The sequence below is a fragment of the Aquila chrysaetos genome, chromosome 6, assembly GCF_900496995.4.
Source record: "Aquila chrysaetos chrysaetos chromosome 6, bAquChr1.4, whole genome shotgun sequence".
In the NCBI taxonomy this organism is placed as follows: Eukaryota; Metazoa; Chordata; class Aves; order Accipitriformes; family Accipitridae; genus Aquila; species Aquila chrysaetos.
Genome location: NC_044009.1, coordinates 13,690,558 through 13,762,646, shown reverse-complemented (window position 1 = coordinate 13,762,646; position 72,089 = coordinate 13,690,558). Strand labels below are relative to the sequence as shown.

Below are 72,089 nucleotides of genomic sequence, written 5' to 3'. Positions count from 1 at the left end.
GCCTCGATTTTTTTTTTCCGTGTGCTGCTGGCTCTGACATTAATTCCTGGCTCTAACTGATGCGGGAGCAAGAAGGGAGGAGGAAAGGGTTTGCAGAGGGACAGCTGGGCAATGGGTATTTGTGGGGCTTTTATGAGAAGGAGGAAAATAAGATCCTTGCTGACTTGCTGCTCAGCTTTGATATTGTGTAACAAAAAGAAGCCAAAAAAATTACCAATAATGAGCAGATTGAAGGAATCGACCTTGAGAAAAACCAGATTTGATCAGAAAGCTTATTTGGGAGGAGAATTATTTTTGTTAATTTGATGCTATAAATCATTTATGGTTAATAGCCCCGAGCTGGTGGGGGTCCCTGGGGTTGCTGGGTGTTCGGGCATGGCTGCCGTGGTCCTGGGGGATGAATCGGCTCCGGTCCCTACAGCTCGGCGCAAGCACACCAGGCTGGAGCAGCAAAGGCTGGGCTGTGTCCTGATGCTTGTCCTCATGGTCTTACCTGTCTCACAGCCAAATTTCAGGAAAAAGAGATGCTAAATTAGTGGGCAAATGAGTAGAAAAAGCCAGGTGCATCAATGGAGCATCCGATGCCATTTGTACTAGGGGTTGGGTACAGAAACACGAGAAGGAAAGCTTCGAGGCCTTTTTTTCTCCTTTAGTGCCTGAAGGCAGGCAAAAAAAATGCGACAAGCGATCGGCGTGGGGCGAAGGCTTGGCGCTGAGCAGGCTGGGAGCATCGCTGCTGATTTCGGCAGTGGCAATGTTGCGGCCGGAGCACAGCAAGGGGCTGGGCTGAGCGCCTGCCTGCTCCCAGGCAGTTATAGCAGACCTGCTACACCCAATTTAAAAACAAAAAAGTATTTATTATTTCTATTACTTCCGTGTGTTTTTGCAGGTCCGAACTGCTTTGCAGGAACCACGATAATTCCCGCCGGCATTGAAGTGAAGGTGGACGACTGTAACATCTGCCACTGCCACAACGGGGACTGGTGGAAGCCGGCGCAGTGCTCCAAGCGCGAGTGCCAGGGCAAGCAGGCTCTGTAGCGGAAAACCCCCCTGCCAGCCGCACCGCCAGCCAAACAACCCGCCAATGACGATGACGCCAATGACGAAGGAACGGCTGCACACGCGTCTGACCTCCCGCCAGCTGCAACAGGGTCACCAGCAAAACCTGCGAGGGTTTCACACAAGCAGAGATTTTACTCACGGGGAAGTCTCTCCCTGTCCCCCCGGCTCCTGCTCTTCTCTCACTTTACACACTATGTATCCAGTATCTAGGTATCAACTCTGCTTTTGTAATATCAGTGCTTGGTAGGGATGCGGTGGTCAGATTTGGGGAGGAAAGAAGAAAAATGGCCCACGCTAGTTCTTGGACTGGTGATGCCTCTGAGACGCTGATTGATTCACCGCTCTCACTTTCTACAATGTGGATCACGGGGTTTTTCACATTTATTTATTTAAGGTTTTTTTGCTATTGTGATTTTTTTTTAATTTTTTTTTTAAGCCTCTTCCTAAGCTGGGATCATCGGGGCAATACAGCTACGAGTGAAGCGATGGATCATTTTTATCGTGTCTGTAAGGGGAGGCCGCTAAGGACAGGAGGGAGGTAGAAATTAAGAGGGGGGAAAAAGGGGTTAAAAAAAAAAAAACAACCCAGCTGGAATGTAACCTGCAGAATGACCGAGGTAGATGCACAGGTATACGAGCGGACACCCAGACACAAGCTGTATCTGTGTTACACTTTCTCCACTGAGTGGGGACAATAAAGTTGAAGACACCTACACAGTCACTGTGACCATGATCGGAGCATGAGCCAACACCGGCTGCGCGGGCAGAACCAGAAAGCGTTGGAAAGGCACCAAGAAAGCAACGTCTTCCCTGGGTTGTCTCTGTGTAACGCCTGGCCAGGGAGTCAGTGGTGGAGCAGAGGGAGGAGGGTCTCACCTGTGTCGCGGCCCCGCCGGTCCTTGGGCCGAGCAGGCGCTCGCCTGCCCTTGCCCCAGCCCTGTTTTGCTGGCGCAGGGGCTGCTCTCGCTGGAGCCAAGGGCACCATTTCATTGACTTCAGCAACAGCGGGACTCGGCCACCACGAGTCAAAATTAAAATATCTGATACCCCCGCTCTGCCCATCACCCTTAGGGAGGTTTCCAGACCTGTCCCATTGCTGTGCCGGCACTAAACCGGCTCAGCTGGCGGGTAAGACCCTTTGCCGCAGCACAAGGGAGCTGCCCTGGCTCTCCCTGAGTCCCAGGAGCGTCGGAGCATCGGCACTGCTGGGGATAAAGCAAGCCAGGGTGCATGGGGGCTGGGGACGGGCTGGCTGCATCCGCAGGTATCGGCTCCTGGTGAAGGGTCTCTAGAAAACGGCTGCGTGGCTGCCTGCCGGGAGTCCCTGCCAGCAGCCAAGGGTCCCCTTTGGGCTTTTTCGGACGGGCACCTCTTGCTTTCTCAGGCTGCAGCTTCCAAGCGATACTGTGAGAGAAAAGCCACCAATGTCATTTCCTCACTCTGCCCTGCCCAAGTGAGCGCAGGAGCCTTTCCCATCCCTGTCCACGCTTGGTTTGCTGCTTTTTGGTCATGGCCATTAGGGTGATGGTGTTTGTTTTGTTCAGCCTTCAGTCCAGCACCTGCTTTTAACAGCGATGGCAGCAAATCCTCCTTACAGCATCCTCCACCGAAGCGGATCAGCATGGTCGGTCTTGGTTTATGCACACTGTTGCCTTTATATTTTTATTTCTTCCCTGGTTTTGCGTTTTACCGGAGGGCAGGGGGTAGGACAAGCACTAGCGCAGCGATTGCCATACTTCGGCTGAGCATTGGCTTCCTATGAGTTGAGCTGGTACCATTAAAGAAGTCATCACCACATTTCTTTGTAAGCTGTTGCCTGTCAATGACTATCCAGTTTCAAAATTTTCAAACAATAGTGTGCCTGAAACTAGTGAGAAAAAAAATATTCTGTAAAAAATGGGGGGTCTAGAAACAATATTTGATGTGTAAAAAACTATATTATTAAAAAATTATTTTGTTAAATATAAAGAGTGTGAACCAGCAAAAAAAAAAACCCAAATTATATATCTGTGGTGTATTTTGCTCTGCTGATCATCATCCCTCAAGTTTCAAATTCCCCATCCCAGTCCTTGCTTCAGCCCCTGACTCTCTGCAGCATTGGTGAGTGCAGCAGTGCAGCTGGTGTGGGAGGAGCGGGCTTGGAAATCATAGAATCATAGAATGGTTCGGGTTGGAAGGGACCTTAAAGATCATCTCGTTCCAACCCCCCCTGCCATGGGCAGGGACACCTTCCACCAGACCAGGTTGCTCAAAGCCCCATCCAACCTGGCCTTGAACCCTTCCAGGGATGGGGCATCCACAACCTCTCTGGGCAACCTGTGCCAGTGCCTCACCACCCTCACAGTGAAGAACTTCTTCCTTACATCTAATCTAACTCTATCCTCTTTCAGTTTAAAGCCATTACCCCTCATCCTATCACTGCATTCCTGATAAAGAATCCCTCCCCGTCTTTCCTTTAGGCCCCCTTTAAGTACTGTAAGGCTGCTATAAGGTCTCCCTGGAGCCTTCTCTTCTCCAGGCTGAACAACCTCAACTCTCTCAGCCTGTCCTCATAGGAGAGGTGCTCCAGCCCCCTGATCATCTTCATGGCCCTCCTCTGGACTCACTCGAACAGGTCCAGGTCCTTCTTATGTTGGGGAGCCCAGAGCTGAACACAGTGCTCCAGGTGGGTTCTCACGAGAGCGGAGTAGAGGGGGGGAATAGCCTCCCTTGACCCGCTGGTCACACTTCTTTCGATGCAGCCCAGGATGCTGTTGGCTTTCTGGGCTGCGAGTGCACATTGCTGCCTCATATTCAGTTTTTCATCCACTAATACCTCCAAGTCCTTCGCCACAGGGGTGCTCTCAATCCATTCTCCACCCAGCCTGTATTTGTTTTTGGGATTGCCCTGACCCACGTGCAGGACCTTGCACTTGGCTCTGTTGAACATCATGAGGCTTGCACTGGCCCACTTCTCAAGCCTGTCAAGGTCCCTCTGGATGACATCCCTTCCCTCCAGCGTGTTGACTGCACCACGCAGCTTGGTGTCGTCAGCAAACTTGCCAAGGGTGCGCTCAATCCCAGTGTCCATGTCGCCAACAAAGATGTTGAACAGTGCTGGTCCCGAGACCAACCCCCGAGGAACGCCACTCCACTCGTCCCTGCTCTCCACTCAGACATCGAGCTGTTGATTGCAACTCTCTGAGTGCGACCATCCAGCCAATTCCTTATCCACCAAGTGGTCCATCCATCAAATTCATGTCTCCAATTTAGAGACAAGGCTGTCATGTCAAATGCTTTGCACAAGTCCAGGTAGATGACATCAGTTGCCCTTCCCTTATCCACCAATGCTGTAACCCTGTCGTAGAAGGCCACCAAATTTGTCAGGCACAGTTTGCCCTTAGTGAAGCCATGTTGGCTGTCACCAATCACCACCTTATTTTCCATGTGCCTTAGCATAGTTTCCAGGAGGATCTGCTCCATGATCTTGCAGGGCACAGAGGTGAGACTGACTGGCCTGTTGTTCCCCGGGTCTTCCTTTTTTTTCCTTTTTAAAAATGGGGGTTATGTTTCCCCTTTTCCAGTCAGTGGGAACTTGCCTGGATACCATGACTTCTCAAATACGATGGATAGTGTCTTAGCCACTTCATCCATCAGGACCTGCAGATGCAGCTCATCAGGTCCCATGGACTTGTGCACCTTCAGGTTCTTTAGATGGTCTTGAACCTGATCTTCTCCAAGAAAGTCCTACAGATGGGATGGGTTGCCCAGGGAGCTCCTCAGCAGTAAATCAGCTCTGCTTTGTGACAAGATACCTGCCAAACCAGGATTCCCTTTTGGGGAGCTGTTGTGGACCGGCACAACTCCCAGGCTCTTGCTTTAACCTCCATCTGGTTTTGCCTTTTACTAGTGCCATTTTATATTTGATGCCATTTCCTGAACATGAAAATTTGCTTTCAGTTCACAAACTCCATTTGGTACCTCCAGATGCATCATTATTTACACTGATTAGTAGTTACTCTAATTAATTACAGCTTAATTACTGTAGTTAATGTTTGTACAGTGCTTGGAACAAGTACAGCACTATACGTGCCACGTATTATTATTTTCTTCATTATTAATTAAGCACCATCTCCATTCCATGCTGTGCTACTTCATTATTTCCCAAGGAGTCGCGGTAGTGCCCTTATTCCCACCCAGGAGTACTTTACTCCTGGCTCCCACCGGCATGTTGCAGGGCTGGCTGCTGCGCAGAACGGGAGTAGGAAGAGCAGTATCTACAGCAAGTGGGATTGCTAAGCAACATGAGGGTGCTTGTTTTTTTCCCTTCACCCTTTCAGGGCATTAAGTCTAAAAAACAAATGGAAAAAAAAAAAAAGCTGATGGCAGGGGGACGCCCCAAGGACCATGCACAGTGAGCTGGAGCATGTGTTTGGGTAAAATGAGGGGGAAGCCCTGCAGATCCCATCACAGATGTTTCTGCGAGGTTTCTACAAAATGCTGGCTCAGACTGTAGAAGGGATCTGATTCCTCCAAATCCGGCAGTGTTAGGCAGACAGTCCTGCTGAGGGATCCCGTGGCTCTCCTCGAGCACCAAGGCGGTGGCGGGGCAAGGTCTGGGATCGCAGGGAGGAGCAATGGGCACAGATCAGCTTTTCTGGGGGTTTACGTGGAAGAGTTGCCAGTCATGGGTGGGCAGTGTTTCCACAGCATCTGGGGTGCTTGGAGCAATAGCCCCCAAAATCATTGCCACCGGCTCTGCTTCGTAGCAGCCCATCTTGGGCCAGAGAGGGTAGATCCAGAATTGAAAACCCGTTGAGCACTTTGCAGATACGCTATTTTTTCTGAACGAAAGAGTTTCAGCCTCATCTCGATCTCCTTTCTTTCTGCCTTTTTTTTTTTTTTTTTAAATGTTTTAGTTCATTTCTCCCTTTAATTAATCACAGCTCTGGGCCAGCCAGACCCATTAACTACTCTTCTCATTTAGACCTTTCAGAGATGCAGTTGCAGATGCAATTTAATTTGTTGACCCATGATCGATAGCAATTAATACCATCTCTTTAATCTTGTTGAAAGGTTCTTCTTGGGCTTCCAGAGGCTGCCATCTCAAGGGAAAGGTGTCTGATACATATGTTATTAGATGGGGGAGCACAACCTCCTCTGCGGGTGCTGTCCTTCCCATGCCCCCAGGCTGACACTCTTGAAAATACAAGAGGTATTTCTGGGAGATGGAGAAGAGGAGAAGGTGGACAAACGTGAAGGAAGATGCTGAGGGGTAGAGAGAAGAGCAGGGGGCTTGGTAGAGCAGAAAGCAGGGGAGGGTGGAGTTGATGGGTTGGAAAGATGAGGGATAAAGAGGACAGCATGGGGGGAGATAGAAATGATACAGCCTAGGAGACGTTGATAGAGAAGGGAGCCAAAAGGTCTCAAATTGGAGCAAAAGAGCAGGTCAGAGAGCGGATAGCATAGAGGCAACACCTTCAGCGTGAGTAACTGAATTTTGCAGAAGAAACACACCCAGAGCCAGAAGGACAGTCCTTCCTCCTGGGGTGCTTCACACCCAAGTCTCACTTTGAATGCGATGCCATTTTTTGCCCCCCCTTCAAGTGCAGCAGCTGCGTACAGCCTCCCTCCTCCTCCAAGCAGTGGGAAAGCCCACCCCAAGAACATCACCTTTTCCCCATCCTCATTAATGTGACGTTACCCAAGATTATTTTATAATTATGGGATTATTTCCTGCACACCCTGGGGGCGAGCTGTCTCAGCTCCGGATCACCTGCGAAGCATCAGCAAGGCGATGTCATTCTCCCCCAGGAGCCTGCAAGGCACACTCAAAACCAGGCTAAGGCTGGGAAAAACCTGGACTTTGGATACTCTCCATCCTACCATCCCACCCAGATGGCTCCACACAGTACTGGGATGCTGAGCACCAGCGCTCCTGAGTCAGCAGCATGGCTTCAGTGGCACATAACAAGTCGAGTCCCGTCAGATGTGACTGTCCCCTGGCTCGGCTGTCCCAGCCGGCAGGGATACCGGATCTGCTGCAGCAATCCCTGTTGAGCCTCAGCTCTGCTAAATGTAAAGGCAAAAAGCAAAATCCTTGGCTTCCAGCACAGCATGAGCAATAATGTGTTTCTCTTTGGTGGCTGTTAAAGGGAAAAGAGGGCCCATGTGAATGTATAGCAAATGAATGCCTTTTATATAGCAAAATTACATGGGTTTGCAACAGCAAGTCAATACAGAAAATGAAAAATTTATCAAAAATCCACCTTCCTTTGTAGTGTGGAAGCTTAGCTTTTAAAACACAGGGAATAGAGCGCATGGAAAGGAAATAAGTGCCTGTATGTATTTAATATACCATATGTATGTATTTATAGTTGCAGATATACTTCCTACATTTTCAGAGTGATTTTTTTTTTTCAGGGAAAATATCTTTTTACCATGACTAACTTCAGTATCTAAAAGAGCTCTGCTCTCAGAAGATGCCAGTTCATGCCCCCACTCAGCAGCACTCTTCCTGCATGCTCCCAGGCGAACCAGCAACACCCCAGTGCCACAGACTGCAGTGAGAGTTTTGCATCCAAATACACCTAACATGGGACACTGTCCAGCACGACATGGTGACACATACTTCCCTGTCAGCATAGGAGCTCTGGGAACGTGACTATTTCAGTTCACGTACTAGGGTGATGGAGATTGCGCAAGTTCTCTTTAAGGGGCTTCTCAGTGCACAGGATTTTGTAGGATGACCATGAATTTGGTCCACCCTCCAAGCAACCTAGACAGAAGCTGACCCTGGAAACCCTTTAGCCACCGTGGCCACAGATTGGCGTCCAAATAAATAGCAGAGGAGCACAGAGTAGATGGTTGGTATTTTTTTCCAGCAGCTCCACATGGAAAAAAAAGCACCTGGGATCCATAGGAACCCCTACAACATATCATCATAACCCAGGTAACTGCCCTTGGTCACTGAATTGCTCCTTTTGGCAATTCCCTTCCCTGTACCCATGGACATGCATGCCAGCAGTCCGTGAATGGGGAGCAGGCAGGCCAGCACCAATATCCCATCAGTAAACAGCAATCAGAGGCCCTGATGTAGCCGAGGGATACATATTAAGCCATATAAAATATTACTTAGGGCCTTACTGTGCTTTATGTTCATAACCAGCCCAAGGCATGGAAGAATAAGCCATTGCCAAGCCGTGGCATGCTTCTGGACACAGGATGTGCGAGCCCAGACAAAGGGATAATAATGCACTAGGAAACCAGAAGATGACAAAACCCAACAAGAAAGCTAAGTCAGGCTCCTTTGGGATGGCACAGAACTCGACAGTGTCCCCCACCAGCGCTGGCTGGTGTCCGCCCTGCCGAGGCCAGGGGGACAGGTGATGGTTGCACCATCCGCACAGACGGTCTCACCTTTTGGGCAGGTAGCCCATTGGGTGTTACTGATGGCCATTCAGCAAAAGCCGGACCAAGTGTCTCCTTTCTTGGGGAGTTCGTGTCCTCTGACCATGCTGGTTCCCCTGGGGTCACTAATTAATTAGTTATCTGTGTCCCTGGGAGCTGCCAGTCAATATTTTCTTGGCATTGGGCTTTGCACAGAAGGCGGCAAGAGGGTGGGTAGAGTAGCACCAAGAGCCATTATCTGACAGTTTCAGGGCATCCTTCCCAATCCTCAGCTCACGCAGCATCCCTGGTGCTGGTATTCATGCCTGACCTTGTCTGCACGCTCAGAGCTGTGTCCTCCGTGCAACGGAGAGTGCTTTCTGCTCACCTGGCTGACACGGGGCTCAGCAGAGCCCCACAGTCTCTCCACTTTGGTGGCCCAAGCAGCCAGGCAAAAGGACCCTTTGCCATGTGACTTTCTGATGTTTGCTTTAGATACAGGAGATGGTGATCTGGGGAAAGGAGGGAGAGAGAGAAAGAGCGAGCCTGAGCTATTAGACTTGTTTCAGTGGGACAGAGCAGGATTTCAATAATAATTAATACTACAATTAAAGATGCTCATTTAGATTGTAAGGCATCTGGCACCAGAAAGGACACAGTCAAGGTATTTTTGGTCATTACACACACACACACACGATGTTTCACGCTGCTGTTCTCTTTATAGTGATAACATATGAAAGCTTGAAGAGAAACCGCCAGGCCACTCTCCCACCTGGTTAGCTATAGGGATTATCCTGTTACCCACATGGATTATCCCATCAGGTATCTCAGCAGTGGCCTGCTTCTGTGTTTGGAGAAATGGCCAAATCCCAGCCTAGGGAGCGTTGAAAAAATAACATGATTCTGGAAAGCAAAACTCCAAGGAAGCAGGTGAAAAATGGGGCTCGCCAGGCTTTACGTTTTCCCTCTAAATGATGCACGGTGATGAAAGCGGAGACTGCAGACCATGCCGTGCGGTGGGCTGCAAAGACGGACCATCCTACCACCAGCCACGCAGCCAGTGTGCCAGGCGCTGGGGTGGCTGGGGCCAGGGGGCTCTGCCTTTTGCAGGCTTTGGTCCTACCTTGAAGGACTTCAGAAGAGGCTGCAATAAAGCCAGGGTGAGGTGTTCAGCTGGCCTGCTGAAAAGTGTCACTTTAAGTGTTTACATCATCCTCAACACTGCTATCAAGTATTTGGTTAATAAAAATCATTTCAGTTTAATAGATAGGGACTGGTGATCTTTGCTCTTTTCATTCGTTAGTTAGCTGGCTTGATGGATGCAACCTCTGCCTTGCTCGAACAGTTTTCTGGATTTCCTAGGGTCTGGCTGTGTTCCTATAATTTAGCCGTATTTGCCATTTCTCTATTTTTTTTAAAGGACAAAAGCTTTGGGAAAGGGAAGAGATAAAAACGTGAGGAACTTGCTCTCCCGCAAATAATCCACTCCCATACATGCTGAAACGCTCATTTTGCAGTCCATTAAGCTCAAGTTAATACAGGTAGAGCATGTCTGGCATAGAGAGGATGGTAAAGGTTTTGGGGTTTAATTTTACTCAGATGAAAAATCCTACACGTTCCTGGCTGGTGTCGGTACTTATGCAGCAAAGACAACAGGCCCCGCAGGAAGCATGAGGCCAAGGTTAAAGCACTTCTAAGTCAAGATGCTACGATACCCAAAGAAGCAATTTCCCATTGTATTGCATATCTTCTGGCACTTTATCGGCATGAATAGAAACTGCGAGCGAAAGGGGTGCGTGGGGACCCATTGGAGCTGCAGATGGCTTTAAATTTCCCCTAACTTTCTCTGGATTCAAGGTTATCCTCCTGGCTTGCTGCAGGCCCGCACACTTGGGCTAATTGCATTTCTAAATAAATAGTAGCATTGCCCCTCCTCACCCCGCCAGCGTGAAAAGAAAGCAAATGGAGACATGCCTGGAAAATAGTGTTTGTTATCATGCTGTAAAGCCCCACGGGATACTTTAGCCCTTGTGATTTTACTTAAAACATCCTAAATCCCACTGGTTTTGTCAGCAGCGTGAAAAACAACTGGAAGGAGGCGCAGGCACCTCGGGCAAGGAAGCAGGAGGCACGTAGGGAAAGACAACTCTTTGCAACCCCTAATATTTCCCTGATGGTGAGAGTCTCCCTGGGGTAGTGGACAGCGCAGGAAAAGTAGAGATACCGTAAATCCCATGAGGTGGAGATACCACAAATGCCACAAATGAGACGATGGGGTTTGCCTGCCTGCTCCTCTTGGGTGCTTCTGAGAAGATACAAGGCTGGTGTCCATCCAGCTGGAGCTTGGGGACTGATCATCATTTGCAGTCCCACCTTTCACCAAAACTGTTAGTGGCAACCTGGGCTCCATCCTTCTGGATCTGAGAAAGTGGAAGACAAACCAAAACCATCATTTCCCAGGCCAAGCTCACCCCATGTTTGTATGCTAACTTAGATTGTGATACCTTGTAGTGGAAATACAGGAATTTTCTTCTACAAAACCATGTTAAGAGCAGAAATGAGAAGTTGCTGAATCGGAGACAAGATCCTGAGGAGCAGGTCAACATAGAAATAGAAATTTAAGTGGATGCATGTTTGAATTTCTGACCAGTGAAGCAGACACACATCCTTTGAAGGAGTTGCCTCAGCAAGGAAGGTTTCACTGACCAGGCCTGGCCCATTGCACCTCCAGCCTTGAGCATTTAGAGAAATCCACAGACTTGTTCTATCATTTTGTCAGATACACTTTTCGACTAGTATTGCCCAACAAGTGGCATTTGGCCTTAGTTTCTGAGACAGAATAAAACCAACACCTGTAGGAACATAACACATAGCAAAGATTTTGCTACCTCCAGGTGCAGGGGCAACCAGTGGGCAACAGTGCTGGAGCCTTGTCCTGGGGAAACCTTGAGGTGTCACAGCCTTTCTGTTACCAATAATGAGAAAAGAGAAACTAAGCAGGTTAGAAAACATGAAAAGAAAGAAACATGAAAACAGCTGAGCCACATTTCCTTCAAACAAGCACAAATTTGGACCAGAACCTGCTCCTGGAGAAGATGCAGGGGAAAAACTTGGCCTCATGCGAAGATGCTACATACAATGACACAAGGAGTCTCTCACCATTCCCCAGCCCCGATATTAATAGCTCCATTCACCATGGGAAATTATTCCCATGGGTATGAGCAACAGACCCCTCAATCCAATTTTCTCATATCTATTTGGTGATAAACGTACATTAATCCTATGCCAGCTAATCTGCACCACCTCTCTGGCCCTGGAAACTTGTGGCTTTTGCAGGCGAAAGTGAACTGGTATTTTTCCAGATGCTATTATTCAGTTGCACCGTGTAATATCAAAGTGACAACAGCTGGAAATGCAATATCAGTAGGATAGATCACATCAAAAAACAGGCCAATTTAGTTATATTAAACTAGTGCACTGCCTCAAATTCCTTAAGAGAAGCGGCTGGTATAAAAGTGATATAACTATCAATGCAACGTATTATGAGTTTTATTCTTACTATTTTTTATTAACAAATTTTTCATTCTTCCCCTGCTGTAGAAATGCCATGCGATAAAGGTTGAGGGCTTGCTTACCTGCAAAACAAGAGCTTTATTACTTGTTCCGAAATAGACCATTTACAACACCAACAAGTGGTATTAATAAAGTTCTGGGATAGCCAATTGCAGGGAGCTGTGTTTCATATCACTGCAAGCGAGAGCTAACTTTGGAAAGGAAAATGAAATGTTAACCAAAAAGCCATTTCCAAGAGAAATAGTCCCACTGTACATCATCAAACTAATAAAAGCATGCAGTCATGTAACACAAGGAAATTCCTCCTTCTCCTGGCCACAAATCATTTTTACCCCATTTCCCCGTGTTCTCAGTCTCAGAACACAGTTGCAGGCTTCTATCAGTTTTGTTGGTGAATTTATGAGGCTCTTTACTGCTCACCTACTTCTTCTCACCTCGGTCTTTTTCATTAATGAATCATGGAAGAATTAATTAATGTTTAAGAGGCAGATAGCATTTTTTTTTCTTCTGTGGATCACTTAATCAAAGGTGGGCCAGTGTTGTTCAGTTTTAAGTGGAAATCCAGAGATGGAGAACAGCTACATTTTCAGGTTATGCTTTACATACCCAGCAGGAAACATTTTAATATAAAATTTTAAATGAAAAGAAGGGACCTAAAGAAGGATTGGTTTCCAGAAGAGGCCCACCCTTCACCCACTCTCCTGCAGATACTTTACAAGTTAATTTTTTTGTGGAAAAATCAAACCTACTGCAGTGACCAAAGCAGTACAGAGCTCTTCTGAAAACTTGACTCGAGACATCAGCTCACTGGCAGTCTTGGCAGGAAATGGAAGGCAAAGTCTGGAGATGGGGACTGCTCTTTGGTCTTGGTGGTTGAGGAGTGGAAGAGCTCCGAGGTGGACTCCTGCATGGCTTCAGGCTGTGGAAATGGCACCGACGTCTCAAGAATTTGGGACACAGGTATCCCTCAGCCCTTGGTACGTCCACAGGCTCTTTGTTCCTGGCTTGTGCGGAGGTAAGTTGAACGTTGAGGGTAATAGCTGTATTTTATGGGTTCATATAAACAAACCCATTCATTATCACTGAAACAATAAAGACTGAGGGCTTACTGCTTCTGGAAAGTCAAGTTTGTGGTGTTTTCAAGACTGACATCCTGAACTGAGATAGAGAAAACCAAAGGACCCAAAGTAGTTTGATGTGATTTAGTCAAGGGCTCCAGCACAGGCAGGGCTGGACTCAGCGTGCCTCAGGATCCTCTCCTTGACACCAGCCACCAGGATGAAAGAAGATGCACAACAATAACGGCTAAGACTAAAAACAACGAAGGAGAGCTGCTTCGAGGCAGAACAGGCTACTTCTGTCTTCTCATCAGACAAACCCTTTGACAGACCCTCCCAAGGCACAAATCACTGCGTGTGTGCCATCTTTCTAAATGAAATGTTGCTACAATAACAGATCTCAAGTGTCCCCTGAAGGCACGCTGTTCGATATTTATAATCACTTCATAAACACATGAGAAATGGCACAGTACAGCCCTACATAATCTATGTGCAATGATCCTTGGTGACAAAGTGTAAGTGACCAAATCCCTTTCCAGGTCTAATGATACTTTGCTCTAGTAAGCCAGTGATATATCTCATATGGCAAAAATAAAGCACTCATGCATAAAATTAATACAGTAAGCTCTGAAGTCATAAAGCTTTCAGTCTGTGATATATTAGATGGGAAAATGACTAACCTGTAATTCAAGTTCTCCTGGTGCCTATTCCCAATAGGTTGTAGGGTCACCTAGGCATTGCATGATCAAACCAGACCATTTCAGAAACATATAAATTATTAACCAACCAGTTAGGAAGCCCATTAGGGTCATGTGCATAAAAAGCCCTGCGAGGACATAGGTAGCAACTTCTCCTCATAGAGGTCAAATGTTTCTGTTCTTTTCAAACCTGCATGAGAAAACTTACAGCAAATCGCTTCCATCCATTCTGCTCCCCTTACTCCTTCTAGAAGGGCTCATGCTGGGACCAAAGGCGTTTGGTCTAAGTCTACTTACTAAAGTAGCTGGAGCCTCTTTCTAGGCAAGTTTCCCTGCTATTTAATAGCAGAAATACAATTCCCATGTAGGGCTCCAACATAACTAGGAACAATTTGCTAGGAATCCGCCAAAAGGATGATGGCAATGTGCACAAGCAGTCTATGCCACGCGCTGCTTCCAGAAACACCACCTTATTTTTCGTTCCTGTGAACCTCCGCCACATCTCACGCACACCAGCCATCCCAGTGCAGTGGCAGACTGGCTGCTGGTTATTTCTGAGGGCCTGGACCGTCCTTGGACCATGGCTGGGCTTTGTGTGCTGTTGCAGACTCACTCATCACACGTCACATAGCCCTCTGGGAGCTCTTGCTGTGTCCTGGTCTTCAGTACCAGTGTGAACTGGTGTCAGGGAAAAATTTCTCCAGCCACCTTGAAAAAGTGAGGAACCATCCAGAAGGCAAGAGCAGGGGTGGTGAAGCAAGCAGCAGTGTCATGAGTCTGCAGCATGAGTGAGGGCTATGAAAATGCATTGCCATTGCGAAACCCGTTCCACGCAGCATCTTGCTGGGACCCAATGGAAAGCAGGGCATACCGTTGCAAACACAAAACCCCTTCATAAAGATATGCTCAGTAGCGTCACATATTGAAATTACCTCTCTGCATGTTTGTTGCATACCTTTTCATTGCTGATTATAGTAATTCAGGAATCAGAAATCCAACCCAATGACAATTTTTCAAGGTCCTTCTATAAGAAAATGCAGACACTGCTTGCCCCGACTGTGGGTGCGGCAGGGATCACACACAAGAACATACTGTAGACTCCATCGATCTGCAATCCATCCCTTGTTTCAACCAGAAAAATAATTATCCTTTGCATGTGAAATGATCAAAGTGCTTAAAAAAAAAAAATATCAAACTCCAGCTCCTCAATCAGGAGCGCTGCCAAGATATCGAATCAATAGGTTGTTAGATACTTGAAGTATGGGAATATGTGGAAGCTATCAAATGATTTCTTTGTTAATAAACTGCTACAGTAATTACCATTAGAATAGAAATGGAAAGATACAGATCAGAAATGGAAAGCTGTAAATGGTTTCTCATTAAGTGAAATTAAAGCACATGGGATTTTTTCTTTCCTTTTGGCCTTGATTCTGCAACATTTTGAAATCGCACATCCAGAGCTGCTCATGCACCCAGCTTTGTGTACCCCCAGTTCACCTAAATATCTTCAAGTGAGTGAGCCTCCAGTAGAGGAGAGCTTACCTGGAGAACAGTCAGCTAAAGTCAGGAGCACGGGGATGTTGCACCTTGCAGAACTGAGCCCCATACATGGTGGTAGACCACCCTGCAGCAGCTCAGCCTGCAATGGTCATCACAGAGGTGTCCACACTGGGGCTCAAATAAGACCAGTGCAGATATTCTCCATGAGCCACAGCTTTTCATGCCAGACACAAATCCTTGGTCTGAACGGCAGTGTGGTACCAGGAAATAACAGCGACAAGATTCAGAAGTGAGGAGCTGCTTGTTCACAGCGCAGTGAGTTGGTCATGCCTTATCTTGCATGTACCGTGTCTGCTCTGCTGCCCAGCCCCTCAGCTCTGCCAGGGATGGAAAGTGGGATACCATGGAGCATGGAGAACCACGTAAAGGATGTGTGGAAGGACCCTGGGGAAACTGGAGACCTGAGGGTTGAGTCCTTGGTTTGGGGCGGGCAAGAGGGCCTGGGAAGACTGAGTGCAATCATGTGACTCTCAATTAAGGTCTTGGTAGCTGGCTCCAAGGACGAGAAGGTTCAGCCTGTACTGACTGCCTGCTAAAGACAAGACAGCCAGCATGAGAGTATCATGACCCAAATTACTAACTTTCAAAGGTCTGTAGTCCTAAAACATAAGGTTTCAGTTAAAGAGCATGGCAAGTTCTGCAAATCGTAAATACATCAGGAGGCAAAACAAATAGCCAGCCCTTCCTACCCCTCCTACTTGCTGCTTATGGTCATTAGAGTAATAGATTTTTTTCAGTGAAAAAGCTTGACCTTGTCTAAAGTGCAGATCAGAGAATGCAACAAGATACACTTAGGGTTCAGCTTCGCTCCAATTAGCAGGACAGAAATTGTCATGCTGGCTTTAGGGGGAGGAGGGAGAAGACCATTTGCTGCAGATCAGGGAATAGTCTAGTTGTTAAAGCTAGCTCAGCTGCCCACACAACAGTCTGAACTACCCCGACATCGTTCCTCCTTAGCTTGCCTGTAGCTGAGAGAGCACATGGGTGAAAGCAGAGCATCCTTCCTGACGTAGGAGACGCAGAGCAAGCAATCCACTCGACGAAAAGAGCAGGTCTCAAAAACCCCAACTCTTTCTGAGGAAAAGAAAGGTTGTGGAGGCTGGAAAACACCTGAGAGGTATCAGTCAACATCTGCAAATCCCACTTTACCCGCAGTGCTTAGACAGGACAATATTAATAGCCCCACAGCTTTGCATGTACAGAATCTCAAGTGCTTCCAGACCCTTTCCAGACCTAATGTATTTACTAAATTGGTTGTCTTGTACTAGCACATAAAGAAGAAGGGGGAAAAAAAGGACTAATGGATGTACATTAACCTTTTGGTACTAGATTTCCCGATACTAGCTACTAATGCAAAATCCATTAGAAGGAAATGTCTGGGAACCATGGGGCGTAAACGTTATAGCGCAGTGAATATGTCTGTAAAAATCTGAAGTGGGCATGGCATGGACAGAGACCCATGCAAAGGTGGTTGCAAATGCAAGATGATTAAAGAAAGCTCTCTGATTTGCTCTGGGCAGAGAAACCCTGCAGAAAGGGCCTGGAGAGGTGAAGATTTGGAAACTGAGCTTTGCAGCTGCCCCTTTTGCAGGAGAATTGTGTTGCTCACCCCGAGGGCAGAGCTTTGAAGCACCTGTGTAAATCTCTTCCATTGCCACGCACACACTTTTTCTTGCATCTTCCTCTTCCTTTGCTTACCTGCCTATGCAAGCATTGCCCAGCACGCTGGTGGAGGCTGTGGTAAGGGAGACAAAATGGCTTTGCTTGCTCCAACACAGCCTTTCATCACGGGTGCCTGGATGATGGGCAGTGCAACACCACTCTGTATGGACATGAGCTCCTTCCCAAGTTCTCATACTGGCCTGGGCAGCACCAAAACAATGATTTCCATCCTCTGGGTGCCTGAGCTCCTGCTTGTCATGGGAAAAGTAACCCTCATCACTTGCAGAATCACTAGGAAAAACCCCTTGTGGTGTAACATGGGCATCCTTCTGTGGGGCATCTCCCCAGAAATAGTTGCCCAGAGAAATCAACTGTTCAGTCCTCCAAGCAGGTACAAATTTTTTTATATTTTTTTTTTTTTAAGATCATCTCTTTGAAGATGAAATACCAGGAGCAGCCTGGGTACAGAAGAAGGATGGGTGACCATGGCATTGAAGACACAAAAGAGCCTCAAATACCTTCATTTGAGGATTTTTTCACTTGCTGGGTGCTCTGCTTCAAAATTGTAACATTTAAGTGCTTTTCTTTCAGGGATGTGAAGAGAAAGGGGAAAGAATGAGACCAGGAGAAGTGAATATTATCATTTAATACGCAAAGACAGTTTCAATAGTTACCTTAATGTGCACTAATTAGGTGTGGGAATACGCAACACATCCCCAAGGGCTGGTTATAGCCTCTCTCCCCGCTGCAGTCAGGCACGTTTCGCTACCATGATCAAATATCATAAAATGTACAAAGATTTATCACCTGTAGGGCACAGAAGAAAATTGTGATTTAGCCTCCTTGGCAGTCACAGCTAACAGCAATCTTCCTAACACACAAGAGGCCACGGTCCAGTTTCATTTAACATCTGGAGCCAGCCAGAAGCAGTCAGCACCAGTCCCAGCACGTCTGGGACTCCCTATGGCTGCCAGGACAGGAGCTTGATCCTGGACAAAAACTCTCTCTCACTGGGTGCTAGAGCTACCAGTACTTTTTTCATCCCACAGCTCCCCATGAAACCTCTTCAAGTCTCTGGTTGTCATCTCTGTCCTCTACTCCAGCCAACTGTGAAGTCCTTGAAGGACTAAGTGTAGGTACGACCGGGCATACACCACCACCTCAAAGGCAGCTTGCACCTTGAATGAAATCAGAATGAGATTCTTTATACCTTTTGCAATCTTCTGGCCTTGGGGCTTTCTCTACAGTGCCATCAGCACAGCACCTGGGGTGAGCATGAGCTAAGAAGAGTTATCTACCGTCTACGGCCCTCTTCTGCTAACTTGAGCATTGCCCACTTAAACACGGAGCCGGTCCTCCTCCTGCCTCACCAGGGTGCACATTTTTCATCCTTATAGGATTCCAGCATGCTGTTTGCAGGGAGAAGGTGAGTGAGAACTTTACACCTTTGTGTGTTTGTGAAGACTATCCTCTCCTTTTCTGCTCCAGCTCTGTCACTTCTTTGCTCATGCCTGTAGTGCAAGTGCCACCTCCAATTTAACAGCTCACTACAGTGCCATCCAGAGACTGATCCAGAGCCAGTACTACCTTGCCTGGCCTTCAGTAGGAACCGTGGTTCCTTCTGACTTGTGGATCTTCTAGAACTTGCCCTTTCAATGGGGTGTGCCACAACCATGGCATCTTAACGCAGGAGGTGCTGCATCTGATCACTTACTCCTTTATGCGTGAATTTGGGGGCTTCCATTTCAAAGCCTGGAGCTCCATTTTGCATTCACAATCTGTCTTTGCAGTCTAAATCCAATTTAAAGTACCTGAGTGCAGGTGCTCAAAACCAAGTGAAAATGTATGGCTATCTCCAAACCCGGTCCCTCCAGCTAGCTGACTACAGCTGAGGTCACTGTGCCTATCCCTTTTCCACCCAGATACTGTTAGTACCTACCTAAATCCCAGCACGCTAACAAGGCTTCGTGCTGAAACACATGGGCCCCGTAAGGAGGAAATAAAAGCAAGGTTATGGGATTTTCCTTGGATTTGACAAATGTAGGTGGAATGCAACAGGAGCAAATCAATCCCAGCCCCTTTTCTCCCCCTACTTTCTCTGCCTGTTGATGAGAGCATCCTCAGCATCCGCAGAGATTAGGAAAAGCTTGCCTTGCCGGCGGGACCAGTTGTGTCCTGTGCTGCTAGCCCAGGGTGCAGGGTAGGCTATGTGTCCAAGCGCCCATCCAGCTCTGTGGGCAAGGCTGGTGTCCTGCGACGGCTGGGAGAGCAAGTCTGTAGCTCACAAGACCTGAGCTAGCTAGGGACACCCCACTGCTAAGCCACAGATGTATGCTGCTGCAGAGATTACAGAAACTTCAAATTTGGTGTAAGCAGCTTCTCCATCTCTCATTATTGAGTCAAGGTCCATCTCATCAAGCAGTTTTTCTGAAACCAGAAGCCAATAGTCCATGGAAACTCTTGAAAGAGTCTACAAAAAGACATCACTGGAAAAAACCAAATGCTTATTCCAGGCTGTTCCCGGATGGTTTTACCACACCTTGTTCAACAGGTTCACAGCGGGCAAAGAACCAGAGACCAGAAAACTTGTACTGTGAGTGAATTGAGCTGGGGAGAACATCTGCCTCCAATTTTTCGGTTAAACAAAACTGTGACTTTTAATTTAATGAAAACCTTCTGCCTACAACCACAGATAAAATTATTCAAGCTTGGCTGAGTTTAAAACCAGAACCTGGCACCTCTTCAGAAGCACGTTAGAGAGCTTAGGGTAGAAAATCTTCCCATTTTGACACACGCAGCTGCTGGGACTCAACTGCTGAGAGCAGGAATGAAGCATTGCATCAGCTCCAGAAGCAAAGCACATGGAGGTCATGGGCAACATTTACATTAATACCAATATTGTTTGTGTGGGAGCTTTAAAAACTATGCATGCCACTAAGAGTAGCTGTTTTGAATCCAGGTTACATCGGCCACGCAGGTGACCCTGATTCTATACAGTCAACCGGAGGGCACGTGAACAAGTTCAACCAGGAGTGCAGCCTGGCTCTTTTGCCCTCGGACACAGTCGGGCAGAGCATATGGGCATTATGTTGCTGCACAGCATAAAATAAACACAGGGGAAGAAAAAGATCCAGCACTGAGGACTTATTGAATTAAGCATTATTGTGGCTAATGCAATCAATAGAGCATTGATTGCATTATCCATGTTAATATTTAATTCAATTAAAGGGCCCCCAATATTTTCTTTTTTTTTAAAATGTTCGTTCAGATTATTTATGCTGCACAAAAAAAGTTAAATTTTGCTAGAGACCATGAATTCCAGCTGGACCCGAACTACAGGTGATCTGGGTTTCCCCCGGCACCAGCTGTTCAAAGCTAACCCTTCCAGCAGAGCAGGAGAGAAACATTTCCCTGGTCCGGCTGCCACTAGCACCCAGTACAAACCCCACAGAGAAACTGGGATGCTCCCTCAGGGGAACGTGGAGTGCACGAGTGTGTGCGGCAATCGGAAAACCTCACTTCAAGAGCATTCGTATCGCAACTGAGCCCCAGCTGATCGCTGCTAAAAGACGCAGCCTCACACCTGCTCCCCCCACCAAATACTTTTTTGACTCCTCCGAGAACTAGTAGTTTGCTAAACTAGCAGGAAACTAACCCAGCCCCACACTAGCTGAAGAAATAAGTAAATTCTTATCAGTTCAGCAAGCTGAGCAAGACAGCCAGCTTAGCTGCTGCTTCACATCCCATTTTTTAATATGTATTTTAACCCTATTCTCACTGTGTATTTGTTTAGCTTATGGACTTGTGAAGGTAAGCGCTGCTCGTTCTTGCGCAGCCCTCCTCATAGCACAGCACTGCTCTTCAGCATGCGCACTGTAACTTAACTGCACAGACATAGCTCAAAAGCAAACTGAGACCTGAGAAAGGGCTGCTGTGGTTTACAGCTGTGCCCATTAGGGAAGAAACCTTTCTGCTTCTTAAACACACTTGGACGTCCAGGGCAGATATTGTAACATAGCTAACCATGGCACTGCATGGTTAACTTCTCCCAGCTGCGGTGCACAACGCTTCCAACACCCACCGGAGCAAGACATCGCAACCCCTGCTGCATAATGAAACCACGGGTACCAGCCATCCCGTTGACTGTCACTGCCTCAGCATCTCCGCTCGGTGAATGACAGCAGTGTCTCAAACACGCAGCGGGAGCTGATGGTTCTCTGCTACTTCATCAGAGCAGACCTCCTGCCAGGAATTAAATTGAAGCACAGAAAATGCATCTTCTCCATAGAAAAAAAAAAAAAAAAAAAAGGAAAAAAGGAAGGTGGGAACCTTCCTCCCGTTCCCCCATCTGATTACATACAAAATGTTCTTCTGCTTTTAAGGGCAATTTAACACTAATTAAACTACCGTTAATTTAAATCAAACAAGTCTGAAAAGATAGAACGTACTGCACTGCTATTAAAAACAGCTGAATCTTCATTTGTTCCATCGAGAACTACTGCCCATTTCCTAGCCAATACTATCTGGCTGTCCAAAGACCTCTCTCTGTAGTTTTTAAGCTGATATTTAAGCCTACTATGTTGGCTTTTACAACACAGTGCAGTCTGGTTTGCTATCAGAGAGAAAGATTCAAACCTTTCCATCAAACTGCTTTTTCTTGCAAAGTATGGGAGAAAGTCAGAAAAAGGACGTGGGGCCAAAGTGATTAATACCAATTAATCTGACATCAAGTGCACCCCATTTCCAAGAGCAAAACCAGGTGATCCTCCAGCACTGGAGTACAAAATAGCTTAAGGAGGAAAAAAGAAAAGCTTTGCTCTACCGTGTTTCATCTCAGCAAGGTCCCAGGATGCTGCTATCCAGACTTCGCTGGCAGTTCAGCCGATCCACAAGATGGGCCAGAACAGACGCTCCTGCCCAGCAGCTCCATTGGCACTGCAGCACTGGCACGTATAAACTGATTTTTCCCCTTCCCTCTATCACCCTGACAGGAAAGCTAGCCCACATGAATGAGAAGCAGCACAGAAAGCACCGGCAGGGGGACCAGATGAGCCCGACATTTACATGTTTTCCCCAAATACTACACACCAACGTGTAATTTAACAACAGTCCGTGGCTTCCACACAGACATCTTTGTCCTGAGCAGAATATCTGCGAGAGTTTCATTAGCCAAAGTGCTGATCTCCTGGAAGACTGCAGCATAAAATAATTGCTCCAGATTAAGTTCAGTCTTAAATAAGACACTGGACCTAGGCAGGGAAAGCATCCAGCTTCAATTCCCTGCCTAGAATTACTCCCCTCCTTGAACAATTGCTCTTCAATCACTCTCGCTCCTTCTGTGAGCCTTGCCCAGGCTGATCACGGAGAACTTTGTGTTGGGTCCCGCATAGCTACTCAGGTCCAACCTCAGCTGAGATGCTTGCGATAGAGCAGAAGAGAGGGGCTTTAGTTCAAGCCTAACGAAGGCTGCGTAGAAGCCAGTTGGGTGAAACATTTGCCGACATCTTTTGTTATTAGAGCAATGCAAGCCTTTGGACCCTCCCATGCTTGTTGTTCATTCGGAAGAGGACTGCAAGACGACAGACCCCAAACATCTCCCAGGCATGCCCATTCTAATTCAAGAGCAAAAAGGAGCTACCACTGTTTGGTACTACTTCTTTGCCGGTTGTTTCCCTGAAACACTTGCAGAAATAATGCAACATCCAGCTCTCCTGCATTGCTCTAATAAGCTCTTTTATGGGCCACTCGCTTCTACCTCAGAAAAGTCACTTCTGAGTAGCAAAAATAACAAATGAATCCTCAGTATTCAGCAACAGAGAACAGATTGTATTTCATAGCCAGAGGAACAAAGGCCAGAGGGAATTATTGGTATTTTAGGGATAAGAAAAACTTACGAGATCTTTGAAAACAAGTAACCAAATAGAGGTAGAAACAGCCTAAAGTATGAGCTATTCTATGACAATATTCCCTGGGATCTACCCAGGACACTGATGCAAGGAAGCAACCTCCATACTCTCAAGTATCTTTCACTTCAATACAGACACACACACACACACACAAAAAATAAACCCCCCAAACCCACATAAAAACAAACTGGCCAGGCTTCATATATTCTCCCTTAGACCACAGGCTACAGCCATTCAAAAAGATTATACAGTATTTATTAAAAATATTATCAACTATTCGTGATGTTAAACTGATGTCACCGAACCCGACATTGCTACTGAAGGTGTTATAAGGTGCCCCAGATGAACTAATTCGTAATGAGATAAACACATAAATTTCAAGGGAAGCTGCCTGAAAACCACTAGCCTGAGAGTCACAGCATTTTTGAGGTATAAATACAAGCTTAATAAAAATACCTATAATCCAGAATGCAAGTCTTGGACTTCCACCTCTTCAAATGCCCCGATCATCAATGCACATTAAGTACATGCACTTTAGCAGAATACCAATATAAATTCATGTTATAGCTAAGGTTCTTTACTAACCTTTAACAGATTTTCTTCGATGAACTCACCTACTCCCTGCTTCAGACTATGCCAAAACATACAGCACCCAAACCAGGCTATGGCTGTCAGTGCCACAAGTCTACTCGCACTGCTTGAAATATCTCTTCTATTTTGAGCCTGTCTCCTACGACCTTGCTTTAACGCACCCTTGGTTTTGGACTAGAAGAGACAGTGAGAAATGATCCCTACGCACCCTTTACCACATGCCTCATGATTCTATAACCTTGCTTTCATGAGCCAAAATCCATCCAATGGATTAAGGGACTTGATTTATCCTTACTACAAGACTTTTTTTGGACATGTTTTATCAAGGGCTATCCCTCTGCTTTTAATGATTCGCAAGAGTGAATTAAGCAGGGTCTATGTTACTGACTTCTATCTTTTGTGTACTTACCTATTGCTTCAGTAGTGTTCAACACCTGCTGCAACTCCGGCAGCAAAGTCTCCTTACTGCAGTTCTGTGAGGCTCTTTAAGTGCGTAAGTCTACATACGTTGATCACACTCAAACTCTGAATTCCTGAAGAGACCTGAAGGAGAAGGGCCAGAGTTAATCTTGAGTACACTTCAGTGAGAAGGGTAAGGATCACTCCTCAGTATGATATGGAGGATATGATTTGATAGTAACTGCTTGAAAACACAACTTGATTCAAAGGAACAAGACCTTAGGAAAAATTCAGAGTGTCACTTAGAGAATTGCTTTTTTTTTTTTTTTTTTTAACAGTCCTTTCAGCTGCCAAGCAACAATGGCTCTTAAAATCTGTAAATCTGCTGCCTCTACTTTAGGATGTAGAACCGGATTACAGATGGGCCAGATTTCTTCCTGGTACACAGCAGAAAAGCTCCATTCTTAAGAATTTTGCAGAGATCCACTGTTACTTTTGCAAAGAATACTACATTAGGTATATTGATGTGCTATGAAACGCCAAGTTAAAATGTGGCACAATTGTTAAAATAAATGACCAAGTCCACACAGTATTGACTCAGTATCTTATTTGCTGCCAGTGTTTATCTGCACAAAAACCCAAAACACATTAATCCCATGGGTTGTTCCATTTATTAATGAGCCTTCCATTTTTGCTCACTCACACAAACGTGCAAGTACTTGAGAACTGCATTTAGTGAAGAACAATGATTCAGTCTAGCATAAGTGATAGATCAAGATACTCCAGCTACTGAAGTCTAGTAGATGTTATTGAAAACTATTCCTGTTATACCTGAAGTGTATAGTTGTAAGAGTTCTACAGAGCATACTGAAAATTGGCATAGGATCTCCCATGGCAATGGTTACAGAAAACACCTCTCACGCTGAAGAGCTGCTCTTGCAGATGTATATGCTATCTTCACAGCTGTATCAAGTTCACAGAAAAAGTACTTACATTTCCATTTACCCTTTGAGATACAGATGGGCTATGTACTTACTCTGCAGCAAAGCTCATGCAATAAGATACTCCAAACTTACTGGCACTAAAAGTTTTATTATTATAAGCAATACAAAAGCAAAACACAAGAAACTTTGTTTTATCCCACAACCATCATTCTCATTGTATATTATTATGACACACCATTTTTAAATTATGAATTTACAAACTCAGGCAACACAAAAGATGCAAGACATTACATAAGAGCACAAAGTGAGGAAGTAAGATTCTGACAATAACTTCTGATCAATTATGAGAAGCATTGTAACAAATGTGAAAGAATCAAATACTGCTCCAATGTAGCCTGCTAAGTTTAAGTACAATTGTGCAAAGTGAGGCATAATTCTTTTGTGATCGTTAAATTTTTTCATTAAAATAACCATGATAGCAACCATCCATACTTACAGAAATATTTTTGATTATAATTTAATAAGGATCATGACACTTAAAAACTTTCAGAAAATAGAATCAAATTTGACTTACACATTTACAAGCAGGAAAGAGGACAGAAGTGAATAAAGCATTACTCTTGCTACAAATAAGGAATTTTAGACCAAGATTTTTAAAGATAGCATTTTAAAAATTGTCTGCTTTCAAGTGAATTCAGGCCATTAGTTCTACTCTAATTTTTACAAGGCTTATCCCATGCCAAGAATTTCCTGCAGAATTCAGCTGTAGGATGTTATAAGAAACATCACATGTCATCTGGCAGAAGATATGTCTACACAGGCAAATGACTATGTTCAAATGCATGGAGTCCTTTTTTAAAAAAAATACAAATTCTGGCCTGGCTGGGAAATCTTGACACATACAGTAGATCCTTGCCAATGGATATTGAACAGAAAAGAAATGGGGTCACGCTCTATCACATACAAAGGGCTGGTTTAAATCAAGAATGCAAAAGGTTTCATTTTGCAAAATCTTAATTATGAAATGTCAGTGATTAGTACAGTTAAGTTAAATGCAAAAATAAAGTATACTAAATAACCCAAGGCACATTTGTCAATGCAATATATTTCTCTCTCTGCTCCATTGTAAATTCATTTATTCCAGCATATCAGTGATCTTAGTAACTCATTTAAATGGTCAAAGCTCTCCTGTATTCCTAAGTGCAAAACATAAATCATAGCTTCAGACCACTGTTTACCAGAGTGTTCCAACTGCTCAAGATTCACCACATTTTCAAAACTCGCTCATGAGACGTTGCAATTCATTTTACAGGCAGGAGCTGAAATGACATCACACAGTCTATAAGCCAGCTGGAGGGGGCCATCCAGACTTTGCCCTGACGAATTTTCTCTGGCTTGAATTTAGAAGACACATCATAGATTACATATTGAGTGCAAAATCTCTGGTCAGAAGTAGATTCTGCATGGTATGCCACCGTGTTGATTGTCTGCGTCACATCACTGTCTGGTTTTGGCTGCCTAACCAGAATTTGTCCTCCTGCTGCTTTGACCAGCTCCACAAGATCACTCTTCTGCTGACGGTTGAAAGACCCCAAAAAATAGAAGTAGCATCCATCAAACAACTTAGGCAGCTAAGTGGAAGGAAAAAAAAAAGTTTTAATACAGGACTTCACGACTGAGCACACAGGAAAAAAGTGGAAAGCAACAATCAGTGCCTACAAAAAAATAAAATTTAAAATAGCCAACGCTGGAAGCTAGAACAGTAACTTAACATGTAAGGTCCTCAGTATAAGTATGCAATCAAGAAAAGCTTGCTTACGTGGTAAATTCTTGCTTATGTTTAAATATTTTCCAGCACAACAAGGTTTGAACTATGAGCTAGGAATATTTACAGCTACTGTTACAATACATTTAATGAATTTCTCCAGTGTAATCTAGAAAGTAACCAGAAATTAAGCCAGTTAAATATAAAAGTGGCCCTATATGGAAACAAGAAGTAATAAAAACATTTTTCTCTCGACTCTCAGATAATTTCAACAAGGTTCTAAAGCTGAGCAGAGAAGGCCAAAGCAGCATCACTTCCTGTCCCATACAGCTTCTTCCATGAATGTAATACAGCATTCCCTCTGACAAGGTTATAGCAACATATCCACTAATAGAGAAAAATGACAGCTTTATGGGTGTTCGCAGTTCTTTCAATCACCTTGCACATAATCAAATTTCTGTACAAGACCACATTAAAATTTTACATCTACTGCACATGTGGCAAAGGGCAAAAATGTATGAACCAAAGGTCATTAAGATAATCTGTCTCAAGCAATAAAACCCACCAGCTGTTCTCTGTTGAGCCGGCCTCTTTGTGGGCCACCTTGGATTTCATACTTCTCTTCTTGTTCTCGTACTGTGGTTTGTAGACAGGCTTGTACCCCTACAAAAACCACAATAAGGTAGGCAAAGATTAGAGATCCCATGTTTTAACAGAGGCTTGCATGTCATTTTAGGGACTAAAGAGTTGCACTAAAATAAAAGGATTACCCACAATGCAAAACATAGCATCAAGGCTTGTGTGCTTCAGCAATTTGCTTTTAAACTTGAAAAAATTTACAACAGTGGTTGAAGATGCAAGTTAGATGGAAAGAAGCAGTATCACACTAAAATCAGTGCTGTAAACACTAGGAATTATTAGCTTTTTCCTCTTATCCACTAAAGGTCAACCACTTAATGTCAAATGTCAAATTGCTGATCATTTGGAAGCTTAAAGCCAGCATGTAGAACCAACTCCACAGTTATGAAATGGAAGCAATTGCCTGATAAAGAGCAATTACAAAGCAAGCACAAAGCTGTTTCCGAACAGCTATGGCCTCAAATAACAAATCAGAAGGGATTTCAAGGTCTCCAAGATCAGCACAAACTGAAGATTTATGCTAGGGTTTAACAGTGGCATTCATTTTTGTTACCACTGCTGCATAATTAGATTGTCTTTTAGAGTCAACGTGTTTTTACCTTGTTTTAAGGCTAGTTGTTTTTTCCAATACAGAATGCGCTGATGCTAATGTATCGCTAACATCAGTTAAATGTACTACCTGACCTCACTTTGGAAAGAGAAATTGCTGTGGTCACCCATTCAAGGATGGAACATTTTGCCTGCACATACATTGCACTCATTAACAAAAATTACCCAAGAAAGTTAGCAAAGCTGATTTTGAAAACTGTTCCATGAGGATTTACAATGTTGTTGTAGTTGTAACTTTTAAAGTAGTACCTCACTCCTTGCACAGCATTTCTTATTCAGGCAACTTATTTCCACTATGCAGATACAAAACCCATGGTATCTAAAAAAATACAAACTGAACAAAATCAGAAGTAAAATGTAGGGGATTGATTCTAAAAAGGAAGAAAGCCCAAGACTATGAAGAGAAGTATCACTGACAAAGGTACTCGGATACCATGGCAATAAGTAGCCAATAGATAGGAATATCTAATCTGGAGAGATCTTGAAAGCCCACCGTTAGTAATTTACTACCAGTTCATACACACTCAGAAAATGCAATGGGAATTCATATTTTAGTTACTAGAAGTCCTCCAATGTACTTACATCAAAAAAAGATAAATGGATACAGAAAACCACAACTGGCTGAATACTATGGCAAATATCTCCCTCCATGTACAAGTATCAGATTGATTATTTGCACTTGTTCATTCCTTCAAAGAAAATTAACATGAACTAGAAGGGCAAACTAGTCATGTATTTTCCAGAAAAGCAACTTACGTATTCATTATTGATAACAGCAATGAATACTGATAACTTATTTTCAAAGTACTCATAACTCAAAAATAAATCTAAAAGTTATTTCAGTTGTTTTTTTTTAATTTTTTTATCATCACAACTCAACAAGACTTCCTGTGTCAATTTGCCTCTTACACAGCTATTCTTTCCTTCCAAGAAAATACAAATGTTAATGGGTGCCACTTACAATAAAGGAAAAACGGTCTCATCTAGTCTTAAGAACAGAACTGTCCATTCATTAAAAGCATGTTTTATTTCAGTCTACCATCAAAAGCTCAATTTCAATGACTTTCACTACAGACCTGAGGTTTTTATACGAGTACATCACAAATGGAGCATCCAGTGCCAGCATCAGTAAGTGAAGCAAATGTGATAACAAAAGTAATAAAAGGTTGAATGAATACGAAAGACTACAATGTGTTTCTGTACTGCTACTTGCCTGAAAAAAAAAATTAAGTCATGAAAGTGACTAATGTTAGTGGAATGTCTGTTAGAAAATGCAAAATAGGTTACGTCTGTTTTGCATACATATATCTGTCCATTTCACACTGCCAAGACCTCCAAGGAATCTGTACGCCTCAGAGTTCCTTGTCACACATAATGACAATCCTCCAAGAGAGCAAGAAGAGAGACACATCTACATGTGTCCTCTTTTCATTGTGTCTATAAGAACCACAAAATAAACATTTGTTTCCTTGAAAAACTGGAAATATGCAAACAGACCATTTGTCCAGCCAGTGTCTGCATGATCAGCATTAATTTTAACTTTTCTGAGCCAGCTAGAATCAGAACAGATCTGTGTCTTAACAGATTTGTGACACAAAAGCTATGTATTACAGATAGGATAAAAAGCCATGAACATAAGTTCTCAGTGCCCAGGTGTTTAATGAAAATATGTTAAGCAGCAACACTGTTAGGCCTACACACACACCCCCCTTTGTGGAGCAACAGACTCCACATTTTTTTTGGTGATGGAAAAATAGTACATTTTCAGTTCCCGAACATATTTTTCATGCAACATGCAGAAGCAGAACTTGCTCTGACTCATGGGTCTTGTCATATTTGATAGATAAGAACAAATGCTTTTTGGAACCATTGTGCTCAGGGACATTTCAAGCAGTCCCATCAAACACTTTGTCTACATGCAGGTAGCAAAAGAATAAAGAAAGTCATTGGAATCCTCGAGCTCAGAAGAGGTGGTTCAACATAGTTCATGGCAATCTTATCATCAACAGCACAACTAATCTGTAGTAAGAGTATCACTTGGAAAGAGACAAGACAACACAGACAGGGTAACAGCGAAAGGAGAGCCTTAGGCACAAGGAAATGAGGCAAACGGCATGTCATGTCTTATCAGAATCACAGTATAGCTATACAGTCAGAAAACTGATACAGTTAGCAACCAATGTTCGAGGAAGGTGCTTACAACCCTAAGGTGAACAGTCAAGGAATATCTATCCATGGAGGAAGGCTTCCTAACTAGAAAAAAGAAGCTAAAATAATTTAAGTGATAGAGACCAATATGTCCTTTAACTGCAGACTTTGTTCAGGCTGATTTCTTCCCCAAGTTGCTCATTTCTCTTCAGCAACTCCTGCATAGTAGGAAGAGATTTTGTATTAAAGAATTAAAGGATTCACATACCGTAATAAAAAAAAGAAATCAACGAAACAAAAAAGGGGAATATCCCCCTGTTCTCATATTTGACATAAAATGACAGAGGGCTCAAGCTGTGTTTCTACCTAATTCATTATGCATTTGTCTAAACAAAAGTTTCTTATTTGCCCATTATTTCCCTCCCTCTCCACACAAAACTTAGTGTTAAGTCACTTGCTTCTAGATCACTAATTCTGCATTATCATTTTCAGATACAGTGACTGCAACTGGACGTAATAGTCCAAGTGAGGTTCTCAAAGACAGCATAATCAGCTTTGGTTGCGTTACAGTGTCATTTGGAAGCACCAGGCATGTAAGCCTTAACATTCTTCTAATAGATGGTACAACCACCACAAGATGACCTTGTGCTAAAACCCCTCAATTTCACACTTAAGAGGAGGGATACAAACAGAAGATTAGAGCATACTGTAGGCCCTTCCAACTTTTTTCTTTTTTTTTTTTTTTAGAGCTGGGGATTTTATTTTGACAACTGAGTGCTAAACTTAGTTCACTCAGTAAAGCCCAGGTCTTTTTCTTGAGTAGGCATTATTAATTTTAAAGCTGCTAACATGTGTAAGTGGCTGGATACATGACAGTTCCCATTTAATAGTCTCTCCATCCAACTGAGTGTCATCCTTATTAAGAGGACATATAAAAGGAAATAAAATTCCATACTGTACTCAAAGGTATATCACTCCGCTACTTTTACAGGGACATTTCCAGAAGCTCTGTTGACCTTACAGCACTAATATTTAAGCCAGAGGTATAGCAGCCTTTGGCTTCAAACAGGAGCCATGTTAAATTGATTCCCAGAACTCCTGAGATTACAGACTCTCATTTGTACAGCACTGTATTGAAAAGCCACCAGGGAGAACTTGATGCCAAGACACTGGTCAAACGAATGCACTAAAAAAAAAAAATTGCTATTATCCTAATTAAAAAGTGATCAGGACACCATCAATACTATGCCATCTCCCTTCTGAAACTGAGATGGACATCTTAAGTACTTATGCAAAAAAAATTTCAGAACAGGACTGAATCTCAGAAAGACAAAGCCATCTTTAAAGAAGCTGTCTGAAAATGGAGGGGAAAGTAAACTTACTTTTGAGAGGACACCTGTAATTTTAGGAGGGGGTAGAGATCACGGTTGTATTGTTTTCCTTCCCACATTTGCAGTCTGTGCATTCTTTACAGGCAAGCCTGACTAAAAATCTAGTCTATTCTGTTATAACAAAGTAAGACCATTCAACTCGCTCAGCATCTCCGCCAATCTGGATTTATTCCTTGATACCATTGCCAATAAGAGCTGTGGACGTTCTAGGTTTGAGGTTGATCAAGTTTATTCATTTAACATGTTCTCTTCCCTAGAGAGAAGAGGGTGATTATTGCAACTACACTTTAATGGCCATTTAGTTTAATAATAGTAGTTGGATCAATTACCCACAAAAGGGTAAGACTTGTACCAAGGCAAGTAGCATTTTTCCATTTCACATGGACCAGAGCTGTTTTGCAATGCCCAGTTCAAGTGTGCAAGCACTCATTAATAAAGCTTGCCTGACGGAAGGCCATACTGGGGCAAGACTGCATGTGCAGAGGGGTCATGCAAGGTTCTTCCCTAGAAATACAGAACATTAGAAGCTTAAAAGCCTCTTAAATAGCTGCTTTCACAGTTGCAACTTGTAGATATAAAACAAGATCATTTGCACCAAATTCTAGCAAAAACCAAGCCTGCATTAAGGTCCCTAGAAAATACTGCAGAAAAAGGTTTTAGCTTAATAGAACCGCAGTTTAGCTTGATGCCACCACATTTGGCAAGGAGAATACTGCTCTTCTTTTTTTTCCCCCTCATTAGCAAGATCAGTAAAGCATCACTGCTTACACGGATCCTTATTACCTCACTGAACAGCTGTCCTTACCTTTTCACCTTCCAGTATATAAGGAGCAAGCAGGTTAAAAGGGTGCCCACTCTAACGGTATCGTTAATTGACCTTTGATACAACTGTAGCTACTAGTACTGGAAATAAAGAAATCATTATTTGCAAAATTTAAGATCAGAGCCCTGTAATACTTATTCATGAAAGTCTTATTGGTTTATAATGAAACTAACTGCATCAGCAAAAACAATTTAAACAGGATGAAGTACAAAAAGATCTGGTTGCCAAGAACAAGTTGTAATCACCCACAGATACCCAGGGGTAGCTCTCAGTAACTCAATTAGCCTTAGTGGAGTTTTGTTGGATTTGCATTAATAAAGCAAAGAGCAGGGGTTAGTCCCAAAAATCTCTTAGAACAGCTAACAGTAATTTAGAAATACATGATAGCAACAAAGAAGATAAAATACTACACATCCAAGATCTAGTAGAGATTGCAGCTGAAACTTCCTCAGCTCAGTCTGCACTGGGTTTTAAGACTTACGTGCAGATTGAGTAAAGCTTGATGAGATTATTTTCCTAGAAAAGGAAGAAATCTGGACTGAGAGAAAGCCTTCGGGGAATTTGGCATGGCTAGCTTCAGTTTGCTTTCATCAACAGCACTATTGGTCTCTGCTACAGCACAGCAAAGAATTTTTATACTGTCTCTTAGATGCTTATAAACTAACTTTAGAATCACAGATTTTCATGGAGGAAGGTATAGATCTCATTTGGTGAGACAAGAGCAGTCCGTTTTTCCAACACATGGAAATGACACAAGATGCTGCAGAGACTAAAATGAATCTGCTTAAGAATGGTAGTTAACAAGTTAATCCAGGTGATATTTATTAAACATAATGGAGCAGATGCTGAGGAAGTCCTTAAACATCAATTCCCAGAAGCTAGGAGCATGTAATATGAAAATCATTACCTCACTTAAAGACCCAAGTGTCCTATCTTCTTTAAGAAACCACTTTGCCACAGCTGTTTTCTAGACTGATCAAAGTGACTGGAGGTAGCCATTCCTAAGGTGCAGAAGTCAGGTTAAATTCCACTGAGAGTGCTCATCCTCTGGATCCTGTCACATGCTTTTAAATGAATGAGGTAGTATTTCCCATCCTTTTCCTTACAATGGGCTTCCTTAATGCAATGTTTTCTTCAAACCAAAAGTGAATTACAGTAAAAAGACTCTCTAAATATGAAAAAAATGAGTGTCTGGATGACACAGAACAGAGGGAGCAGTGGAAACACGGTTTCCTTTTCCTCTAGGCCTTACTTCAAATCAGCCCACTTCCTAGCTCTGCAGACAAAGGCAAACACCACATTTAAGACATTCTCACCCCCCTTTTCTCCTCTGCAAACCCCAGCAGCTTCACAGTCTGAATTTGTGCCGACTTTGAAGCACAACTGTTTCCCTCATCCTTTCCAGAAGGTGCAGACACTGTGGGAGTGCAGAAGTTCAGACCCTGTGCATGTGAAACACTCCCCTCAGCTATACACCCAATACAACTAGAACATGCATATGCATATTAGAGATTTCTACCATCTCCCACAGAGCTGTGAGTCCTTTTGTAGAAGGAGGCAGTTGAAGTAAGTCTCCAACTACAAAACAAGCATGAAACTCCAGGGATCAAAAGTTTTGAGCTGTTTTAAGGAGGAAGGGCTTTGCCGAGTATCAGCCTGTTATCTAAAAGATGTTTATGTATGGAAGAGAGACAGTCCAGCCTGAGAAGCAGTCAGCTCAAACAGCTTTGCACTTCCCTTGTCTAATAGACTAAACAAGGATGGGCATATTGCTCCAAGAGATTCAGAAAGATGTTTTGGCCTTGAAATGTCAGTCATGCCATCCACTAGCTCTTCCAGTCAACTCCCAGTTGTTCTGAGTCCTTACAGGAAAAGCAGGGGTTTTTTGCATTCTTTTAAACGATCAGAGCTGAATCATTGCTGCTGCTCCAGGAAAGCAAAACAAATGAAGGAATAAGCAATCAGATGCTTAAAATTCTGCCAGATACTTCACTGCGAAGACTGACACAAGCTTGTTTCAATGCATATCGTTACCGAGATCATTTTTCATCCCCTGCTTTAACAGATGACAATCAGTTTAAGAAAAAACAAGCTGAAAAGCTATTAAAGACTTCTGCTGGTTTTAATTACACTATTCTATGCTCTACAAAAAGCATAGAGGAAATACAGTAATACTTCAATCTTTGTCTCAGCCTACTTGCAGAAGGATAATGATATGCTACTTTGTGCCCTATTACCGTCCCAGAAATAATGAAGGCAATAAAATAATGAAACCAATGAAAGATATGGCCAAGGGCAAGGAGCACAGCGACAACAGTGTCAATTGAATTCTATGCTGCTTTGAAAGTGGATATATTGCTGATGATGTATTATATATGAAAAATACAGAACTGCAATGGGTAAGGTGAATTTTTTCTTCTGTGAAGATCTTGTATTGCACAGTGATGACATGCTTTCATCCTCACCTTCTACCTGAAGACAAAAGGGAACCCCAAAACTAAAGATATATATTTAAATCTTGGTGCTCTAATACTTAGAGGCCTTACATTCAGCTCAAACTCTGCTGGAAAATTCCACATTACCTCTCTACTGATACTAATGGATGCTGTATCTGTGTGTATAGACACACGTAAACAGAAGCACCGTAGACTTATACAGGAGAAGGAAATCGCTTTTTATGAGAGAAACACAGCTTGAAAGCCTGCTATAATGGAAAAGTTAACATAAGAAATACACTCTTAAATGAAATACTGTTTTTTGCAAGGATGCAATGTTTTTTTAAAAAGTGGTATAATTATGTGTAGGCTATAAATATAACTTTACAAATAACAGTCAAATGCAGCTTACCTTGTAGTAAGAAAAAAAAAAATTCAAATACTCACTTATGCATAGTCAGCATTTCATTAAGTGCTACACTGAGCTTTGTTTTTTCATATATTTCAGTGAAGTTTTGAACATGAATTTACTTTAAGTCAACGGTTTAGAACACTGAACTATAAGCAACTCCTTCAATTTATTTGCAGTGGCTTTGACAGAAGTAAGCCAGAATATGCACACAGTTTTGGAAGTTTATTCGCATCACATTTAAGGAAACTTATCCAAATAGAAGTCAAAAAGCCATGATAAAGGCAGAAATTATGGAAAAGAAAAGCAAAGACCTCTTTTTCCTAGACAAATGTTCCATCAGCAGGAGTCCCATTATTTGTTATAACAATCTTTAACTTGTAATGACTCTGAAGAAGACTAATAACAGACTGGTGGGAACAGATGGAGTGGTGCTGTTAATTATAGGCACTTAGCTGCATCAGACCCCATGAGTTATTACTAACATTTCCCACTAGGGAGGAGAATCACTCGCTTTTAAGTAGTATGTTGCTTACTAAGCTGGGAGCGTTAGCAGTCAGGGTTGTAACTAATCAGTACTAACAACATAAAATAAAACTCAGCTGCAAACAAAAAATATGAAAATATTTCCTGAATAACCCCCACACTATCTTATTTATTTTTTTCTTTTCCAATCAGTTCTAAATATGAAAGTTCTTCCACAATGATTTAAACTCAGGTCTCACTACTTAAACTTCCCTACCACTCAGCTAAAGTTTTCTAAGCAGCTGATTAGCAATAAGATAAAATGAAAGAAAGGGAAACCACCCTAGCACATATGATAGAGAATATGCAGACCTCCCGAACTGAGCAAAGCCAAGAAACCACAAAGTGATTCACCACAGAAACAGATTATTCAGTCTTAAACAGGATATCATTCCAGAGCACCTGAATACACCCTTTCCAATTACACAACCCAAACATCGCCTCTAGGCCTTCTGAGTTTCCTGCTGCATTCCTACCTCCAAACAGGAAACCATCTCCCTTCTGCTTATCAACAAAGTGTCTGGAGGTTATTAAATCCATCTGCTTGCTTAAGCATAAACAGCATTTCTCCGTGTTACATATTCAATAAGAAGCTACTCCTATTTTTAAGAATCACAGTACAAAGACAACACAACTTTTTCCTTTTGCAAATGCTTATAAGGCCATGAACAGAAGCCACTGCAGGTGCTGCAGAAAACATTTCTGAGGGGATACTAATTCAACAGACCCTTTAGAAGAAGCAGGGAACAAGTCCATTGACTATCTGGAAGCCAAATGAACACTCTGAAAAAGAGTCCAATGTTCAAAGACTCTGATGATGTGCCTTATTTGAAAAACTACTATGCATCTTCTGAAGCTTTAAGCAGTGCCTTCATAAACATTAGTGACTGGAAAATTTAGACTGTTAAAGAATCCTTATATTCTGATGTTTAGTCACACAGTAGAAGACTAGAATGAAATTTGTCTGTGAGTTTTCCATGGATAATTAACTCATTTGTAGTGTACTTATTAGCTAAAAGGACTTAGCCATAAAGGTCAAGGGGAAGAAGATGGCTTTTACAGCTACTGTGAAAGCAGATACTAAGAAATACATTAGAAACAACGAATAAAAAGCAGAATTTGGGGTGTAATTCTACAGAACATCTGTACAAAAAAGCATGTACTGTATAAAACCTAATTACAGATTGCATGAAAGATGACATAAAAACTACTTGCATGTTAAGGGGACACTATGCAAGTCATCTTTCCCTGGAGGTTACTATTTTAGTTGAAGAGTACTCCAGTCTGCAGGGCTGGCATATACAGAAATGGGTATCAAAAGTTACATATACATTTGATCTGCCTGAGCCTATGATTGCATAAAGCAATTTTCTCAACAAGTAGAGAACTTTAGTGGAAAGTACAAACAGGGGTTTATGAACAGCTGACAGCCTAGCTTCAGTTAGAAGTTGTAACTTTCAACCGATCTCAGCTTACATGTAAATAGGCAACACCTTACCTTCCTACAGGCCTTGATCACATACACCAAGCAAGCAAAAGTTTCCTATCAATTTCAATGGAAGCTGCTTATAAGAAATCCAAGATCTTCACACATTCCTTCCTCCTCTCCCAGGATATTTTCTCTAGTCTTCCAAATCACTCCTAATGTAGCAATGAACAAATTCACTCCTAACTGATACTCAGGGTGTGACCTACCTGATACATCTAATAATGAAATGCACACATTTGCCAAGGAAGGAGTAATTGTATTTAATTAAATCTCTTGTCATTCAGGAGGTTAAAAAACAAAACCCTCACACAATATCAATACTAGCTTAACATAACAAGGCAGTTGTTGAAAAAGAAAGTTTTCTCTGGAATCCCATCTACAATTTCTGGTTAAAAAGCCCAAAGAATCCCATATATTTAATACTTACATTCAAACTTGAGGACCCAACATCCAGTCAGAACAGCCATCATGCATTTGACAGTACTTGGCATTGGAACATCAGGGATAACAAGGTGAGTTACTAGGAGAAAGATTACATCAGTAGAACTAAGAGCACATAAAAATCAGAACCATGCCTGGCTGTAAAGCAATCAATCACTATTTAAAGAATAAACAGACTATAATAATTTATCAACCACTTTTTCCAGCACAAGTATGTGATTTTTTGAGACTAAGATACGAGTAAGTAGAAGCACTATTAGAAATTTTGTGGGTTTCAACATATACTTGCTGTGAAAAAGGGAAGTCACGTTTTTATAGTTCTAAGCTAACACTTAAATCTTCGGAGGAGGCTCTGGTTTATAGAATAGTACATTTTTTCAATCCTTTTAAAGTTATATTTAACTCTGACAGGAATCTTACTATGGGATCTCACTGCTTTAACATAAAGCTAACAGAACTCAACTCACAACTCTGGAATAGTAATCAGGGTGTAAAAGATGGTGGGGGAAAATTACCTTAGCATTCCTTCCACAAGAAGGAAAAGCAGCACTCCAAAGAAAAACTAACAGGAGGGATTAAGACAATGTTTCCCTCCACAAAAAAGGAACAAAAAATCCCCCAAGCCCCATAATTTGGCTCCATCATCTTAATGAAGAACAAAATTTGAAGGAAGGTAGCACGTGAGAAGAAATTTGTCAACTTTTAGTCAATGACATGCTCCTTCTAAAGGCACTATCTGCCTAAAACTCACTTCTGGAAGACAAAAGCCTTACAGGATATCTCATATGAGCAGAGACCTTAAAGTTGCAAAAGACCTAAAAGAAGTGTAAAGAAAAGAGGTCTTTGAGGAGGACTTAGGGATTTTAAATAACAGACAATATACTGTCAAACTGTGGCTCCCCTAGAAGTCTCCTGCCTCAGTAACCAGGCAGGCTTTATATGTGTTTACATGCAACAACACACCATCATTCTACTACGTCTGTAATTCAGGGATTTCAGAAACTGCACTTATTAGGAACAATAAAAAAAACCTGTTTGAGCTAGTATCTTAAAGGATAAAGTGCAGAACTGTAGTTAGTTCTATTTGGACAGAGACATTTCAACAAGACTACATACCTCTGCTGTTAAATTCAGTACACCTTTGAGCCTTCAGAATTGTTGCTAGTTTGTTCAGCAATTTCTGTTGCTCTGAACTAAGATTGCTCCCCAGTATACCAAGAGGTCCATCTCTTGTCTGGCTGGGGCTCAGTGCCTGCATGAACAGAAAATCCTACAATAAGCTGAATGTTTGGGAACAAAGAAGGCAACTAACTTGTTTGACAGCTTTATTTAATAAGAATAAGCATTTTGAAAAACAATTCATAGCAAGCTTAGGGGACAGGGTCCATAAATAAGTCTCTATAACAAACCAGCTCTAGAGGAAAAAAGCTTGACATTAGAGGTATTTCATTTAGGTTACGCGAGGTACCAAAACAGCTTGAGCATCAGTTTTTTTCTTCCTTGCCGTTTTCTTTCTTTTTTTTTTTTTTTTTTTTTTTTTTTTTTTTTTTTTTTTTAAAAAGGAGCTGATGTGCACACATATAGCTGGTTAAACACTGTAAACAGCCTGGCTGACTGCAGTGTTGAAAGAGAAAAAAAAATTGCCAATATAGTAAAGCCTCCTACTTTTAGTGAAGTATTACCAACAGATACGCTACCAGTATGTTGAGTAACCTATATAATTTAACACCTGCATTTCCTTTTACTAAAAAGTCCCTAATACATTGCCCTGCAATTAATGAATGCTTAAGGTTTTTTATGCGGATACTACTAATGCAAAGTAAGAGGAGCTGCTTGCTCAAGTTTTATGCCGACAAGGATGTGATACTTCAGCTCCTGGGTCTTTGTAAGTATTCCCAGATTCCATAGTACAGACATACCTTTGAGACCCAGTTACCCTAAAGCCTCAGGCTTTGGATCAAATCACCCTTATGAGCTGGTAACCATCCATTGGCACACACCCATCACAAAGCAAAAGCAAATACCGAGTGTTTTGTTTGCGACAGAAGAGCTGCATCTTACATTTGCTACAGATGGGAGGAACAGTCATATCCTTGCCGATTTAGCTGCAACAGTTTACTTTTGGCTAATGGGTATCTTATTACCTCAATGAGAAGGCATCATAACAGGCTGTATACCCTGGGTAGACTAGGACTGCTTCTATCAGCCAGGTCAGTTTAATCATTATTCATTAGGAAGCACAAAGCTTTTCACAATGCAGTAACTTGTTAAGTCTGAATAACCTGATTTTGGTCACAAGTCCTGAGAGTTCTTTGGCAAAAAGGAGGGGAAAACCAAAACCCCCAAAACAATCTTCCAAAAGCTGTTTTCAACTGCTGAGCTGATATCTTCATTGTGGGACAAAGGACAATACTGGAGCAGCCTTTTAAAGGCACACAAAAGGCACCTGGAGCAAAGACTGCTGCTGCTTTCAGCCAGTTTGGCAAGTAGAACAAATTTAAATATGCAGAAAAACAATAACAATAGCAAAGTTCAATCAACGATACTTCAAGAATAACACAGCATTCATTCTCCTATAATAAAGCTACATTACAAGAAACATCCTTTGTTTTCCCAGATAAAGCTATAACACAGAATATCATAGCTTGTAAGTGTCCCACCTACATTCTACAAACATTGCCCAAGTCAGTTTCCTAGCCTATTTTAAATCTCCCTGTAAAGGCAGGTGATGTATTGTACTTAGGTTCAAGCCTTCATTAGTGGCAGGATGAACTTATGTTTTTTTAAAAAGCAAAACAAAACCACACACACTTACCTCAGAGGGTTGGTTAAGTGAAAATGATTCATTCTTCACTGGTAACATTAGCACAGACTTCACCTTTTCACTTTCCGCATAGTCCACAGGCCGCAGACCAAATATATTACTGGCAAAACAAGCACAGATGGGTTTAAGTAAATAAAATGTGACTTGATTCTTAACTAACTGGGCACATTAGCAGGGTAGCTTTCCCTCCCACTTTCTTATTAATATGTAATTTCAGCTAAAAACCACAAAGCTTCAAGTAAGAATTGCATCCAAGACAGATGGATACTGAATTACAAGCTGCTGCATTCAGCTGAGGAGTAAGGGATGTTCAGAGCAGTATGTTCAGTTAAATAAACCACAGTCCTTGTTAAACCGTTTCAAGATGCGCTTTGATATCATTCACAAGACCCAGAAATTTCAGCTTTAATCTTTCGTTGCAGTCATATAACGAAGAAATGTATTTTTGGCTTACCTGATTCTACATACTGTTAAACATTGGAGCTTGATGTGATTATGCTTTTATGGGAAAAGCTATCTACTTCCTAGTTGGGAACTGTGGCTCACACTTCCAAAATTTGAGTATGCATCTCTTTTTCCCCTCAGTGTGCTGTTCCACAGAACACATTATAGCCAATTCATTCAGATTTTAGTTGGTTTGCCAATTTTGTTGAACACTGTTCAGCCTATGTGGCACCTCATAGTTATTAGATATGCTTCAAGACCCATTTTCTCCCCCATTCTTTTACTATTCCTCAGACAGATACGACTTGCTGTAAACACATCATCAAGCACAGCCATGGCTTCTCTCTCTTCTCTACACAACTTTGCAGCTGCAGGACAGTAGTGAGTAGAGGAAAGCTTGAAACTGCAGAACAGGTATAATTGCCGTTAACAAACATGATCCTCTGCCAGTACTCTTGGGAAACATTCTGCTTGCTTTGCCCTTTTGTGAGAATAATGGCTATTCCAGCTGATCCTCTTCTCCCTACCTCATGTAGATCTGGCTCTCAAAAGGCATAATAAGAGCTTGTTATAAAGGGGAAGCTTGTCACTGAGAACAAAGGCCTGACTCAGTATCTGAAATCCGGCAAGCTTAGTCATCAAACAGTGAAACATTTAAAGAGGTCAAAAAACCACTGCATCTTCGAAGCACTGTCTCTTAGTGAGCCACACGTTCCTGTGCAGCGTAAGAATCTAGGAAGCTTTATAGAGAATTCCACATAAGGTCATAACCCAATCCAGCCCAAAGAGAGGCTCAAATCATTAAGTCTTCATCCCGACTCAACTGGGGGGCTTTGGCCAGTACAAAGCTGAAAGATGCATCTGACCTTAGCACCTTTCTATGCTCCTGGCTAAGCACTGCTCACTGATAGAGCCTCTTAGGAAAACAACAATCCACAAAAATCCCACACAGAAGATTCTGGGATGGTATTTTACAATAGCTAGTGTTACAATATTACCAACCCCAAGCTCTTCTGTGTTACTAATGAGCAATGAGCTAGCATAATACAAATTCTGAAGACTAAAAGATAATTGGTTAAATCTCAGCCCAGTCCTGGGAGTTGCAGCCCATTAAATATTGTCATGCTGTTCCTGCTTTGTCATGCATCACCAGGGTAGCTCTTGCCCTTTCTTTAAATAAGTGCCATATTCAACTCAAACTGCTGCAGGATAGAGTACCTTTGAACAATGCATCCGGGGGTGGGGGGAGTATATTAGCACATACACTAAAATCACCTTAGACTAGATGGCTGACCTTTTACTGTGAACTAAGCAGGGGGAGGAAATCACTGCATGTCAGCAGCAGAGGTTTGGGAGTGTCTCCCCCTCCCAAGTCACAGGAAGATCCTTGACTGTTGGAAAAAATCTCATGAATGTTTACCATAGATAAATATATAGGCCACCAGTTAAATACAGAACATTTTTTGCAAAAAAAAAAAAAAGTACAAATAAAAGCTCCAGCTACCCCCTCTGTATTCACTTAAATTTTTCTTTTCTCCATTTTTAAGATCATTTCAGTTGCTTCTTACCATTGTGTTGCGAAATGCTATCCCATCATCATGCAGCATTGAAGAATTAATGGCTAATCACAGGATGTTAAGGTGGCACGGTTAAAGTAAAATGTGACAAACTTGGGAGCTCAGGTCTGTCAAAAGGAACACCAGCCCAAGGGATGGGTTTAAGAGTTTGGAATATTTGCAACAAAGCAACTTGTTGAGCTTCAGCGAAGTGAGAAAAAGTAGCTGAAACAGGAGAAAAGACAGTTTACAAAATAAAAACTAAGACAAGGAACATATCCAGACAATAGATTTTGAGCATGGTATTGTTTTAATTTACACATCCTTTTCAAAGAAAAAGGATGAAAACCAGATTTGTTCTTTTTAGTTAGGCACCCACTAACCATCCAAAAGGCAGATAATCATGATCAGAAAGAGACCTTGCCCAGTGTCTGCCGAGCTGGTACAATTACCAGTGCAGTTACTTGAGGAAGCGTTTTTAATATATTAGGAATGTATGTCATTTTTAGCCCTATGATCAGGATAAGGACCAGATCTATGCAGCCACAAGAACACCAGTAAGGCACAGGAATGGGAAACAGAAGCTTTTGGAAAAAAATGTGTGCTCAAATTTGTCTTTATTCAGCCAAGCTGAACAAGAGAAATCATCTACCTTGGTCAGAGTAAAAAATGAATTTTGATCCAGTTTGCAAAACAAAATTAAGTGGGACGTGCACATTGGGTCCACCCTGACATACAAACACAGTATTTTTAGAAATATCCATAACTGTGTTTGTGTGCTCCTACTATAGGTCTGGATTTGTTGAGAATGGGTCTGGTGCATGTGACTGCTTAACAGGACAAGTTCCACACCCAGAAGGAAGACAGACACAATTGTTTCTACAAGAGAGAAATAAGTATCTCTGGTGCTTAGGCTAGAATACCAGGTCTCTAAGGCATACTTCTTTCTACCAGAATGCAAGTGGGCTTTTTGCAAGTTGTTTTAAACATTCAAGTGTCAGATGTATCCTTTGATGCAAGCAGTCTCCTATTAGTCAGTCATCAAGGTACTGAATAGTCAGTAGAGGGCTCTTACAGCTAGAACAAATTCCAATCAAAGAGTAGGATGTCTGTGCTGAGAACAAAGATGAGCCCAATGAAGAGCAACTCAATGTAATCTGCTGAGTATGACTTTACATGAGATGACAGATGATATCTTAAGGAGTGACAGATCAAAGAACTTCTTAGGAAAAGCTTTAGAAATGGGATTCAGTGCATGGTGCAACATTGCTGAAGTCTTAGGTACGAAGACAACAGAGGGTACTGCTGTAGTCAAAAAGAAACTTAACAGCTACCTTCTAAATATTTCATTAAACTTTCAGCAACCAGGAGAGAAGATAAATAGGGAGACACACCCTTGTCAATTCTTTAGAAGCCCTGAACTTTCACAGGTTTTGATACAATCAAACATTGACTATATAATACTTTGTAATCAGGAGTTTTAAGCTGCTCCATTTTGACACCAGAAGTTATTTGCTATTCCACAGCTGAGCATAAACCAAGTTTTACCCCAGCCCCACAAAAAGAGTTCAGTATTGAATGGAAGTCCCACAACCAGGTCCCAGTGCAGTACTATAACCACTAATTCCCATATGGAAATCTGACCAATTTGGGGCTCTACAGTCAGCATCCGTATTCTGAGAGCGTGGTAAGCAGAAATCTTTTTTCAACCTGACAGAAGGAAAAAAATTTAATCTGCATAGCCAAAAAGACCATCTTAGATAACCAAACAGGGCCAGGGTTTTAATTAACCTGCTGTCAGCAGGAAGTTAAGCATACCATCTTGCACTTAAACAGTGAAGTCTTGCACTATCTTGACTTAGAAAAAGCATACAAAGTTATGTCAGTGTCATGGGTCTAATGCTTCCTGGAATTAACTGTAGATTATAGCAGCTTTTGCCCCTATGCCATTCATAATTGAAGACCATGGTCTATCCCTAAGCATTCCCATAGGTTTGTTCAGAATCAGACTCACAACTTCTCTAAGACAGCTAACACCTAGAAAAAATAGGGTAACACAACAATTTTTACTAATGCTAAACTTATTGTGCATGAAGAACTGGCAAGATAGCCCATTTGAGTGAAAGCATTTAGGAAGTACTGTGAAATTGCAAATGCACAGATCTAATTTTTCAAATCACTTGGCTTGCTGTGAAGCAAGGAAAAAAGACAGAATTCAAGAGAGACCGCACATGAAAAAAGCTATAAAAATAAAAATTAGCTATGTGTAGGAGATTAACTTAAAAAAATTAACTAGACCAGCAGGACAATTAATAGGTCCACTGATCCATGTAATATTTTTCATTTGTAGTTCATCTCTTTCCCAGTCAGTGAAAACTTCAAATGGCAAACGAAGTACCACACCTATTAAATCTTACAGATTTCCAAAAAATTTTTTTACCAAGGAATACTGAAATCCCAGGACTGCTTTCTGGCAAAAGAGGTAGTTCTCATCTGTATTCACTTGGTCCAGAAGACATGTAGCTGCTTCATATTACATACAGTTACTTCTTAATGCACTATGTATTAACACACAAGGAGAAAAAAACTAGCCTGAAAGACACTTGGAATGAGATGTACTTGATGGGTCTGTGAACCTGATGATCTAAATCTGAAATTGCGAAGTCTCAGCTCTCTGATGGCTAGGGGTATGCTAATATCTGTGTGCCTCATGAATTGAGGTCCCTTAGAAAGTAGCTGTATTTGCTCCCAGATATATCTTACATTCCTCTACAGACCAGTGGATCTTACCTGCCTTTGGGCCTCCAGTCACTAAATATTGCACATATTTAAAAACAATATTTCATCTTGCACAATTGAGTATCATACTAAATTTCAAAACTACTGCTCTAAGCAGGCTATTCAACACAAGCTCTGTTTTTATTCCAGTAGATTAACTCTCCAACACACAAGGGACATTAAGACACAAAACTGAGTTAATTCTACAGTCAAAACAGCAGCAAGACATCAGTCACTTTTGTGAGGTTTCATGCTATGTATTTCATAGTGTCCCAAGTAACATTTGAACACGTTTATCATGTTCATATTTTACTTAGCTTAGCTAAAGGAACAGACTTAAGTAACCACAGTGAACTAATCAAACTTTCCTCCCCGCCTCCATGAGGAAATGAAGAATCACTTTAATATGCCAGGACAAAGAGGGCCCTCTCCTGGGCTGAAAGTTAGTTCATCGAGAGCCTGAAGAGCCCACAAAAGGACTAGAAAGTTTCATACACCAAAAAAAATGCAAACTAAAATTAGACAAATTTATCAAAAAATGCAAACTAAAATTAGACAAATTTATCAGTTTGGCAAAATTGGTTTGGTATAGTCTTAGCTCACACATTGCATACCTCTAAAGTTAAGGCACTCCTCAAGTATATTCCTAAAGAAAATAAACCTTTGAGAAGAAATGCAAGTTCTACTCGTCACTGCTCAATTTCTACTTTAAAGATCCTAGAGTAATGATGTAAAGGTGAGCAGATCCTGCATTAAGTACAAAGAGGCCAATTATAACTAGTCATACTGAAAAGAACTATAATTGCACCATCTTAAGTGATCACCCTGTTCTCACCTTCTGTTTTTAAAACTGTGGTCTGCAGATCTCAGGGATCTAGGAAAAAAGTCACTGAAGAAAAGCAAGCTTCTTGTCAGATTTGACTTCATTATAGGGGTACCTGAATCCACTAGAAAAAAAATATTTAAACCTTCTACATTAAAGAACGTTCAAATCCACTTACCTAGACAAATCCAACCGCTGTTTAATCAGGACTACAACTACCAGAGGCAGTGGCAGAAAAAAAAAAAAAAGGCATAAGATTTGCAAAATCATGATCCAGGGAAAGATCATGGCACAATTCATTGCTGGAAGCTAGCAAGGCACAGGAAGGAAGGCAGGCACAAGACATTCTCAGAAGTCTCAGGCATACTGTTCTTGTTTCTATTCTTTCTTGGTAGTGTTTGGAAGAGGTCCGTAAAGTCTCACTATTCAAGCCTGAACACTTTGCTTGTACATCCCTTCCTCTGTGCCTCTAATGCTCTCTGTAAAAATAGGGGAAAAAAAAACCCCAACCCCTTTCCATCATCAATGCAATAGTAACATGCACAGTAGCATTTCAGCCAGAGATAGAGTTTACAGAAGATTTGGAAGCCTCAGTTTTTCCAGGGGGGACATAAAGGACTGGATTTTTGCCAAAGCACCTGTGGTTCCTTTTACCAGACAAATAAAACAAAGATTAAAGGCAGCTAAATTTGTTCCCCAAAAGATTTTAAGTTAAAAGAAAAAAAGTATATATATTTATCAACACCACACACTAGAGATTCCAAGTACCCTGGATATTAAGTCGAGAACAGTGCATACTTAGAAGTGGGTTAGAAGCCATTTTTGATACTCAGAGGTACTGCAAGAGGTACCTAGTTGCAGAGTTGTGACATATCCCATGTCACACCGTTTTAATATACAACTGAACATTACCTGTATTCAGTGAAAAGCTAAGCCAGAGCTTAAGGTTTACGTACATCTTTCATTCCGTGATTAAAAATAGGAAGTCATGTTTGTTCATGTAGAATGAGCTGAAAGAGGTTCAGCTTCATCTCGGTTTGTGTGAACACGTGCAGCAGAAACTAAGGCTAATGAGACGCCCAAAGAGTCCACTGTTGCAATCTGGAGTCTCTGCTGTGCAAATCTTCCAGTGTTTAAGTCCTGTCAAAACCTTGCATCAAAGGTGTTGTCTGTGCTATGCTTTCAAATACCAGATAGACAAGTGATAAGTGTCACACAACCAGTTCCCAATATTCAAGTGGCTTGAAAATTAGTTTCTGAAGCTGTCTGCTTTTCAAGGTGTAATGCACTGCTCTTTGTTGTTCAAGAACAAAGTGAAGATGAACAAATGATCCTTGTTTTACTTTTTCATGCTGAAGTTTTTTGGGTTTGTTTTGGTTTTTTTTTTAAATCCAGTATATTCAAGATTAAGACTCTTTTTGAAAACCCTACGCTTTTGCATAGAGTACCTTAATTCTCTAAGCTTCAAGAGCAAATACTGAGAGCTGAAGTGATTAAACTGAACTTATTTATGCATCATGCAAGACTTCACCCTATCATGTTACTATATACACACACACCTATTGACAACATGCATTGGACTCATTTTCTACACACAGGCCCTAGCACAATACTACAACACCTAAAACCACATTTAGTGTCTGAAGTACTAATAGCTCACAGGGTTATTCATAGACTAACAGATACTTTAGCACCTCCTATACACAAATGCCAATATCTTCAGAAGGCATAACTGTATAGAAGATTCAAGTAAAAATATTTCTAAGCGTTTTGGGGGGGGTTTTTTTGGTTTGGGTTTTTTTTGTTGTTGTTTTAATTAAAAAGTATACTAAAGCACTAGAGCTTTGATCCAGAATGGGAAAAAAAAAAAAAAAACATTACCCAGATCTCAGCCTGTGTCTATGCCATTTGTGAAGGTAGAACAGACTGGACCAAAACACCTTCTGCTAGCAAGTAGTGTAGTAAAAGTAAAGAAACAAAAAAACAGCTGTAGCAGTTCAAAACTCATCTAGCTCAGCATCTTAGATCTGACAGTAGCTATAACATGATGCCAACTGAAAAGTGTAACAATAGGGTAAGCCTATTTTGTTACTTTCCTAGTACCATCTCCAATGCTCCAGCTATCTATGACTCGGACGTCCTCAGAAAAGCTTAGGACAAAGCAAAACAGAAAGCCCTACCTGGAAAAGGGGGATATGAGTATAGTGGAGCATACATTTAACACCCACCCCCTCGCTTCAAATAAATCACATTTATTACTAGCTTTGCTTCGTATTTACTTAACATACACCCTGGAAGCTGTAGCTGTAACTAATGCCGCAGTTAAAAGAACATCCCACATCTACTTACACTGCATCACGGGAGGCACCATGCAAAAGCAGCAGCTCAACAATGCTCGCATGCCCGTTCTTGGCAGCATCATGAAGCGGTGAGTCGTTCTGATACCCCGTAGTATTCACTAATGCCTTGTATTGTAGCAACAGCTCCACCACTTCTTTGTGCCCATGATTACATGCCTCGTGCTAGTTGGGTAAATCCATAAGTAGTAAAGAGAGAAAACTCAAGTGAAACAGAATTCAGAGGAAGGACCTGTCACACCAGTGACACATTCATTTTCAAACACCTTTCAGTAGATGCTTGGGGAAGATGATGCAAAGATACTGCATTACATTCCTGACATGAATTAACCTTGGAACCTGGCACTAATAAAAAGCACAGAGAAGAACTGAACAAAGGCCAACTGTGTGCAAATTAGACTACAGGGAACAAAGCCTCCCAGATTACAGACTCTGTCAAGGGTATTCTTCAGGAGAAGAAGTAGTCATGGTTGAAAAGAACCTTTTGTTTATTTTCTGCAATTCAAGTGATCAATTTTTTCATTCAACTACTTTATATATTTCCAAAATGGTAAAAAAACACCGAGGATGTTAAGAACCCATAAAACATACACATTGTCTGCAATTGATCATTTTCTAGTTATCACAGTTATATCCTCTGCATTTGCAGAATCGCAGGCTGATAGATTTCTTGGCATGCCCTACCCCAGCAAAGCAGTTGGATTTGTGCAGGTCAGTAGTTGCTAATAAATTCTTTTAAACTTGTTTATTGTCACTTCTTCACTTCACATAATTTTTTGTCACCTAAATGCATGTAAAGGGAACTAAAATATAGGAGAGGAAAGGATGGATGAAATGAAATCTGATCAGAAGACAGGTGACAGGAAAAAAAAAAAATCTTCAACACTCACCAGTGGTGTCCAGCCAGCATTGTCTTTGACATTGGGATCTGCCCCATTTTTAAGCAGCTGTTGAACAGCTGCTAAGTCACCCTACATAGGTAAAAAAACATAGTTATTAAAAAGTAATGAAGAAGATACATAAAGACACAAAAATTTAAGAGATGCAGAATTATAATTTAGCTGCAAAAAAATGTAATGATACAAGTCTTCCACTAGATATTGTCAGGATGACAAAAACTCAACTGGTTTGGAGACCACAGTTTATCATTACTGTTTGTTTAGAAGCACCTATACATTTTACACAGTTATATATTTTTAGATAAAAACAATGCACATAACAGACTTCACTCAGAATAAATGGACAAGTCTGTGCTGATTGCAATCTGTCCACTAGAGTCAACTGCAAGGATTAAAGTCAGGAACATTTATTGAGAATTTCCTTGTCCTTCAGACTGAATTTTTTTCAAACTAATCTAAATAACTGGCTAGAAACATGCATAGGCGAAATAGATTAATAAGCCTGACAAGATTCTATAAATTGTTTTCCCACAAGGGAAAAAGGAAAAGAGTTTTATTTAACACTGCAATTACTACTCATGTTGAACCTCACTGACACTTTCTCTGACAGTTATTCTACCAAGTTTTCATTTGCTTTTTGGAAGAACGCTATATTCAGTTTTTACTATAAGCAAGGAAATGTATGTGGGAAAGGCTGGAAACTGATGCAGAGATCATGGGAAGAGAAAAGAGGCTGAGCAGAGAAGGTGAAGGAAGCAACTGGGCAGAACTGTGAATCAGAGGTTTTGACAGTCTTAAAAGACAAGTATAAGAAAGAAAGTTGGTAATAAGATTGGAACATATACAGATGCAGCTATAAATAGGCAAGGAGAAGCCTCCTGCAGAAGCTGAGGCAAAGAAATCTCTGCAGTGCAGGTCTTCTTAAAAGCAGGTGGGAAAAGTAACCCAAAGAGACTGAAAACAAACAGACTCTGATGCCCTTCTTTCACAGAACTGCCCCCACCCCAGCATGCTGGTACTTAAAACTCACTTTGTGCAATATCAGCCAGTTCCCGCTTCCGGCATTTGTTACTACAGAGTAGCAATTGCAAAGGTCTGCCCTACTGAAAGAGGCACCATAATTCTGTTCAAAAAATCTTTGCTGCAATGTCGGGAACCCTCCACAGCTGCAGGTACACAACCAATGGGGCCAGGCTGACCCACACCTCTCAGCATCAGGTACCACCTCTCAGGCCAAAGCAATGATTTACCTGCACTATTACAGATCAGGAGCAGTTACACACCATTTCTCAGCTGACGGGGTAACAGGGAAGGAGGAGATTGCCAAATGTCATCTAATGACCACAACTACCTAAATAATGCAAGCTTTTCAAAGGCTAAACTAGCCTAGTAGGCCTCAAGTTTCTGCATGGCTTGCCACCAATGCCCCAATTCTTTTTATTTTAGGGTTTGGGTTTTTAGGATCCACTAACACTTTCCCTAGACCATGGTTTTGTGATCCCCAATGAAAAGACTAATATAAAAACTGGTATCTAGCTCTTGTCCTTGGCCAAACTTGCAATATATAAATATTTGGACCTGGAGTGGGGAACAGAAGTTTAATCCATGATATACAGAAAGTTCCATGCCCTTAAGTAGTAGCAAATCAAGGAATTCCTAACTGTTACTCCACAGTGTACCTTAGAAAAAGTGAGAGAACATTAAATTAAGCTTTAGATACAACAAAAACTTGATCCCATTTTTTGGTCCCAGCAAAATGTTACCTTTCAAAGCAATTAAAGAATTCTAACAGCAGCTTATTCATTATGGTTACAAGGTGACAGACATGCATCAAATCTGAAAAGTTATTCAGAGGCAGTTAAGAGTGCTCAGCATTAGATCTTTTTCTACAGAGAGAAGATACAATTATCTATAATGAGTGAGATCTGAGCTTATCATTTAAAGTTAAGTTTGCAAACATGTACATCAAGGGTTTGACATTTCAAGAGTACTCCTTTAAAGCAGTAAGCATAGCTAATAATTTGTGTGGGCATTAGGTAGTATCACAGCTTTTCAGAACTTTATATGAACATTGATTTGTAAAACATTGCTGCAGTTTTATCAAAGGAAATGTTGCTGGTGTGGACACCAGTACTGACAACATCCACAGACTGAAATCCAGGTCTAAGTCAAAATTAGAAAATTGGTGTTTTGCTGTTTACAGAAGACAAATATTGTCATCGCCTCAGCTGTAAATGGAACCTGCTCCCTGCAACCAGCACCTAGCAATGAGAGTGACAGAAAGGGAGGGGAAGCTGTCATGCCAGCTGTACTGCACAATGACTAGATGGGTGCTGTCAATCAGGATTACAAGAGATGTTAACAAAATTGTTCATAGCTAGGAGAACATGCCTTTTGTCCCCTCAGAGGCTCTTCAGCGAGTTACCATATTGTAAATATTTAGTTTTAAAAAAAAAAAAAGCAGAAGACTAAATTTCAAGAAGCACATCCTTAGCAGATGCGTTATCAAGTCCCTCCTGCAAGGATCATCTGACAGTGATCCATGAGTAAAAAAAGTGCAGTTAACACATTGACCAGTTCTATCAAAGTTGATGGAATTACTCTACATTTAAAAGTTAATAAATGTTTTGCTCAACTCTAAACAAGAAAGAATAAGGACCTGGTAGGGGCAAGTCCCAGCCGCAAATATCTATATACCATATGTCTGTCTTCCACAAGTAAGAAAGCAGAAGAGACTACACCTACTAGTATGGAATTACTAATTCAAACACGCTTCATAAAGTTGTGCTTTGACTAATATTGAAATCGACTTTGTGCATTTAGTCCCTTGAGTTTACTTATCTAGCAATGCCAGCATAAAATCACCAGTCCCAAATACAGAGTCATAACCATACCAGATGATATGAGGAGGGGCCCTCACAGCTTGTCTTAGCAGTCTGTAGCAACAGCAGAGTGGAAACGTAACTGGAGATACTACTTGTCCAGAAACAGAAAACAGGACAAACACCAGGTAGAAAATGCTAACGTTAACAATTCACAGGGAAGTGTTTATTTTTAAATCTCATTATCAATGAAGGATTACAACCAGCTTCTGAAGAGGCAGAAACTACTGCAGAATGTAAAGTTACCCATTTGGAAGAAACAAAGCAAAGGACATTTTAAGCTCCTAACAAAGCTTATGTATAGTGACAACACAATAATGCAATGGGTTTGCTCTTCCTCTGCTACAGCTTAACGGAGCTCTGAAAACCACAGAAGCAAGAAAGGCATTGGGGCCATCTGTTGGCAGATCTAGAAGACAGCATTAGCTTACACAGAGAAGGGTATTTACACAGCTTCAGAAACACTTCCCTCCCAATGAGAATTTAGTTCCTGCAGGTGCAGATGGCATAAGCCCAGAAAACCATCCTCACTTGGCTTAGACAAGGTTTTTGGTTGGGTCTGTTTGTGGTTTGTTTTTTTTTTCCCAAGTCAATTGTGTCACAACTTTTAATGCAGACAGATGGTTAAGAACAGCAAGCAACTGTTCAGCCCTATTTTATAGGTTTTTTTTTTTCCATTTTACCCTTTACTATTTCCACTAACCATCGATACTTTCCACCCAAAAGTCACATTAAAATTACTAAGTTAATGAAAACATATTCTACCACTTCAAGAGAGACCCAAAGAATTAGGGCAGTTCCTGAAGATGAAGCTAAAAACCTGTACCATTTCAACCAAACACTTCTCCCTTTATTTGCAAAGGTAACCAAGTGACTTCAATCTTTAGGTCAAAAAAAATGAACAACCCCCCCCTTTCAAACCCGAATACATTTGCTTGTTTAAGTTACAGCAGGGGGATGGGACAGACAACTAGGTTATTTACAACTCATAAGTGGTCAAAGAGGGCAAATATGAATTACAGCGTGCTTATAGTAATTGTGAATGCTCCAACGAACTCTTTCCAGGAACCAGCGAGTTTCTCACCTCAAATTTCTCCAAATTAATTCCCCACCCAGCAGCTCATTTATTAACTAACAAGCATACAAATAACTATGCTTAACCTTTAACAAAAAGAAAACATTCAAGAAGTTCAGTTTAACCCACTTCAGAAACAAGAGCAATGACAACCAAGCATTATTAAAAAAGAAATGGCAATTTGTTTCTAAGCTTTCAAATCAGCACTTGGGAAGATGGATTGCTTTGACTCGTGGCCAATTTTCATATTCTTAAGTTCTATACATTTGAAACCATTACACTGCTTCATTTTTGTCTTAAGCTACCTGCTGGATACTACCCATAATCAGGAGGCTGCTTGCCATTCCTATACCACTTGGCTTTAACAATAGAAAGCCAATGTCAAACTACAACTTCAAAGCAGTTTCAGGTGCTACACCTGCATCTGAGTTATCCTGCTAGTTTCTGCCAGCAGACCTCACTGCTCCAATGAAATGGATATTATACACACAGCTAAGTCACCTGCCACGCAAAATCACAAGGTCTGGACAAAAAGACTCTGGACCAACAGATGCATTCATTCACTGTGAAGCAGCTGGCAGGAATGATGCTGTCCATCCACTGCTTTTTACTCCGGGGAGGCTGGGAGTGCCCGACTGCGCAGCAGCACAAACCCCTCTTGTACCTAAAGGTGCGAGTGAAAAGGAAGGAGTGGAACACATTCTTCCTATGTACGCGTGTGACCCAACACTCAACCATGATATATACCCATCTGGTACCAAAAGCAAGGAACTGCACAGCCGACTAGGTCAGACACCTGAAAGATGACCTAAAAAGTATTTTGATGTTGGCCATCACATGGTCACAAACCCACAAAATCTTCTCTCACTCTCCTTTCTAATGTGTCATTACCTGGTAACAAAGCAATAAAAAGGAAGAACAGTCTCACAGGCTCAGAAGGAATTACCTAGTAGTTATTACAGTGTTAAGTATAATGAATATGAAGGGTCCAGCACAACAGGCTAGCCATGGGTGAAGTCTTTATGAAGGCCCTCCTGGTCAGCTGTCAAAACTAAAGGATCCCTGAAACAGGAGGTAACCAAAACTGGTCCCAATGCTCTTTGTCTCCCAATTAAGTAGATGCTCTGCATAGATGCAATTTCTTCTTTCCTCAGAACAGGGACAACTCTCCAATTGCTTCTAACTTAAAGCATAAAAATCAAAACCTTCTCCCAGCTACCTCCCATCCACTCCTTTGTAACAGTGCGGCTGTTGCTGTCGTCTTCTGTTACCCTGTTGCGTTGCAGTTTGCTATTCCTCTGCCTGGAATCGGTAGTGGCAGCGATTCCACACTGTGAACTGCGCCATCAGCTCCCTTGTCAAAGCAGAAGAAACATAGGCACAACCACGACCAGAAATACTGTACCAAGAAACTATGATTTTTTTCTCTTCATAGTAGATTTAAGACTCTGTACTAACTAGTTGAGTAGTACTGTGCTGCATTTTTAATTGCCACATAAGAGCTAGTCCTGTGAACAACTCTTTACTTCACTGTAAAAAAAATCCTATGTGGAAGGGCTGTTGATTGGGCAATTTCCCACCACTTTAGAATATTAGGAGCACAATAGGTCACGTTTTGTATTTTAACTAATTGGAAGTTTTACCTTTAACGACTATGGAGGAAGATAAACATGACTGCTGTTTGCTATGGGAAGAGCCGCATTTATTTTAATTTATTAGTTTAACTCAGCACTAAGTTTATCCACACGAGAACCTTTCTTGAGAACCATTTTGATTTCAGTAACTTAATGTCTAGTAGTAGTAAACAGGGACAATCCCTCAGAATCATTTGGAACAGCACAATACACTTCATTTTAATGCCAATGTTGTTTATTATCTCTTTTAAATAAGAAAAACAGGAGAACTCAATTAGCTTTAATTAAATTCAGGGTATTGGACCTTAACTACTCTTGAAAATAATATTTATTTTTATAATTAATGAAGTCCCAGAGAATTAGACTTTACTTCACTTTGGCGGGAGGGTGGCAGCTACAAGTCTATTTCCCATTGCACACATCGAAAAACATTACTGGCTGTGGAAAGAACAAGAAAAAAACAACCTATAAAACAAAATTGGAAGAGAAATACTTCTTCCAGAAACAGAAAAAATGACAGGGCTATTTTGAAAAAAAACCCACAATGAGAATATGCATAGAGTATAAAGCCTAGTATTTTCAAGACCAATTTCTTTGAGAAAACACATTTATCAGTTCCATAGCAGGGTTCCTACAACTTAGAAGAGTCATCTAGAAACATACAGGTTACATGAAAGATACTTGCATGCAAAAAAAAAAAGTTTTCTTGCAATTGCCACACACCATCAGCAGATTCATGGCAACTAATCACTACTGTTTCTTGTTCGCTGTTTCACAAAGTAAAATGATACCAAACCCTATGACCAATAGTTCTTTAGAAAGACCAAGTCCTCACATCATGCTGGCTTGAGCAACTTAAGTCTTAATCCACTTTGACATGGGCTAGTAATTGTGCCTACATTTACTGGCTACCAGGGGACGCAGCAACTTCTTAGGAATGCTATAACATACCCATGATTAAGCTATATAACAAGAACAAAGAACACCACAAATGAAAGGAGATAATCTGTATAATCTCCTTCTACAGATGAGGAACTGAGGTTCAGAGACAGTAAAACAACTTTCTCAGAGTTGCATCGGAAGTTTCATAATAAGGATACGTGCAAGTAGACAACCACAACCAAAAGACTGCTCTCCTGCCTTATTTTAATTACATTTGAAAGAGAGTGGTAACTTTTGGATCACCCTGAAGCCCTACCTAGTTAAACGAGCCTTTACTAATGAGCACCTCAACGCAAATGGAATTGATGGATTCAAACCACAGCAGAACTAATGAGGAACAGAAGCAACTTCCCATTTTAGCTCAATAATTATAAACATTAAAAGACAACACCAAAATGAATTCACACACAGGACTGAAAAAAGCATTCATGTGTATGCCCACCCCACCGCCTACACTACAGCTGGAGATCAGCTTTTCAGCCCACTGAAATAGCCCTATCCCTTTTTCCGAGGGCTGCACCAATGCCAACAAGCAGTGCCAGCTATACCACTAAACTTGGATAATCAAACTTGTTTATCCTTTTTGCCTATAGCATGAACTGCTTAATTTTTACTCATTTATCTTCAAAATGCTTTGCAATGAAAAACCACCTTATTGGCATATCACTGTTTACTCCAAGTCTCGCAATAAGCAGCAGAGATGCTCTGTTTTCTTAGATGAAGTACTGTTCCAAAGAAGTATCAAGACACATTGCTGGAAATCACACCTGTGTGAAAACTTGCCAAGGCAGATCAATTCCCCCCCCCCCCCCGCCCTCCGAACCAGCCATGACAGTATTCCTTACAAATTCCCAGAAAATCATGGAAGGATAATTTGTAAACAGTGCTTTAATAAAGAGGAATATACAAGACTTATGATGAGAGGTAACAGGAGATCTATCCTTTCAAGCTCTTGAGTCCTGTGAGGACAATGTTTCATTTTCTCCTCCCTAATTCCGTATTAATGGCATCAAGTAAGATACTTGAACTCAAATCAGCTCAGATGCCACTTCCATTTAAAAAGGTCTCATGCAGCAGGAGTGGCTTATTAGAATGCCTTTGAAAGAGGACACAGTTATTTATCAAGAACAGCTTTTGTCTCAACAAATAGAAGTGTTGTATAAATGTCAGGATGCTTACAGGTGAATCAATTCTACCAGTATGGGCAGTTTATTAGCTACACAGTATTTCTATATTATGATTTAGCACAAAGTACATTTAAATTGCTAGACTACAAACTCTTTGAAATGACCTTTCAGAAGAGAGCTGCCATTTTAGTGCATCTGACGAGTTTGACTGTAAGCATTCAACTCGCCCTACCTGCATCCAGCTTCTACAAAGTAATAGGGAAGGACAGCCCTTGTAAGGAGCAAAGCCGTGAAGTTCTACCACAGGCGGAACTGGCTAAGATAACAACAGCAAAATGAGTGACAGCTGTCATTCCAAGAATAACATTGAGCCTACTGAAGTCTACTGAAGCCTAGTGAAGTCTACTGAGAACATCCCAACTCTCTCATAATTCTCCCTTCTCCACAGTCTGTGATGACAACATGCTCAGAGCATAGGGCTCAGCATGGGAATCCCAGGGTGCAGCATTTTGTTCCTCTTGAGCCAACACTTGCATCAGGTGGAGGATCTCAAAGATTGTACAATAGTTAACTTCAATTAAGGTTGCATAGTGTTATCTTTATGTAGATAATTCAGATCTTGTCCTGGCTGAGTCACCAGGTCAAGTTAAACTGATCAAGATCACTCTGTGAGCTCTGAAATACTTAGCTAAACTCCTTATGACAAATCAGAGTCAGCTTTCTGGCAAATATAAAGCCAAAACATTCGAATACTTATCACTTCCTAGAATTCATAACTGACACTGTAGTACACCGCGTTTCTCAAGTATAACCATCGTTCATCATTCCAATAGTCATTTCTTTATGAAATCAGAGAATCAGGTTGGAAACTCCCCAATAAACCTAGAAGAAAAAGCCCACAAAATGAGATTTCCCCCCCCAGAAATAGGATGTACTGAAGTAACTGGTTTCCAGGATATTTTTAATACAACATTGTCTTTTTAAGCCCCTGTTTAAAGTTGAACTAGAAGATGATGATCCTACCTTGATGGAAGCAACATGGAGCAAAGTCTCTCCTTTGTAATTTCTTCTGGCAATTGTGTTACCACCAGGGGACTTCAACACAGAAGGGCTGTGTGGTATTCCTACCCGATCACAAGTCTTAGAACTAGATGGGGTAGAGGGAGGTTTTGAAAGTGAAGGACTATTTATTGCTTGAAAGACTGCAGAGCTTCTTGTCTTCATTACGGTGTCAGTAAGTTTTGATACAGAGGAAGAAATCTGAACTGGTGTCTTGTGTTCAGTTGTTGGGGAAGTGGGGCAGCCCTGAGGTAACTCCTCTAAGCAATCTGCCTGCCTGACTGACTTCCCAATAATGGCCCTCTCAGTTCTTCTTGGTCTTTTAGACTGAGAAGTAAATGGAAGTCTGGATTGCTCCCTTCCACGTTTATAAGATGTAGTTTTATTTTCTGTTGACAGTGACGTCTCTGTAGCACAATTTTTTTCCTTGCTGACTTGCGCAGGGCACGCAACCTCACCGCTATCTTTCTTTTCTGAGGATTTTACCTGTGGCAATACTTCCACATTTTCCATATTTTTGCTGGAGTCAGCTTCCTTCATAGACTCCTGCTGAAATGTCTCTTCAGGGCTATTGGGTTCTGGAGCACACAGGGCCACTGGTTGACTGCAGATGGTCACACACTTTTGCTTAGTAGTCTTCTCAACTCCTCCTTTCTGCTCAGGTTTCTCTAAACTCCACACTTTGTTAATGTCCGATAGATGTTTCTTCTTCATCTTCTTATTCTGTCTCTGTGTTGGCTTTTTTGCTGGCTTGGAGGGCTTTTCATGAGGAGGGGAAGGAAAGAAATCATAAATTGAAGATGTGTCTAGACAAAGGTTATCACTTTTAGTCTCAGGCTCACTCTTGTTCAGGACGCATCGAATCTTCCTACTCCTTGGGCTGAACCACATTTTTAACTGTTTCTTCTTATTCTTTTTTCCAAAGTCTGAGTCAGTTGGTGTGGACATGGCTTCTGTTGAATCTAAGTGCATCAGGGAAGAGGAAAAATCATTTATAGACTACTCTTCAATAGAACATTGCAAAGAAAAAACATCAGAATAACAACCATAATAACTGATGAAATGTCACTAAATACAACCTATGAGTGCCTTCATTTCTTCTGAAAAGACACATGTAATGGCTTTAAAACAACTGGCAAGGTCACACGCTACTCTGGAGTTGAGGGATCCCAGTGCAGCTAAAGCTATCCGCTAGGCAAGTGAACAGCCTGGTAGAGAAATTTCTTTAACAGTCTGGGTTCATAACGCAGCATCTGCACAGAAGATTTCTGACCAGATTAAAGAGGAGAGAAGCTGGTTCTCTCACTGAGTTTTCCTTGGAAATAGGTTTAACAAAGTAGTTTGTGCATACACAAAAGAGCACAGAAATGTTCTTCTAAAAAGATATTACAGTTCATCTGAAGATGAACAGGAAAAATAACTGCAAGCAAGCAAAAATAACATCCTTATAAAAATGTTGAACATTCCTGAGAAATTTTGACTGATTCCACAGATATAGCAGATGAATCAGAGGAATATATAGAAGATCTGTAAGTAATTGTGTCCTGTCATTTGATCCTTTACCCCTTGATAGTAAATAATTCCAAGGAAGCTAAACATTTTTATGATCTCAAACATTTCTTAAAAATATGCGGTGGAGCAATTTTATAAGTCACATTGTACAGCATATTACAAATCAATAACCAAGATGACGGAGGAATATCCTGTACTCCCAGTGCATGAAATAACAGTTGAGAACAAGGGCTATAAATGGTGTCCTCAATGGCTTAAGAATAAATTAAGGAGCATAAAGTGACCTCTAAGCTATACACTAATTTAATTTGACAACAACTCTTTCAGTGCAAAAGAACTATAACAGATTTTTTACAGATTCTTTCTTGGAAACCTCAGTTATTTTAGGGTTCTTGGACAACTCCTCCAAAGTAAACGCACAATTCATTCTTTCTGTTGCCTCTAACCTCAGGGACTACCATTCACAAAAGTCTTGGTGATTTATAGCAATCAATCACAAAACCAATATTAATTTTGCCTAGTGAGGCAAGTAGGGTATTATTAGTATTATTTTTAAACAGAACTAAGACAAAGATCAGTGGGGTTTTTTAAACATTCTTGAAATAAACTATACAAGGTCTCGACTATTAAAAGTGATAGACACTCACTGCAACAGTGTATTACTTTCACTTCAGTGCATTAACTTTCTATCCCCATACCTCCTCTTCTATTTTTGGTGTTAGTAACTATAGTCTGTTTTCCACAGCAAACTGTGATAACTTACAGATAGCAGACAAAGGAGTCCCAGTCCCTTAGCCACAAAAAAATACGTTTGAAATTTCACTTAAAACAGAACTGTATAGCTAGTAATTCAACATCAAAATAGGCATTTGCTGTTTTCTTTTAAAGCAATATTTCAAGGTTAAATGTTTCCTCAATCTTGATTTAAATTACCCTACTTACCCCCTTGAATTAAAATATGCTAGATACTAGGAGATTTAGCTAGAGGAATATGTAAGACATCAGACCAAAATAGTCTTTAAGAATACAGCTTGAGGCTAGCTAATCAATCATTTAGGTATCTAAAGATAATCATCAAGCACAGAACTGCAGCTATTTGGTTTTCCTGTAGGGCTGGGCTTGGTGCAAACAGGAAAAAAAGCACTGAAATTGAGACTGAAATCTCCTAACTAGCTAGCCTTCAGAAAGATATCATATCCAATTTCATTCTGACAATAACATCTAAAAAAAAAGGAAGAGCTTGATTGCAAACAGATGCAAAATATAAAACACAGTTACTATTTACTTGTCTTGCCTTCACTGTTTACACAACTAGCAGATTTCTTTCTAAAATATTTACCTTACTAGAACTATCAGTCATCTCCAAGTAAAGAGGAGGAATAAAATCAGCTTGCAAAAGTCATTTGTGCAACTATTTTATGATGGCCAGAATTCTTTTTGATGTGTATAGCGCAGTAAGACTTTAAAGTCCAAGTGACAAATTCAATCAAAGGCATTGTCCTTCAGAAGTACAATCTAAAGCAGCATAAGACAATGAAGTATTTACACTGAAAGCTATGTATATACCAGTTCTGGTAGCAAGAAAGCTTGTGAAAAATCAACCACAAGGTTTTTAAACTGATCTGTTCATTACTAGTTGCTCAGCAGGAACTTACTAGTCAGGTTATTAAAAACATGCTGAAAATACACCAAATAAATACTGTCCCAGGATTATTTTTCCTCACATGCAACTACTTTAGGTGTAAAAGAGTATCTTGTATGTTTTAGAACAGGGAGGCATTCACAGAACATGATTAAAAGGCCACGCATACTGTGAAAGAGATCCGTCACATCGTGAGGCCAGCCATGCACACCTAGGGCATCTCCATAGCCTACTGGAGAAGAAACTGCAATTTCTGCCAAGGTGTGTGCTGTCTCTCAGCCACTCTTCAATAACTCCATCCTTCAGAATACTCTGTAGCTAACATCAACTTTACCTGAACAGTTCTGCATAGCATCTGCAAAAAACATTATTCTTAGACTCTGCTGCCCCTTTTCTCCATTTCCAAAGTGTACAAGGTACGGAGTAGAAGTAATAAGGACAAACGGCCACTCTACCCTCCCTGAAAATCTAATCCTTTGATGGACCCAGAGCTGTGAGAGGGAGAAAGAAAAGAGACACAGTGCTAAGAAACCAAAAGGAAGTTCTTATGGTTTAATATGGAAATGTTAATTTATATAAAGATGGTATTATCTGGTAGCTAGTGCATTCAGTTAAACTACCTTCAGAGAAAATTGGTCATAGAAAAATCGATCCAAAGGAATTCTTTGCTGTCTCCAAGTTAGAAGCCAGAGCTTGCGTCTCAACACAAGTGAAAAAATTACTATATACGATGAAGATTTAATTGTCTTTTTAATACATAAGAAACATCCTCCCAAAATTTTTAGAGATGCATTGAGACAAGGTAAATCAGTAAAGTATGCCTTACTAATTCTAGATTTTAAGCATTTGCAATAATGTAAAAACTGTCCATGATAACAGTATTAGAATCAGCCTATAGCAAACGCAGTAAATTTCCTCTCCATTACCTATTAAACATAACATTGATACACACAATACATTAACTGAAATCTTTCTAACTTAGACTTATTTGCACATAATAAGCACAAGTTTCTTAATGCTGGCATTTAACAGAGTCGAATTTCTTAAGTGTTAAAAGGGTTGGGAGTAGACAAAAATATTAGAGGAGATATGCAGTGCCTTGCAAATAGAGAGCTACATCTCCCAAGTTCTGCTGTAGTGCAATAACAGGCTAGAGCAGGAAAAAAAGGAGCAATTAGAAAATGTGGTTTAGCTATCATTAATCTGCATCAAAGGAATATAATGATGCACATTGCGTGCCTTTCAAATTATTCTCTATTATGGGTTTCAGAACAGAAGTTGAGAAATCTCTTTGACAAACTAGTCCCTTATTAAAAATCAAAGGGAAGTGCTTTGGTACCATCTGTGCAACATTAGTGCCTTCACTGAAGAATGATTATTTTGCAAGTTAAGTATTCAACACGGGGGGGGGGGGGGGGGAAGAGAAATTCCAGCTATGCAAAAACTCATTTTTAGCTATTATGAAAAATGTCATAGTATACATGAAGTGCAATGTAATCTGTTACAACAGGAGTTCAACATCTTTCCCTCCACATCAGTAAATGAGAAACTGAATTATGATACTATAAATGCTAATCAAAAGTTGATCTCTCCTACTGTCTACCAGCACCAACATGAGCTTAGGAAGCTTTGACCAGCACCTGCAAGGTCTAGCTCTCTGAGAAGGGGGGAGGAAGGCTTTCTGTTTGTCTGTGTAAGAGCAAAGCAGATTATTTTACAAAGAATAAGGTTAAATCATCTATAAATGGTTGTTGTAAAAATTTACGACAATCTCTTCTTTTTAAAGAACATCACACAGAAGAATCTGCTAAAGTATTTAGAAATTCACTTTCAAAATCATTACTGTAAATCAACTTTCTTCATCTCTAGTATACTGCACACACTATGTCCACAATTCAACAAGTTCTTACTAATTACCCACGTACGAAGCCTATCATCCCACCAACTCCAATTCTCAAGATGTCTTGGACTCTGCAACATTAAAGCTAAAGATTTTGAGGTGCAGACATCCCACCTATGAAGCCTGCCAGCCAGATAGCTTCCCATTACCCTCATAAGGTACAACACACCACAGTGAAAAAGTCAGACAGCTCTCCTTACCTTGCCACAGACTAAGGACATCTCTGACAAGTGAATTAATTTTGAAACTTAGCATTTGCTACCTATAGTTCGAATTTTCTAGCGAGTTTCATGTTCGTTGATTGCCAATTCCCCTTCAGTCACCCCAGTACTATCCTGTAGTGTCATCTGCTGTGCTTCCCTTTAATTTAAAAGGGAAGTATTAGCTGTTTTGTGCAGTCTTTCCTGAATTACTTGCTGCTGCTTCTTAGAATGCACATGCTGTTTGGCAAAAAGCTATTCTTATCCCAACGGAGTATGAAGTAAGATCTCTCTCGTACCTACTGTGGAACCTCAGGGTACAAGGATTTTTATACTTGAAATACTCAACACATGGGCTTAACCCTATCCTTTTCAGTCACAGTAGTTCTGTGTTTTTTTAAAGACAACACACAACTTACTGCATTCACTAGGTCTGTTGTAGATTAAAAAATGGGTAGTATGATGCATCTACATTAGAAACTTCAGTTTCAACAAGGATCTCAAACAGAAGCCTTGAGACAAGCCACAGTTGTCTCAAAACAAGGCGTATAAAACAAATATGCAAAAGGGATATAAAACAAATATAAGGAAATACTCCTTTTTTAACTGCTTCTCTTCCTTTCCTCCGCAGAAAGACTGATTCTTCTGTTTGCTTTATTGGAACATAAAATACAATTTCTGACCTTCTAACAAAAAAGAAAAGAAAATATTGTTGACAGGAATGTGGCAGAAGTACAGTGCCATAAGAACATGAAAGCAACTCCTTAACAAGAGAAGCCCCAATTCTCCAAACTCAAACATATTGTACTTTGTATACATTAAGTTCAAGACATAGATCTATGGGAGGTGACAGATTTGCCAGAGGTAAGCGATAAAATATCCTAAAGGATTTGCTCTCAAAATCTCTAAAGCTACAGCATCCTGTGATTTGCCATAATACAACACATAATTGGCTGCTTTTAGAGGTATGCTCATTTACTTACTTATCCAAACCATTCCTGACAGTGAACTATCACCAACTCAGGAGGTTTTTCCCTCAACCTCGGTATGAAACATCCAAAAGGCCATTAATCTGTAGTACAGTGCAAAGACTACAAGTGATGGAAAGTAATCTCCCACTTCAGTTCATAATTTTAGTTCCAAATAAAACACTCCTGTAAACTTCAATTTTGTGCTTGCTTTTAAGTCAGAACAAAGAATAACAAAAAGAACCTCATTTTGTTCTGTGGTTTAGCCACACCACGCAAACTTCATTTTAGAAGAACTATGGGATTAAATGTATTATTCAACTTCTAGTACAGTTAAACATCAGACCAATTTTTAAGAGTTAATCCATCTGTAAGAGTTCTCCAAAATGTCTAAACAGTATCAATAATACTCTCATGGTGTATTTTAAATGCTTTATTTATAGCATCACAAATAGTTCCTCTCAGAGATTCTCTTCCAACTATGTTTTTGAAAGCCTTCACCACTTAAAATATTTCCCTGAAATCCTATTTAAGCCATCATCTATATTTTCTATGCTCCAGAAGATTTAATCACCACAGGATTTTATATCTATATGAAATGTATTCCTTTACAGTTGGACATAGGTTTCCAGCCTCCTCACTTACAAGCATTTTGATGTCAATAAAGAGCTACCCCATAAATGAACATGAAGGTGCTGATAGGATTAGAGTTAGAAAAAGAATATTTAATTTAGACAAACATATTAGGAAGCAACAATGAAGGAAGAATTACTTTTTCTGTATCTGACAGCTAAATTAATGTTTTCTAAAACTTGGCCTTACATAAAATGCTCCTCTCTGAGCTTGAAGAAGAGAGACACATTCACCTATACTTATTTCACTTCATTTTCTCCTACCTTGACAATCAGCCTAAAATTTGATAAAGAGATGAATTCCCAGAGTACAATCTCTGCAATCTTCTAGCACAGTCAGCAATGACAAAATTCCATTGCAGCAGACTAGCTGATTTTTAGGGACCAGAAAATAAATGAGTTAAGATTTACCTCCTTCCCCTTTTAGGCAAGGAACACATATAATTTTTGCCATGTGCAAAAACCCTAAACTGAAAGTTACTGGGACAGCATGCATGTCTCAGTGCACAAATACACAAGAGGCAAGGGAATATATGCATTAATCCTTTAACAGCCCCCCCCCCCAAAAGAAGAGTACACTGCAGAACATTACACATTAGTGCTCCCCTAAGAGCACAGGGTAAGACAACTTGTGCCCCTGGTTTGTGCAACTAACTGCCACATGACTTGGGAATCTATCCCACTTTCATCTAATTTTGCAAGACAGATTCTAATGAATTATGGACTAACCAGCTCATGCAGATTTCTTAGTAAAACAGATCACAGAACGAGCAATCCATACAGACAGTTCTCTTCAAATCAAAATTTCCAAACATGATTTGGAGCAGCCTTTCAGAATCTTAAACAGGGCTGCACTGCTCATTCTCTATAAAGCCTGTGAAATGAAATGAAGCGGTCTGGATTCAACAGCTGTCAGAGACTCAGGTTTGCTCTTACCTGAGGTGTCCGCACCCAGTAGATGCCGCAGGTTGCTGCAAAGCTGAATCATGTTGTCTAGTTGCCGGTTTATCTGTGCATCTTGCACCCAGGCTGGCATGTGGCACACTGGGCATTCTGTGCCAACACAGTCACCCACGCAAGATCTGAAAGTCAAATGTAAAAATCCATTATCCAGCACAAGTTATCCACTGTACTCGCTATCAACCTTTTCACAGCCAAACGCTCAGCAAGAATCTCTTATTTTAGCGTTGACAAACCACTATTGTAAAGCCTACATGACTTAGTCACAAATGCAGGAGAGGACATATTTATAATGGCAAGTGACAAGCCATAATTAAGCAAGCCAAGTCCAGAGCCTTCTCAGGACGCTGTCATGAAAAACATGGTATCTTGTGACTCCCACAGACTCACAAGCTGATCCAAATTTTCCAGGTATGCTAAACCTCCATTGTTATGTGGAGACGAACAGCAATTAGGCTCGAACAGGTGAAACTACACATTCTTTTATGCCTCAGCTAAAGGTAGAGCTATTCTTCTGTAGCCTTCTATTTCTAAACAAGTGACAGAAAGCGAACCTATAGTAAACTATCTTTCCACTTTTTCCTACTTAAAGTTTTCTTGATATTGTCAAGTTTCACCTGTCTGACACTTTTCTGTAAGAAGTCGCACAAGGATCTGCAGGTGCTCAGAGTATTCCATCACTTTTCTCTTTCAGAGCATTTATGTCAGGAGATGATCAAGGCAGGGTGGGTGGGGAAACAGATTTACTTGATTAAGGTCATTTAACACTTGTAACTTCTTAGCAATACTACTCTCCCCATATGAGGCTAAAATCTCTTATTCATTTGATTAGTCCAGTGAGAGGACCTCATGATTTGCCATCTGAGCTGCAACATTCAATGGCCACTGTTACATCTCAATTCCAATCTATCCTATTAAATATAGGTTATAATTTCACATACCCAAGACTGAATTAACTTCAAAAGTCTCCATTATCTTACCACCACGCAGAACACAAAATTCTAGCCAAAGGTATAAAATTAAATGTGAGCAGATCACGTTAAAACATTCAGAGGAACAGAATGCGAGTTATATCAAGGCACTGCTTGCTACCTGGAAAGGAAGATCAAAGTCTATGGATCTAGAGTTTAAACATATAATCAGCTTGGAAACTGACAGTCATACACACCAAAACTAGTAGCATAACAGTTAACAATATCAGAATCATAACTACTACCACCACTTTCCTTAAGAAGAGAGTTATGTTCAGATCTGTTCTCTGCATTGGCACCTCTCCCTCAAACACCACACAAGTATCATGCCTTCGGTTAATTCCAAGACAGGAAATTTGGTATGTAAAAATTGTACTAGGTGTTTCTGTACTTTAAACAGCCTGCTTGGAGCAGGCAAAGGACCTCGCGATTGAGACACTGCTATGGCCAGGAGACTGAAGTACAATTCTTGGCTCTGACATATTCTAGATGACATTGACAAATCACTTGGAGCAAAGATAGAAACCAACCAGCTCTTGTTCTCTAGGAAAGTTGGCCTCAGGTCTCCCACGTCTGTAAAGGGTAGTGCAAAGGAAATGCAGAATGACTTTCATACCACAACATTTCCTAATTACTTCTAGCTGTTGAGTTTTTATAGTTAATGGATAATGACTGTAACTAACTTAGTAGAGTTACTCAGACAAAACTGCAGAAACGGATCTTAATAAATATCCCTGCCCATAATAAAACCCATGCTGAGGGAGAACCAGTTACATTATGTGTGACCTGATTATTGCAGTTCATTAGTTTCACATATTTCACTTCATAAGTCAGAAGCCAGCTCCGGCCATTCACCCCATTCCTTCCCGGATATATTAATAAATACCTGTCTTTAGCAATGGATCAGAATCAGTTCATGTCAGACTACTGCAGAATCAACCCATACCCTACCTAATTTGCTGGTAAACAAATTCATCTAAATTTCCTTAGGTTTATTTTAAAAAATTGCCGCTATCCAAGACTCAGTCATCAAAGGGCACATTAAATTGATGACTAAAAGGTCAGGCATACAAAAGAGAAAAGAACAGGCATAACAATAACTGGGATAAGAGCAAATAAACTCTTTTTCTGGAGTAAGAAACAGCTGCTAATGAGTGCTTAAGACTCCTATTAGCTATTCTTTGCAGCATCATCAATGCAAACTGCATCATCTTCTGATGTCTTGAAAATTTTTCTTAAAAAAAAACAAAAAAAACTTCAGCAAACAGTGGGTGTTTGAAATCTATCACCTAGAATACACTGGGGTTATCCAAAATAAAACCACAAGGCCTTAGATGCCCAACAACTAAACAATTATGGTTATTAAGCCACGCTTACGCTACCATTCAGCAATCCACACTACACCTGAGAAAGAAAAGATTTTGTAAGATAGATATGAACATATTTATAAGTAACTCATACAAGCTTCTGGGGGTTATTTTACAAAGTACTCTGTGGACAGGTAGTACAAATAGAACACATAACAAAAAATTTGCTTCAGACAGCAGAATCTTGTATAGGAGTTAATGGCCAAAGCTGGGAACGAACCCACAGCTCTGGATAGAAATAAATCATTTGTGCATCTTTTAATATATCCATACTGGGGGGAAGAGATGCCGAGGGTATCCGTCCCATAACCAGTTACTCCTTAAGAAGCAAGAAAATCTTTTGCTAGTATTTTACTCTTCAGGCCTTCAACACTTTAAGCTCCCATTAGAAAGGTGCAACTGAAGACAGGGAGTGAATACACAGCCACAAGGGAGGGAGGGAAGAGTTTTCCTCTGCTTTTGACATAGTTGGCATAGTCACTACAGTATCAACATGAGGCAAAGCTGAATCTCTAGACTGTCTTACAAGCAGAGGTTAGAAAGTGTCTATCCTCTCCACCATAAAAAGCATACGATTTTCATAGCCAGCCCACAACTCTGCTCTGCAGAGAAACTGTTTAAGATACATGACTGACCTTTTAAGTCCCCATGTTTGCATTTGCATGCCATGAAGAGAAGTGACATACAAGACAGCCAGAAGGTTCCACCACCTTCCCCAAATGAGGTTCTGGGGCACAAACATTTCACACTCTGCCTGTACTGACAATGCAGTGAGTTGCCCTAAGACAGGCCAAGTGACTACTACCTCCTCAGAACTGCCTCATCAGCAGGATATTTCTAACTTAACTCGTTTTGTTTTTTTTAAACACTCAGATTATTTTACAAACTGTAAGTAGAGGTACTCGTCCTGTCCCAACATGTTCAGATGGACACGGTGGCAGATCTGAAGGAGCAAAGCCATTAGCATAGCAGAAGGCCAAAGCAATGACAAGCAGCACCAATCCTCTCAAGCAGAGCAAAACCCCATTGGAAACAGGAAGCATCTTTCCAGGCTGCTCTTTTTGGTTTGTTTTGGAGGGAGGAAGAGGAAGGAGTTGGAGATGACGAGAAGAACTGGAAGTTGTTTCTGCCTCCTACCCCACTGCGAGCAGACTTCCCCCTCCATCAGGCTGACGGTTCCCTTTACACCTGGCCAACAACCTGAAGCCTAAACCAGCCGTCGGAAAGCTTGGCTTTCGCTTCGGGCAAGCCAGACACCCACCCTATAGCAGTGAGCCGGACCTACAGGGACCTACAGCTGACCTACAGCAGCTCCCGCTTTCCTCTCCCACTCACCCCCCCCGGCCCGAAAGCACCACCGGTGCCCACCTCCCTAAGGCCGGCCAGCCTGTTCTCCAAAACACGGCAGCAAGGAGGGCGGGGGTCGGGGGGGGGGGGGGGCCTTCAAAGCGCCGGCGGCTCGGGGAGGGAGGCGGAACGGCCGAGCCCCGGCGCACCCCGCTACTTACAGGCAGAAGACGTGCTCGCAGTGCCCCAGGGACACGGGCTCCCGCAGGACGCCGGCGCTGTGGGCAGAGGAAGGAGAAACGCGGCAGTTTTAACACACGCGGCCTTAAGGGAGAGCGCCAGCGGCGGCTCCGCTCGCCTGCCGGCAGCCGGGACGTAACGGCCGCGGGGCCGAGATGGAAAGGGGAAGGGGAGGGGGAGGGGGGGCATCCGTTACCAGCGGGAGCAGCTCAGCGCCCTCTCCAGCCGCCCCAGCGCGGCGCGGGTGCGGGCCCAGGAGGGACCGGGCAGCGCCATGGGGGTGGCGGTGAGGGGCTGGCCGCCCTGGGCCGGCCGGTTGCCCGAGCGACCGCGCAGCACCTCCCGCATCGCTTCCCGCCGCCGCCACTACTCCGAATTCCCCGCCCGCCACCACTGCGCAAGCGCCGAAAGCTGCGCGCCCGCCAACGCGCATGCGCGTCCGGAGGAGCCGCGCTCACCGCCCCCAAGCCGCCGCGCTTCCCGCGCTTCGGGAGCGGGGCGGGGTCGGGGGGGGGGGCACGCGGGAAGGGGCGGGGCCACCCGTTAGGGGAGGGCTGAGGAAAATGGCGGGATGGCTGCCAGCCAGCCTGAAATTCAGGGTTGAGCTACCTCAATAGCTTCCAAATCGATCAAATACTCACACCCAATGCGTCTATATACGCCTTTCCAGTATCCGTTTATCTGTAACGAACGTGTCTAATGCAGCACAAACATCTCTTACCCAAAGGACGCCTGAAACAGGCGGGTGTGTGCGGCCTCCTCCCCTCACGCCTGGCACCCAGCCCAGGCAGGGCGCCCACCCTGTCACGATGCCTTTCCACTCTGACTTTAAAAATGTAATTTTCTTCCCACTCTGCCACCCATTCACCAGCTTCAGTCTGACAGAGATACTTCACCGGTCACTGTCACTTTGGGTTTTGAGGGTGGATTTTTTCCTCAGCCTGCACGTCCAGTGAGCACTTCAGGGTTCAGCCCAATCTCCCACTTTTTACAGGTTGCTGGCTTTGAGGTGGCACCTCCATAGATGCAGCCCCCGCCATCCCTGTACAGTGTAATTACTGAAGCACATAAAGCAGTTATAGCAGGAATTTATCACTTTCAGGTAGAAAAACTCCTGGCCAAATAAAAGATAGAGCAGGAATGCCAGGAGCGATTTATAACAGGCTTACTGACATTTCGTGTCGAGAAGCTCTGCCAGTGAATAAGCATCAAGCCATAAATCTCGGAGCAAACATGATTAAAGCGAGCGAGTTATTCTTTGAGGGAACTTCATCATAAAAGGACGCGGCAGCGTGGAGCCACAAAATTTGGTTGGCGACAGTCATAGAAAACAGCCATCAGAGCGGTGTCCCAGCAGCCCGTCTGAAATTTTGGTGGTGTTTCTCTTCCCACGTCTCCCTCTGTCTGCTTCCTGGGGGTGAATGGTTTCCCCTCACCCCCGCTCATCAGGCAGAATAAAAGCAGCAAGCTGAGTGATGGCAGCCTGACGAAAGGGACTAATTTGACCACTGGTGGCAACAGGGGCATTGTCCACAGCTCTTACCTCCTCTAGAGAGAAGGACTTCTCCTCAGATGAGCGTTAAATCAGGGCTGAAAACGTTTCTTTATAAGTTATTCTTGTCTTCCAAGAAGGAGGTTCTTCAGTTTTCAGGTTTCACACTCCTCTGCTTTGGTAGTTCGTTCCCTCTGTAGCTCCTGAACACCAGGGATGGTTTAAATTGGGATTTTTTTTTTTTTGCTTTGTTTATGGAAGGTTAAATATTTATCTTTGCTACTAATATTAGCCAGAAGTGCAAGGAGGTCAGCACCACACAGGATGGGGAATTGTGAAATATTTCCGCTCTATTGATCCCAGAAAATTTGCTACTGTCAAATGGGACAAGCTGTTGTGTCACAGGGTGAAACACCATCATGCCGATTTGACCAGTGGCATATTCAGCCTTTATTAAATCAATGCCGTTGTATCTCCTAACCTGCCTGACCCCAGCAAATGGTGCCTTGGCTTTCTCTGCATTCATGGTAACTCCCGATCCTTATCCATGTGAAAGGAAACTGTGTAGGGTCCGAAGGGTGATACAACAGCCCATCCTTTGCAGGTGACTCTGTCCTTGCAGAGTCAGGGCCTGAGCACTGAGGGAGAGGGATGGCTGGAGGTGTCCCCATCCGCATGCATCTCGTTTTTGCCAGCACAGAGAAGAAGGCTCGCTGTTGTCATCAACAGCACAGTAGCTGCATCTGTGCGCTTGAATCCAGCTGTGAAAAGTGTGGTTCTATCTCCATAATAGCCTGTTGTTTTCTGGTGCTCAGGAAACGCCCCTCTGCCTTAATAACACTGAGCGGTGTCCCCTTTGCTAACGGCCTGTCACCCCCGGCAGCGGAGATCGGCAGGCCCTCTGCCGCGGAGGGAAGCAGCTCTGGGGAAAGAAACAACAGCTGCGGAGGCGAGCGTGGAAGTAAAACAAAATCAAATGCAAACCACACCTTGTTAAGAGACATGCATAGGTGTCAGATGCTC

At 41.8% G+C, this 72,089-nt stretch overlaps 2 protein-coding genes across 4 annotated transcripts in view; one reads left to right on the top strand and one right to left on the bottom strand.

Annotated features, from left to right (window-relative positions):
• VWC2L (von Willebrand factor C domain containing 2 like) overlaps nucleotides 1–1,083 on the top strand; it is a 52,389-nt gene extending 51,306 nt beyond the window's left edge. Inside the window, exon 5 of one of the 2 annotated variants that reach the window (XR_003923951.1) lies at nucleotides 890–984. Coding sequence is in view for 1 of the 2 variants with exons in the window: in XM_030018161.1 (XP_029874021.1) it covers nucleotides 890–1,038 (149 nt within the window). In the remaining variant the exon portion in view is untranslated. Of the gene's footprint in view, nucleotides 1–889 lie in introns of both variants that reach the window. The other variant, XM_030018161.1, reaches the window with a different exon arrangement.
• Nucleotides 1,084–24,949: 23,866 nt separating this feature from the next.
• BARD1 (BRCA1 associated RING domain 1) lies at nucleotides 24,950–71,133 on the bottom strand. Of its 2 annotated transcripts, XM_030019055.2 has the most exons (11): nucleotides 69,771–69,950; nucleotides 69,556–69,612; nucleotides 65,686–65,831; nucleotides 57,860–58,857; nucleotides 49,168–49,248; nucleotides 48,270–48,442; nucleotides 40,311–40,419; nucleotides 38,612–38,747; nucleotides 37,482–37,574; nucleotides 27,152–27,249; nucleotides 24,950–26,452 (listed from the first exon to the last, which is right to left on the bottom strand). In XM_030019055.2, the coding sequence occupies exons 1-11, from the start codon at nucleotides 69,920–69,922 to the stop codon at nucleotides 26,123–26,125; spliced, it is 2,373 nt and encodes a 790-aa protein (XP_029874915.1). In that variant the 5' UTR covers nucleotides 69,923–69,950; the 3' UTR covers nucleotides 24,950–26,122. The 2 variants fall into 2 exon arrangements, with proteins under 2 accessions (XP_029874915.1, XP_029874916.1); XM_030019056.1 differs by lacking the exons at nucleotides 69,556–69,612; nucleotides 69,771–69,950 and adding an exon at nucleotides 71,118–71,133.
• Between the last annotated feature and the right edge of the window lie 956 nt (nucleotides 71,134–72,089).

Excerpts from the sequence above, each read along its gene's own strand:
- BARD1 (XM_030019055.2), bottom strand. The coding sequence starts at position 69,922 with ATGCGGGAGGTGCTGCGCGGTCGCTCGGGCAACCGGCCGGCCCAGGGC. Across the intron at positions 69,613-69,770 it reads GCGCTGAGCTGCTCCCGCTG|CGCCGGCGTCCTGCGGGAGC; the intron begins GTAACGGATGCC and ends CTCTGCCCACAG. Across the intron at positions 58,858-65,685 it reads ACTGGGTGCGGACACCTCAG|ATTCAACAGAAGCCATGTCC; the intron begins GTAAGAGCAAAC and ends TGATGCACTTAG.